The following is a 72,089-nucleotide window of genomic DNA, read 5'->3' on the forward strand; positions in this document are numbered from 1 at the left end:
GACAGCCTTGCCTCTCACACTACCTGGAGCAGGGCTTCTCAAACTCCAATGTGCCTAGGAACCTCTTGGATGCCTTGTTAAGCTGTAGATTTTGATTCAGTAGGTCTGGGTAGAGCCTGAGCTTCTGTGTTTCTAGCAAGCTCCCTGGTGATGCTGAGACTGCTGGTCCTGGGACAAGGCTCTAGATCTGTCCATCTTAAACTTTACGAATCACCTGTGGATCTTGTTAGAAATGCAGAAGCTCAGACCCTGCTGGAATCAGAATCCACGTTCTCGCAAGATGCCCAGGTGTCGGCGGTGCCGTCAGTCTGAGGAGCAGAGTGCTAGCGCCCCTGTCTTCTCCAGGCCTGGGCCCTACCTGCTCTCTCCTGTAGCATCAGCTCCCTCTCCCTGCTCCTTACCCTGGCCTGTGAACTAGGTTACTCTTCTCTCATTTTAAGTAATAATTCTCTATGTGACCCACGCCCTCTCCACCAGCTAGAGACTTTCTTCTCCTTCTCAGCCAAAATTTGAGTGTCCTGTGCTTGCTGTTTCCTCCCTCCACCACCCACCCACCCCTGTCTTTATACTTCACAGCCTGTTCCCTTTGTACGTATGTGTATGTGTGTGCAGAAAGAAATTTACTGTAATAATTTAAATTGGAAACAACCAATTAACATTTAACCCATTCAATACAACTACTCTCAATTGTTTTTGATCAATTAAAAACTCTGTGAAAGGCATATAGTAACCTAGACCTCTTAATTTCTGTATGGTTAACCTGTTCTGGCAGATGATACGGAAACTTGCTTCTCTTACTCCTGGAAAAAGAGGCCGGGATTTACAGACTTCCCATCTGAGTCCTTCGCTCTGTTGTTGAACCCGCTCCAGCAAACTCTCCTTGTGCTCAAGTGAATTCCAAGCTCTCAGCATGGCTGCAGGGCCTTCTGCTCCCACCGTCTCTCAGCCTCCCCCCACCCTTCACTACAGGGCAATACCACGTTCTCACGGGCTCTGGAGCACAGGGGCTGTTCCATGCCTGCTGGGCCCGTGCTTGGCCTGTGGCCCCTCTGCCTCTTTACCTGGTTGCCTCCCAGGCATCCTTGAGAACTCAGCTCGGGCATTTCCTCTTCCAGCACCACCTCCCCAAGCTACCATAATTCCCAAGGCATTGCCCTTAATATGTTATCATCCAGCTCAGTGTTTGTGGAGGGACAGAAGAAAGGAAAAAAACTTCCACTTAATCATTGAAAGGGGTTGCCACCAGTGACTCAAATTCAGAGGCAAGAACCGTGCTGTACTGCTCACAATAACATGGATCCGCACCAAAAATCCACTTTGAAGCAGAAATGAAAGACTATAAAAAGAATCAAGATCAGAATAGCAATGGGACGGAAGAGCAATATCCTAGGTTTGTGTGGCTTTACAATTTATAAATTATCGTTCAAACTATTAATCTTTACAGCACAGCGAGGTGGGTACTATATACTCATTTTACAGATAAGGAAGCTATCGCCTTACCCCAAGGGCCCCCGGGTAGAAGGTACAAAGAGATCTGGCTCTCGATTCAGTGCGCACCCCACCAATTCACAGCTTGCCTAAGATGAGATGAATGTAAGACATTAATAAGAACTCACTTTTAAAATTCTATATACATACTCACTGCTTTACTTTAAAAATATATTTCTCTTAAATTAGGCTATGCTAATTAGCTCTACCATTTCCAGACAGTAATCTGTTATTGGGTGTTACTTTCCTTAATTTGGATGCCACTACTAAATCCTAATTTAGATTTATTCCTTTTAATAGCATTGACAGAAGTCTATGCCTTCTAACGTGTCCTACCATTCATTGCCTTACAATTTGGGAATCTAAAATGTGTTATGTTCATTCCCATTATGTGGGTAGGAATCTACGCTCAGAAAATTCTAGTTTGGCTCTTCATTTTAAAGAAATTCCACGCCCATGTACTTGGGATCCTTCCTCTGCTGCTTATTCTGTCTCCTCTGACAAACTCCCCTTTGTCATGCTCCATCAGTGGTTCACCTAAGGGCCTATGTTAGCAGAACTGCTCTAAAAGATAAGGAATGGCTGTAACTGCTTTCTAAGCATGTTACCCACAGTCTCCACCCTATGCTTTCTGCATTCTCTTTGCACCCAGCTGGGTAACGGCTGTATCCTAACCTGGAGGCATTCAACATCATTAAGCATCTACTATATGTCAAGCTGCCAGGCAGGTGCCAGAACATGAAGATAAAAGACCCTCCATATCCTGTGAGAACGCTAACAGACATGTGGACAAGAGACACGGTTTAATCTGAATAATTAAATCAACAATCACAAAACACGATGGTTGGTGCCAGGAACATGGCCTGGTCAGGAGAAAGGAATTACAAACACCCCTGCCCACTCCTGATTCCAAGCATGCTTTTCACCCTGCTGCCCTCTCCTAATTCCTGTGTCCCGATGACCAGTCTGGTAGCATGAAACTCTCTCAGAAACTCTGGTTCTAGTTCTTACACAAAATGACTTGTGATTTTGTCCTCTTGCTTGGTTCCTAATTACTGCAAGATCCATGAAAACCTTGCCCACATTTGCTTAAGCTGCAAGTCATGAACAGGTGAAAATTTGCGGTTGAAAAATCTGACAATACTTTCTCTTCAATCTACTCCTCGTTTTGCTCCTCTCCTAAATACACAAAACAATGCTCAGGAAGGCTCATTGCAAGAACTATACAAATACATGAAAGTTAAGTAGGAGACATCTCGCTCTCCGCGCGCCGTCCCCAGCCAGCCTGCGTGAGCGCCCTACGCCCGCAGACGTGGCCCGGGTTTGACTGCGGGGAAGTGACCCGCGTCTCCATGGCGACGCGTCACAAAGCAGCCGCGCTGCCTGCAGCGGCGTCCTGTCCTGGTGGAGAAGGAGAACCAGCGACTGCCTCTTCGGGCAAGAATGGCACAGCCTGAGCTCGAGGCTCTGGGCCCCTCTCAAGACGGCCACAAGATCCGGCCCAGTAAGACTGCGGCGCTCCCAGCTGGCAGGGGGCGGGGGAGGGGTCTCTCCCGCAGATGGAGCACGCCAGAGCCAAGGCTGCTTCGATCCTCCAGGGTGTCTGCCTTCCTCTTATGGGCGGGACTCAATTTAAGGAGAGGCTGGGAGTCACGCAGAATGAAGGGGTGTTCATGACCTTGTCCCTTTCCGGCCCTTTGCCATCCTTTCTGCCAAACCCCTCGCTAAAACGCTCAGGTGCTTTTAAACACCCATAAAATGCTTGGCTGGGAGAGGACAAGAAAAAGGAAGGAGCAGTGCCTTTCCAGGAGAACAAGGCCAGAGACAAGGAAGAGAGGTCGTGAAGCTCTGAAGAGAGCAGATCCAGCCGAGTGGGGAGGTGCAGAACACTGAGAAACGAGCCCCAAGTGCATCTGCAGAGGCAGCGCGCCCCAGCCGCCTGTCGCAGAGGCTGGATCTGTGGCATTCAGCTGTCGTGTCTAACCTTTGCTGATTTTTCTTTCAAAGTGATTTTGTATTTAACAGATGTAGCGCGATTAATACTAATTTTGCATGCAAATGCAGCAGGTTTACCAACTCAGCTTTTTGTGTCAGTGCAGGGAGAGCCACTCTAGGTGTGATGCTGTGGCTGATTACTGTGCAGTCAGCTCCTTCTTGGCTTTTCTCATGGCACTAATAACCCACTGCAGCCGTCTAGCTGGGTAATTGTGGTTCCACGGTGGCTACAGAGCAGTGGGGATTGTTCAACTACAGATTCCCTAGAATTGTAGTCCCACAAGAATGAATGAAATGGGTATTTTCATTCCATTTACTTTGTAAATTAAGGATAGAAAATGAAAATACTTAATTAGTACAAAAAATATTGAAAACACCCAGTTTCTGTATGTTGGTAGGGCAAGGCGGAGAGTGAGGGGAGAGAGCCTCTGCCCCAGAATCCCTTTCTCCCACCTGTTGAGTCTCCTCCCCCTTTCTAGCCACCCTGTCTCTTCTAGTCTGGGACATGCTAGGGTCCTCCAAGATTCATCCTTCTCAGTTTACATCCTCTATGTAAGGGGCCGCCTCGTGCCACAGGGCTTTACGTCTATATAAAAGTGCCAACGGCTCTCTGATCTTTACTCTAACTCAGAGGTTCCTCCTAACCGTCAGACCAAAATATCCAACTGTCTACCAGATCCGTCTGGATGTCACAGAAGGACCTCAACCTCAGCATGGACATAATTACACTCCTTGTCCTCCTAGACTTTGGGGCAGTTAGGAGGGTCCCAGCCTCACAAAGTAGGAGGGAGGGCAGCTTCAGTGACACCAGGTCTCATTGATTCTGCCTCTGACGCTCCCCTTCCCTGGTGAGTTGGCCTCTTCACATCCCATCTTGGTCTCTAATAGCCACTCTGTGCTACTCTATCCTCCACTGCTACCAGTGTCACCCTTCAAAAGGGGGGCCTGATGTGTCACTGCCCAGCTTTGGTCCAAAAGTAGGATGAGGTTGATGATGACTACTATCAGCTAACTGCTATTGAACTCTTGCTGTAGCCTGGGGTGCTTAAGTGTTGTATTCGTTCCAAGGACTGCTGTAAATAACCGCAAAGCCACCTGGTGGCTGAAAACAACAGAAATTTGCTTCCTCGCATTCTGGAGGCCAGAAGCCCAACATCAAGGTGTTGGCATGGCTGCACTCCCTCTGGTGGCTCTGGGGGAGAGACCTCCTTGCGTCTTCCAGCTTCTGGTAGCTGACGGCATTCTTGACTGTGGCCTCATCACTCCAGTCTCCGTCTCCATGGTCATGTCACTTCTCCTCTTCTTTGTTCAATCTCCCTCCACCTCTAATCTCTTATAAGGACGTTAAAATTAAATTTAGGGCCCACTGGAGAATCCAGTGTGGTCTCCTCATCTCAAGATCCTCACCTGCATCTGCAAAGACCCTTTGTCCAAATAAGGTCCCATTCACAGCTTCTGGGATTAGGACATGGACATGTCTTTCGGGGTCCCACTCAGCCTACTATAAATGCTTTAAATTTATCCTTTCCTTTAATCCTCACGACAACAATGTGAAGTTAGAATTATTAGCTACTATTAATACCTGCCTTATCTGTCAGAGTATTTTGAGAATAAGATGAGATAACATATGTGGAAATACTTTGTAAAGTGTAATATAGTATACACGTTAGCTTCTATTTTATAATATTCTCAAAACTTTATAATGAGTTTTCACAATTGTGAATGCCTCCGGGGGTCACCAAGGTTAGCAGAATAAAGCTCAAGCTTGTAGCACAGGACACAAGGCTTCACCGACCTGTGGTCAGCCGTTTCTCCCTCCCTTCCCTCACACTGGGCCGCTTGTTGCCTCTCAGACTTTCAAATCCCACACTACGTCCTCAGCAAAGTGCTTCCCTCCATGTCGTCCTGCGCTTCCCCGTAAAGTCCTACTAAATTAAGTCCCAGCTCAGATACCAGCTATTCTATGAAGTTCCTCCTGGACCCCACCTTGCTGGCCCTCCTCTCATCTAAGCAGTGAGAATCACACCTCCTCGGTCTTGCTATGACACACAGGACATCAGCCCATCTGTAAACTTGTGCTCATTGGATATTTGATATATTGGACAGGGTCTCTATGTCCCACTGCCTAGCACGGGGCTTGGCCCACGGAGGGGTGGAATTCAGGGTTTACTGTTAAGTGAACAGAGAATGAGAAAAGGAAAAACAGTCAGGAAGACAGAATCACAGGAGAGATTATCAGGCAGTTACAGAGAAAGACCCTGAGATACTTACATACCAAGAATAAAGGCAAAAGAAAGCAGCGACACACACTGGAAGCAGATTTTTAGAATATTAAGATTATAAATTTAAAATTAATATTTATGTTAATGAAGAGGATTAATTCTAACAGCATGTTATTTTTGGAAGCTTTGTCAATGGAAGTAAAAAGCATATAAATACAGTTCTGACAAAAAGAATTCTAGGAAAAACCATTAAACACTAAATTCAAGAGAGATGTGCTGGAAATGGAGTGTGCATCATTTTAGCCATCCCAGTGCGTTAGACTTAGGGAGAGGGGGTACGCTTGGTCTCAGGCCCTAGAAGCAGCCGGGCATGCCGCTCCTGCACCTGCCACCTTCTGGAATAGGCTCTTCGCAACAGAAGGCTGCCAGCCCCAGCCTGTCCTCAGACGGGGAAAGACCACAGACAGGGACACCCAGAGGTGCATCTTGCTCTCTGCCATGGGAGATGCTGCCTGGAGTGCTGTTTTGCCAGGGTTTTGGAGACATGTCTGCACCTAACAGGAAAGTGAGCCAGCCTAGGTCAGTGCTGTTTGCCTTAGGAAAAAGAGAGGGAAGTGATGTGCAGTCTCTGTGCAGTGGATCCTTCCTGATTCTTCCAAGAGTCAAACACAGGTTAAATCAGGTTAAATGAAGGCTTCTTTTAAGAGCAGCACTGCCTCACAATTTCTTCCCACTTACTTGTCACTGCTTGAAATTCTCTTTAGAAAGGACATTTATTTCTGCTATTGGGATAAAAAGCTTTAAAGCTTAAAGTGATTCCCACTAAGCAGGGGTATCAAGGATAATGTCATTTCTCGTAGAGTGGGATCAGAGCGTAGACACCAGGAGTCTGCGTAAGTAGAGCACAGAGAGCAACGTGCAGGGGCTGAGGCTTTGGTTAGACTGGAGATGGCTTGAGGTGGAGGTGAAACACAACCAGTGGGAGGCAGCCGGTAAACAGCCACAGACGAGCAGATCCAACTGCATGGCTGGGTCCAAGGTTCTCTTAAATTAAAAACAAGACCTAGTTGGGAGAGACAGGGAGATGAACAGCAGGAAGTACACAGATGGCAAAAACGAAATGTTGGGTCAGGCTCTATATACTGAGCAGTGGCCTAGAGATCTTAAGACTCTTTGGAAATTCAAGATGCATTTGAGAAAGATACTTCACAGCACTTGTATTCAGGATGCCTGAGCAGGAACAAACTCAGGCAATGAGGTGGCTGCAGTGTTCTAGAGGGGAGGCGATGGACCCCATCCAGCAGTTTATTCAAACATTAAAGGGATCATTTCAACCCAGATTCTAGTGAAATGTGAAAAGCCACAGGTAACTGCCCAGATATGAAAAATGAGAGAATGATTGAATTAAATTTAAAATATATCCCCAAGAAGTTTGGTGGCACTTTGTTGACAATGGCATGTTGGGGCGGATAAAGTCTGTTGTTGTGTCTGCCCAATGGCTGATTCTCAGTGTTCATCCTCCGGGACCCCCAGCAGCGTTGCCATAGGTGGCCCCTCCCTCCTCCTGGGAGCATCTCCTCCCTTTGGCTTTCAGGACACACATGCTCCTGGTTTCCTCTCACCTCATTGACTGCTCTCCTCAGCCTCCTTCCCTGGTCCTCCGCATCGCCTCTTGGTATTGGGGTGCCCCAGGCTTCAGCCTTCGGACTTCGCCTCCGCTAACTATGCTCCCTTCCTTGTTGATCTCACCTGCTCTCATAGCTTGAAGTAACATCTACACTACAGAATCGTGCAGTCGTTACAAACAATGAATTAGAGCTACACCAGATGAGTCCGAGGGGTTTCCCAGACAACTCTAAGTGACAGGAAAAAGGACACTTTGTATAATATGAGCCCATTTTTGTTAAACAAAATGGAAGGAACTAAAACCCAATATGTCAATGTATTTATATCTGTATAGATAAACCTGTATCCGATTATATCAGCAAGTATAAAAGTCTGGAAAAGAATAGGCACAATTGTTAACATAGGCTGCCTGGGAGGAGGGGTGGCGGGGAGAGTGATACAGGGCAGAGAGAGGAAGGAGCAAGGAGAAGGTGTCCAGGAGAAAACCTGACATGTAACTTAGGAGCCCTTTGTGAAATCATTTCATGTGTTTACAAGTCTATCTAATAATGATGCATGAAAAGTTGGTGTCTGAAACTGTAACAGCATCTTAAGATGATAGAATTTCAAATGAACTTTCTGCTTTATATCTTTATGTATTGCTGAACTCTTTAAAATAGCATTATGAATTCTCAAGAAAAACAATAGACCTATTTTTATTTGGGGGGGAAACTCAGATAATTAAATTGAGTTTCCCCTTTTAGTAGAGGCTACAAGTTGGACTTTATTCCTTTAAACTCTAAATTGCTATCCAAAATGCTTTTCTGTTACACAATTATTTAATTATTTAAAGCAACATTCGATCAAGATATGCTGGTTTGACACATTTAAAACTGCTTTATTGTACTCCCAGCAGGCAACACCAGCTGGGACTCCTACGCGACCACGATGAAGACTGCGTTCACACCTAAGACAGGAGCAGCACCCGCTTTAATTCGGTACGTCCCTACTGGAGCCACACTGAGATACACACCTTAAGTTGTTCACTTGTCTACTGTTATTCAGAATTCAAAACAAATGGAAAGAGTAATCAGAGAAAGCTTATGAAAATGCACTCGGGTAGGAGCCGTTGCATGCACAGGTCTCCTCCAGGTGTCAGAGAGGGCTCCCCTCTTCAAACAGTGTCCAAACCTCCAGCAGGAAGACTAAGAAAACTGACACATGGATCCTTTACAAAGTCACTGTGTGTCGTAGTTTACAATAGAGCCAATATATAGGTTCATAGAATTGTGCTACCTAAACACTAAGTATGAACTGAATCCATTACCTGATCTCCAGTAGGGAATGACAATTGAATGAATGGATGAACGAAGAATTGTGGGCACTTCCATCATCAACACCCGTCTTGTAAGCTGAGGAAGCCACAGTCCCTGACCTTACCTCCACTCCTCCAGTTATTGCTTCCTAAAGCAATGTTGGCTTGCACCTTCTCCTCCAACTCCGCCTGACCTGAGGGTGGTGGGCATTTCTATCCCTCACCTGCTTCTCTAGGCTCATGGTGGGTAGTTGAGAGTGGCGTTAGGAAAGCCCTGTCATCTTTCATTGCATCAATGGTAGGGGGAGAAGTCAGCATGGAGAACCTTCCCATGACTGTCTTTACTCTGTAAATTGTTTCCAGTAGAGAGGATCCTTTCACCTTAAGAGTTCAAATTGTTGAGAAGTCAAATGGAGTATTGGCAAGACTGTGGCTGTGGAGTCAGGCGGAAATGGGTTCTAACCCAGCTCCTGCTCTAATCCTTATTGTCTCTGCCAGGCAAGTGACAAGCCATCTGTGGCTCAGTCTTATGGTTGGTGGTTGTTCTGAGGACAGAATGAAAGACTAGTACAGTGACTAGCACCAAGAAATTACTCAAAAAATTTTCATTCATTTCCCCCCAGCATTATATATGACATACTTCCAAAAAGTGCAGGGCTGCAAGACTCCTGATTTCCGAGTTATTGGCTGTCCCACTGAGTCACGTTATGTCCTTAACTTGGAGATTTATCATCTGACAGCAATGATTATGCCAGCTTCCCAGACTGTAACAGTTGTCTGGAGAAGAAACATTTGGGATGAAAGCCAAAAACAAATGGATACTAACAGAGTGTAGGTCAGTGGCCTTCAAATTCACATAATTTTTAAGTTTACAGAAAACTTTCCATCATAAATTTACATAGTTGCAAAAAATAAAACTTCCAGCCCATCCTAAATATTGACATTTTAAAATAAAACTGTTGTCATGCCTTTGAATATATTCAATGGGTAATCTAAACATCTTAGCAAATTCACACACCCTGTCATCTTTTAAAAAATACACACACAAGCTCTTTAATAGACGATTGATTTCATCCCTTTTCCTTTTTGAACTCTTATTTCTACCCCACTTCCTCCATAGAATTTTACCCTGCTGTAATATATTTTGTGTTTGAAAGCAGTTTATTGATCACTGCATTATACTTCTTTGCAACAACTTTAGTATATTAATTGAAATTAATTTTTAAACATTAGGCCCTAAGTATTGAGTTATGACAATTGTTTTTAGTATGCAATTGCTCAAAGCAATAAACACATTACAAATGTTAATAATTACTAAATATGAAAAGTATTTTTTGGAACTGCATCTTAATGAGATAAATGGGGAGGTTTTGTTTTCAATTAGTTTATGTATCTAGTTTTGAGTGTTATCTTTTTGAAATAAGACTGCATTCAGCATCAATTTTTTTCTGCTTTTTTTTTCCAATTTATAGATGTAGTGTTGAGAAACTTAGTTCACATAATAAGCAGACGTGAATGAAAGCAGTCTTAGTGTAGCATTGCCATTCAGTTCTCTGAACTCTGTCTGAGTTACATGCCAAAAATCACACGATGACTTTTAATGATTGATTGACTAACAACTTGGTTGTGTACTCCTTCAATTTTATTGAAAGAAAATAATTAGATGATTTGTCATCCAGTTATTGAGTTATTCACTCTCATTTTCTGAGAAGTATACTGAAAAGGCATGTCTTAACAAATGACTATTAAATTACATCTGTTACTCTTTCACTTAGAGGAAATTTGTTTAATATTATATACTCAAAAAGAACTTAGCAAGTAGGAACATTAATTTCAATAAGTGTTTTCCAATGCAATCTTTTTTTAAAATAAAAGGTTTTTATCATCACATAATTTAAATATATTTTTATCAAAATCGTGGAGCTGAAAATTTAACTCATACAATTTACACCATGTTTACCTAGTTGGTAAAATCAGTCCTTGTCAAGCCAAAAAGCAAAATTAGGTTACTTCTTGTCAAAATAAAATCTGACTGCACTTCTAGTTCAAATAAATGTTAACATATGTTTTAAGGCATATTACGAAAACTTGATAAATTACAGAATGCATATTTTAGAGAAGATTATTAAAAGTAGACAGGGAAATATAAAAAGATTCAGGTCTAATAAATCAATTATATCCAAGTAATAAAAATAATGCAGTGAAGCATTGTTCACAATAGTCAAGATGTGGAAGCAACTTAAGTTCCCACTGACTGATGACTGGATAAAGAAGATGTGGCATGTATATACGATGGAATACTACTCAGCCATAAAAAAGGATAACATTGTCTCATTCACAGCAAAATGGATGGACCTTGAGGGTATTATGTTAAGCGAAATAAGCCAGATAGAGAAAGACAAACCCTGTATGACTTCACTCATATGTGGAAGATAAACAAACACATGGACAATGAGAAAAGATTAGTGGTTACCAGGGGAAAGTGGGATGGGGAGTGGGCACACACGGTGAAGGGGTGTACCTGTAATACGACTGACAAATAATAATGTACAACTGAAATTTCACAAAGTTGTAAACTGTCATAACCTCAACTTAAAAAAAATGCAATGAAATGTGTAGCTAAACGGGTAAGTTATCTGTGAAGTGAGGAGTAGGATAAAAAAATATGATGTTCCTTGGTTAAATATGTTCTCATGTATGTAGAACTCTGGTGCTTGACTTTTGCAAATAATTAAATAATAATTAAGTATAAAAATCAGAAACAGTTTCATTGACTTCTTTAGACACCAGATCAAGCATTTGCTATGAATTTACTGAAAGAGAAAGTTACATATGGTAGGAATTAATTGGTCTGGCAAGCCAGTATATACTTCCATGTATTGTTAATATTTTACAACATAAAATAAAATGAGGACCAGCTGTATTGGAGTAAATATTTCACAATATGATATGGTTAAAAAATAAGATTTAAATACCTGATTAAATGATGAATACAAAATCTGAAAAAAAAAATCGCAACATTTTTATGTACCAGTTTTATCCAGTGAATCTTTAAAAATTTGGTAGTTTCTGAAAGGATCCCAGTTATATTGAGAAGAATCAGCATCTCCACTCTGTACTGCTTCATCTACTCAGAGATGCTTTTCTTTGCAGTTAATGACATCTCTTAGGGATTAAAAAAAGCTGAAAAAATGCTTACCTCTAAATGTGGGCAAAAGAGCCAACTGAAGCCTTCTCTAGTCTCTGTGCTCCTCTCAAGAGGCTTCTCTCTAAAGAGGGGTGAACATTTTATGATTGTTAGCGGATGAAAAACTGGACGTTACTCTCAGCCATGCCACTGTACAATGTAGCTAAATTCAGAACATCGCCACGCAGGCCGAAACGCTCTGGTTACGGCGCCTCCTTCTCTCTGTCAGGAGCGTGCATGAGACGCCCCGGCAAGTGTATGGAGGTTGGATTACAAGTCGGCTTCCCCTGCATCACTATAACAAGGTTTCCCTCCGCTGGGCACCGCCTCACGGTCGGAGGCTTACACTCCGAGGTGTGCTGCACCTTAGTAAGATCTTGTGGTGAAGTGGGGAGGGGAGGAAGGGCCGTGGGAGGAAAGGATGAGCAGATGGCTTGTTCTCAGGCAGGCACATGATAGGAAAGTGTACTGAGGAACGGAGACACGAAAGTCAATTCCTTTAAAGCTCTCTGTGCTGCGGTCCCTTTGGAAAATCTTCATGTACCTTTGATTATTCAGTTTGATTTAGGACCTCAGTCCCACTTGACCCTGAATGGCAAGTAAAATAGTCCATCAGTCAGATGGATCCCACTTTCCAGATGGTTGGTAGACTCTTACATACATAACCTGCATCTAACCCAGCCCTCTTTTTTAAAAAAGCCAATATTAAATATTTTAGGTATACACAAAGGAATATACAGTGAATCTCCAGGTATCACTCAGCTTCGATAATCAACACTTTTAGGCACTTGTTTGCCGTAGGCTGCACCAGCCTTCCCATTGGACGATGTTGAAACAAATTCCAGGCATTATGCATTATTTCAATTCTAACTGCTTTTTCCTTATCTTTAAGTGATAAAGACTCTTTAAAAATACGTAACGATGATGGGGTTGGCCCCGTGGCCGAGTGGTTAAGTTCGCGCGCTCCGCTGCAAGCGGCCCAGTGTTTCATTGGTTCGAATCCTGGGCGCGGACATGGCGCTGCTCGTCAGACCACGCTGAGGCAGCGTCCCACATGCCACAACTAGAAGGACCCACAAAGAAATATACAACTATGTACCGGGGGGCTTTGGGGAGAAAAAGGAAAAAATAAAATCTTTAAAAAAAAAAACAAAAACGTAACGATGCCATGATCTCACCTAAGAAAATTCCTTAATATCAAATACTGCCAATCAGCAATGAAGAAGTCTTCCCAATTGTCTTATAACTAAAAACCCACCAACTGGTGCGAAATTGGATCCAAACAATGTCTACCCACTGCATTTGGTTATTTTATCTCTTACTTCATTTAAACTACATGTTCCCCTCTTTTTTTTTTTTTTCCTGAGAATTTCTTTGTTGAAGAAACAGATCATTGTTCTGATTTCATCCCCATCATGTCATTTAAAATATTTCTCTTTTCGTGTATTTCCCATAATCTGACATTCCAAAGACTTCATCTGATTCATCTTGGGTATTTTGGCAAAAATATTTAATGGGTGGTGCTGTGTATGTCCATCCTGAGCACATGATATCTGGTGGTCCCACTTCGAGCTGTGAGTGGGAACTGTTGATCATTACCTTGATGCATTCTTTCTTTAGGGACTTGCAAACCAATGCTATCCTAATTCTTTCTTTACTTCTGTAGAGAGAAACTTTTCTTCACCGACTGTGTGGTTACACTGAAGTACTGTTTATACAGGACAGTGCTCAGCTCTTTCAAAAATTAATTAAAAAAATTAATGAATTTCAGATTGTTATTCTTTTAAATTTCATTTTAAGTCTCCCATACTTTTGCTAAGAGCCATCCTAAGATACAGGATTGTTTCTTTTCAGGGGAATCTGGAAATTACATGATTTCTGGCATCAAGTCTTAAGCCAGCCAATCTTTAGAAGAATGTAATGAGTAAAATTATTTGACGTATGTACAACTGTGAGATTTGGTATTTAACCTCTTACTCTAATTTCCAATATCTTTTCTTGTAGTCAGAAAAGTATCAGAAGATTAGGATATACGTATTCACTTAGTGATCCTATTCCCAACCAGACACAGTACAATGATGAGTATGTCTGGAAAGCATATTCCAGAGAAGATTTGATGAGAACTGGCACTTCAAGAGGAATTGGGAGCCACAAATATTACCCCACTCAAGTAAGATGACATCTACATATCTGTTGAATTTAATACTGTATCAATAATCCATAAGAACTAGAGTTTGAATATATCCAGAAGATCCTTCATCATCTACAGTTAATGGTCCTTCTTAGACTGTTTTTTTTGCTCACCTCACTTTTGTTTCTAACTACCTCTCCCTTATCCCCTAAATTCGTTTAAAATTTTTAAAACTCAAAGTGAAATTCACATAGCATAAAATTAACCACTTTAACATGAACAATTCACTGGCAATTAGTACATTCATCATGTTTGGCAGCCACCACCTCTATCTCATTCCAAAATATTTCCATCATCCCAAAAGGAAGCCCTACAGCTATTAAGAAATTACTTCCTGTTTCCCTCTTCCTTAGCCTCTGGCAACTACCAGTCTGCTTTCTATCTCTATGGATGACCTATTCTGAACACTTTATATGTGGAATCATACAATATGTGACCTTTTGTGTCTGGCTTCTTTCCCTTAGCATAATGTTTTTGATGTTCACGCACATTGTAGCATCTATCAGTACTTCATTCCTTTTTATTGTTGAATAATATTCTATTGTAAGTATATACCACAATTTGTTTATCCATTGATGGACATTTGGTTGGTTTTCACCTTTTGGCTATTAAGAATAATGCTGCTATGAACAGGCATATGCAAGTATTTGTGTTTGATATTATGCATTCTCAAGCCAACAGACCTTTTATCATTTTGTGGACTTTATCTAGTATGCCCTTCTCCTGTGCAACGAGAAAACTCATGGATTCTTCAAAGCTCAGCTTAAAGAGATCCATCGCTAATTTCCTTCTCCTCTGGATGGATGTAACTGACCCTCCCTCTGTTTTCTTGACAATGTATACCCTTCTCCCATCACAAAAGGCAATGCCTAATTGTAGTAAAGGCTTTCATTTACTTGAATGCCACCTGAAATGGTGCCACCTGGAATGGAGCCACCTGGATGACTTCAATAGAAAATAAGGCAGTAGAATGGACAGGATTTGATGACTGAAAGGATGTAAAAGACAAGAAAGAAGAAAGAATGAAGGATGGTGTTCCTGTTTTTGACTTGGATGGCTAGATGTTTGCTGATGCTGTTTACTGAGCTGGAACATGGAAAAGGACCAGGTTTGGTGAGGAAGGGCATAGGGGAAAATGTGAGTTCAGTTGAAAACATGTTGGTTGAGGATATGTTCAACAGGCAGTTGACTATACAGACCTGGAGCTCGTGTGGAAGAGGTGAGCTGTAGACCCAGACTTTGGGGTCATTAGAACAAACACTCATACCCCATTTAATTTGGTTCCTCACGGCACCCATTCATTATAATCTATTTACCTCTTAAATATTTTCTTTAAGATTTTAAGGTTAATGTAAAATAGTCAGTTACAATATTATATTGTATATGTGTACAGATACATACACATACACACACACAGCATTTATTTTCCCTTTGTTATTGAAGGCTCTCAGCCAATGAGAGCCAGTGTGGTAAGGTGTTCTGTGCTCTCTCAGCCAATGAGAGCCAGTGTGGTAAGGTGTTCTGTGCTCTCTCAGCCAATGAGAGCTGGAGTGGCTGACTGCCCTGTGCACTCTCAGCCAATGAGTGCTCCCATGCCAGACTGCAGACCCTCCCAGCACACAAGTGACCTTCCTGTCAGCCTGAGTTGAGGGTGTGCTGCCTTGTTTGCTCTCCTGAGGCCTTTATTTCTGCCATTTATTTTGTTTTCTGTTAAACAGTTTTGAGGGTGGCTCAGGGCCTGGACTGGGATGACACTAGCATGGTGCTCCCACTCTGCTAACAGGGAGGATCTGCCACTAAGGAACAGAGGAGGAGTATCGCCCTGGGAGTTCAAATGCGGGCTGGTGGTTTGGGGCTCCTGCAGAGAAAGAGCAGTGGAAAACGAGGGCTGATGTCTGCAGCAACTGTAACACGTCAAGGTGTGGGCAGTTGGGTGGAAACGGGCTGGAGGCAGGTCAGGACTTGACCAGTGCTCGTGAGCCCCTGCAGCTGATTCAGTTGGATGGCTGATGAGTGGAGTCTACACCTGGGATCTGAACCCATGTACCCAGGCCACCAAAGTGGAGTACATGGATCTAACCACACAGGCACGAGGCTGGCCCCAAGAACTATGACTTTTATGACTTTTACTATAAAAGAAATGAGGAGCCATTGCAGGCTTTTGAGAAGAGGAATCACATGATGATGTTTTAAGAGGATCAGCCCGGCTGAGAGTAGACTGCAAGAGAGTAAAGATGGCAGCAGAGATACTAGACGGGAGCCTATCGCAATAATCTAGGAGATAAATGATGGCGGCTTTAGTGTTAGACTAGGGTGTTAGCAGTAGGAAGAATAAGTGGTCAGACTCTGGATATATTTTGTAGGTAAATAAGGTTTCCTGATGTCTAGAATGTGGGATGTGAAGCAAAGAGATGGACTAAGGAACACTCCAGGGATTTAGGTCTAAACAGTTAGAAGGAGAGTGGCCATTAACTGAAATGTGGAATACTCTAGACTTAGTAGGACTCTCAAGAATTCAGCTCTGTGGGCATGTGACGTTGGAGGTGTCTTCAGTAAACTTTCAATAGGAGATCTTAGGAAGCCAGTTGCATATATGGATCTAAGTTGAGAGGAGAAGTCTAAGCTGAAGATAAATTTGGGAGTCATCTGATGTGGTTGAAATAAAATGAGCCCGGATGAGATCATCAAGCTAGAAAATAGAAGAGCTTTGAGGATCAAACCTTGGGGCACTTCACCATTAAGAGATCAAGGATGCTTAAAAGAAGCAATCTTCTCAGGGAAATAGGAAGTAAGGTCCTGAGGGAGAGAGAAGATGGAAAGAGGTGTTGGAGGGTTCAAGTTTGATAATCATAACATCTCCTTGGAGGTGAAGAGGAGAGAAGGCCCACCCTCCCCACCCTACAGGACGCTGCTGAGGCCTCTGCGTGTGACCCAGGGTGTCTCTCAGGGCCCGGGGCTCTGAGGGGAAGCACAGCTCTCTCTGTTCTCGGGCGTGTGTAGCCAGAGCTAGAACTCAAATGGGTCTTCTCCTCTTCTCGTCTTGTCCGGAGATTTCTGATGGGAGGCACAACTCTTTGGATTTCACAAACACATTCTCTTGTCGTCTACATGAAAAGTTAAAGAAATGACCAAGTACCCTGGTTACAGCTGGGTAAACTGATGGCTCCTGTGGACAGGCTCCTGCATACACTGCAACTGCAGAGTGGTCCCTGGGTGTAAAGGACTCAAAAAGAAAATGTTCACACAAACACGCATATTCTTCACTCTGTTAGGGGAACCCATGTGAATTTTCTTGAAACTTGTGTTTGTATTGATAGGGGTTCTTTCCCTGGACACTTCCTCAAGGTCCATCAAAGCCATCAGTAAAGAGCTACTTTCCTTGGAAAATGGCTGCTTCAGTGGACGAGGTTAGGAAGGCAATATCAAATCAGTTTATTTCCCAGACGAGAAGAGTCTTTGTGGACAGAAAGGAAGGTAAACGTATTTATTTTTCTCCTTTCCCTGGTAATGTGTTAGGCACTGAAGTCGCAGTGCCGAGCAGCGCAGATGCAGTCCCTTCCCACAGGGAACTCACAGTATGGACATGGAAAAAAGCAATTTAGCAAACAGAGTCAAATATAACAAGGTGCACGCCGTGGAAAATGCAGGGTGCTGTGGCAGCACACAGTAGGACATCTAGCCTAATGTGGGGAGGGTGGTCAGGAAAGGCTTCTCGGGCCTGAAGGACAAGGACAAATGAGCCAGGTGAAGATGAAGAGATTGAATTAAACATACTGTTTCCAATTCTTCACTACTTGTCTACCATTTTTAAAAGTCAAAACTTACTTTTATTAAACAAATGCATGCATATACTTAAATCAGATTGATACCTAAAAGCTTGACCCACCCCTCTCCTCTCCCAATCCTACTCCTCTGTGGCAATTTCAGTCCTTTCAACTGTTTCGTCCTACGTGATCCTCTGTATTTTAAAATAGTATGCTTATACTGCTAGTTTGGATTCAGCAATTTTAGACATCATTGACTTCCTGTCCTGGTGGTTGAGGATTTGGCTCTCCTATAACTTCCTCACTCCCCCTCCATCCATCCTCTCGATATAATTATATTACAAAATTTTGGTTAATTCAATTGCTACTGTTTATATTGTGATTACAATGATATGATGTAATATGATTATATAAACATTTACTGCTGAGCCAGGTGTCATTTTATGATTATGTTTCCTTTGGCTTTTTTTTTTTTACAGGAGTTAATAATTGACTTTGTTTCATATGCTTCGTTTTCTATGTGCATGTCACTAAGTTTTTCCAAATATTTGTCACACACTTACCAAGGTTTTTCCCAAACACAGTTTCAAACATTCTTTCAGTTTGCGTGTTTTCCTGGATATCTTCTTTCTGACACCCTCCCTCATTCTCCTTTAATCTGAACTGGTTGCTCTGTATAGCTTTGCTATCCATTGTGCCCTGAGACTTCCTTTTTCATCATTCTGGGCATTTCTTTGGCCTCTGCCTGCATTGGATCTCATTTCCTGAGTACACACCCTCCTCTTTCTTGTTCCTTCTCCCTCATTTTGCGGAAGCACATCTTCTAGTAGCTTTCTAAGAAAGGGTACATGGGAGGAACTTTTTTGAGAGTGTCCCAAACCAGAAGTGTCCTGTATTCTTCCTTACACTTGTTTGATAGTTTGGCTGGATATAGAATTCTAGGATGATGATCATTTTCCCTCAGAATGCATTCCTCCAAACGACTTCTAGCATCCAGGATTTCTTTGTAGAAGACTGATGCCCTTTTGATTCCTGACTCTATTGTATTTTTTTTCCTGGAAACTCTCAAGTTCTTCTCTTTATTCCTAACATTGTGAAATTTCACAGTTGTGTGCATTAGTGAAAATCTTTTGTCATTAATTGTATTGGACAATCAGGGTCCCTTTCAATCTAGAGACTCATGTCCTTCAATTCTGGGAATTGTTTCCTGCACAGTCCTCACCTGTTTTTCTTCCATCTCTTTCTCTGTTCTCTTCTGGGACTGCTGTTACTTGGGTCGATCCTCCGATTTTCTTAACTTTTCTCTCCTGGTGTCTTTCTCTTTGTATTTTTGGTCTGTTTATTTGAAAAACTCTTTACTTTTTGATCCAACTCTTCTATTGAATTTTAATTTTAGCTCTCATATTTTTAATCTCCAAACTCTCTTCATTCTTCTCTCTGATTATTTTTTTTTAAGTAGCATTCTGTTCTTGTTTTATAGATGCAGTAATTCTCTTATAAATTTTAGGATATTTATGATATACTTAGTTTTCAGTGTTTTTATCTTTTCCCTGAGTGACTTAACGGTCTAATGAAAATTTGGCTTTCTGTTCACATTTACAAGGAAGTGGAGGCAGATTTACTATGAAGCCAATAAAACTTGTCTCTGTGGGCTCTTCTCTTTCTTAAAGTGGGTGTGCCCAAAATATTAAGCTCTAGGGCCCACAAAACCTGCAAGAAAGGTACTCAAATCTGACTAGAAACTACCTACAGAGATGGGTCTTGTTAGCTGGTGCTTGACTTGGATGATTAAGTGATGAGCTCTCTTTTTGTTTGGAAACTCCCAAATGCCAGTATTTATAGGTGAGTTTCTCTAGAGAGGTGAACACTTGGCTGTTGGCATTCAGAGAGCAGGATTGGGGAAGGGACTGAGATCTTCCCGCTGGCACTGCAGTCTCTCACTGAACCCCTGTTTTTCCTCATTCAGCATCTCACTATACCCACTTTCTACTATTCCTGGTGTCCCAGAATCCAGAGCTTTTTGGTTCACTTTTGCTCTGAAGAAACCTCTGGTCAGGAAGGGATGGTCACATGAGTGTGTGAGGTTATGCAGGTGATCCAGGAAACTCCAACCACTCTGTACCCAAGCTTTCACCCAGGCTTCTTGTTTTCAGCCCTGAGCCTCACTACCAGCCTTCCACTGTACCTGTCATCTCCAAGTGTGAGGCTGTTAGAGTTCCACAGTGTGTATTAACTCACTTCTTTGCTATGCCCTCTGCCGTCACTTAGTTTCAACTTCCTCTATGGACTTTGCTAATTCACTTGCTGTATCTCCATTCGGTTTCCATCTTCTAAAAATGTGTTACTCTCTCTCATCTACTATCCTTCTGACAAAGTTTGGGGAGGAAGGAGTCATAAATGGGTGGATGCAATCCATTGGGTTTCATAGGAAGCTAACCTTTTCACTTTTCAACCCCTTCCCATCTGATCTCTGCCCCCGTCATGTCATTGAAACTGCGGTTGTCAAGGTCCCCAATGACCTTCAGTGGATATTTTTCCATCTGCATCTTACTCAACCTTCTAGCAGCAGTAAATGTTGTTGGCTGCTTGCTCTTTCTTGAAACTCTCTTCTCTTTGAGCTTCTGTGACATCCCGCTTTCTTTTTCCCTACTTCTTTGGCTCCTTTTTTCTATTTGACCTCTAACTATTAGAGTTCATTAGAGTTTCCAATTCCTTTAAAAAGCAAGTATCCTGAGGACTTCCACATTTGTATCTCTTCCCCAAACCTCTCCTCAGACCCCTAGTTTCATGTATTTGGGGACTGAGTAGACGTCTCATGGGACTTCTAAGTCATCACCTTCTCCTTCCTCTGGTAGCTGATCTTCCTAAATCGTCTATAATTCCCTCCAATCCCATTGCTACATGGCAGCTAGATGATCTCTTACACATCTAAACTGGGTCATATTTTTCTATTACTTCTTTTCACTGGCTTTCCACTGCATTTTGAATAAAATCCGAATTCCAGTTCCTTCTCTTGGTTCCTAAGGCCCTGCAAAGTTGACCTGGCCCTTCCTTAGCTCCTCACCATTCCCCCTCACTTCATCCCCCTCATTCCCCAGGCTCAGCCACCTGGGCCTCTTCTCAATTCCTCTAAGCTGCCGACTTCTTTCCCACCCTCAGCCAGTGTGCAGGCTGTCACCTTTGCCTGAAATGCTCTTCCCCCAGCTCTTTCTTTGGTTTCACTTTGTCCTTCTGTAGACTCCAGCTTAAATGTCACATTGCCTGTGACCTTCCTTACTATTTTGTCTGAAGAGGTGTGCCACCACCCCATTTGTTTCCTTCTAGCACTTTGCGTTATGCAGTCATTTGTTTACTGATTCTTGCTTTTTGTTGTTTTTGTTTTACTCTTTCCTCCACTATTCGGTAAGCCCCCCAAAGGCCTTTATTCACTTAGTATCTAGTGTAATATATATAGTCTAGTCCTGGTATATAGGAGCACTCTGTAAATACTTGCTGAATGGTGGAAAGAAGTATACTTTTTGAAGCTAGATAGGTGTGGAATCAAAAGACCTCCGTACTTGCAGATAAACATTAAGGGTCACGGAAAAACATTTGAAATGTCAGCATTCTTAGAAGGTGTCTGTGAGCTTCCAATCAAAGTTGCCCTTTCAGCATGCGCAAATTACCGTTTCCCACTGTGCAGATAAATACCCGAGACCTGTCAAGACTCTCTCCTAAATCTCTAACTCCATCTGCTTCTCTCCCCCCCGCACAGCTACTGCTTTCCTTCAGGCTACCAATGTCTCTCCCTTGGATGACCCCTAATCCAACTGCCTTTTCCAGTTTTGTCCCGTCTAATCCACTGTCAATGCTGCAGCCTCAGTGAGTTTCTGGATGTGCAAATAGATGTCACCTTCTAGCTTAAAACCCTTCAGTCACTGCCCATTGTCCTCAGGATAAAAGCTAAATGCCTTAACATGAGTCCTGTACCATAGGTCCTTGCCTACCATTCTAGCACTCTTTCTTGCCAGCCCCCGCGCTGTGACACTGATCGTCTTCTCTCCTCCAGACTCACCATGCCCCCTGCAGGCTTGTGCCCTTTGCACACCTGCTTCCTCCCTGTGGAGCACCTCTCCCTTCTTTCTTTTAGCCTATGTCTCTGCAAAGTGAAGTCTAAATGTAAGCTTCATTTCTCTCCCTGGAGTCTCCTCTGATTCCCCCAAGTTTAGATGGGTGAATTTAAATTTGAATTTAAATTTTAAAAATCCCATATGTTTTTATAGATCATTTTCTTACCTCTTTTGCGGCATTTGTCACGTAATGTTGTAATTATCTTTTTTTGGATCTGTTTCTCTAACACTTTATGCTTCTGAAGCACAGGGACCATGTCTTACCTTTGTATCCTCATCATTAAATTAAAGCAAACCAATGAGAAGCACTAAAAGGTGCTGGTTTTCACATTCCGGCTTGGAGAACTTGGTTCTGATGAATTAGAACAGCAGATAAAGACAGCAGAACTGGTTCTCACTTGGCTGTAGATTATGTGCCGATGGTCCCAGTGCTTTTGACTAGTCCTTGCTGTCAGATTTGCACTTGGATTGGGCCTTTCTGCAGATGCCATACCTAATCTTCGGCAGGCCAGTTTCTGTCTTTGGGCTATAGCGACTCTAGGATAGTACCATCATTATCTGATGGAAGAGAAACCAGTGGGAGCTGAGCTTCTGAGGATCAGGAATGGTGCCCTGGGAGGGGTCCAGGCTTTGCAGGTGTGGTTAGCATTGGGTCAGCTTCTCTCTGAGTCATGGTTATCTTGTCTGTCCATACTTCGATACCACAATGGGGACTTCAGGTGGTGGTTGGGTCCCTTTGTATCAGGAACTTCTCTGCTTAATAATGCTGAAGGAACTCATTAACATGAAATCTTACAAAAACAAGGAAGGCGATAGTTGAGAAGAACTGAGTTACTCTAAGCATGGATCATACAGGCAGTCACTAAAGTGTAGTTCAGAGTAATTGCTAATCCATAACAATTAGGTTTCTAATTTTTTTCTTTTGTTCACTCTTTAATTTAGTAAATATTTAATGAGGTCTATTACTGTGATAAGTACTAAGGATCAATGTAGAATAAGACAATCTTTATCTTCAAAGAAACTCACAGTAAGTGTAGGCCCTGATTTTTGTCTTTTCTGGGGCTTCTTCTCCAATTACTCCACTTCTTGGCTGGTCCATCCTGTTGCACGTGACCCAACCCCTCAAGACGCTTCGCAGCCTGGTTCCTAAGTTGTTTCTCCTGCTTCCCCCTCAGTTACTCCTCCTGCCCTGCATGCCTCACACTCCTGCCAGCCAGACTATGTTTCATGAACACGCTGTGCATCTTTTGCTTCAGTGTTGACCCATCGTCAAAGCACACCCTTTGCTGTATCTGCCTTTTAATTCTTGTCTTCCTTCTCTTCCTCTAGCAGAGCTCATCACGCTCTCTCTGGGCTTCCGTAGTACCTTATTTAAAGCTCTGAGTCAGTGATTGTTAAGCCTATGGGAAGCTCGTTCACAATGTAAGTGCCTGAGTTCCATGTCTAGAGATTCTCAATGTCTAGGATGAGGTTCAGCAGGTGTATTTTGGAAAAACCACCCCAGGTAATTCTGATGTATTATCTCCATGTGAGAATCACAGTTCCAAGTGTTATAGTTGCAAGACATCACATTCCATGTATGTTTGTCCTGTATATATGTTTCTAATCACATTAGTTTAGGTTGTCTTAAGGTAGAATGATGACTTAATGATCTTGAATGTTAGCACAGAACACACATGGGAACTGAAAAGAGTCACTTTTGAGTGGTAGCTCTAGGAGAGAGGGATAGGCATATGCATCAAGTATTTCGACAGGAATTTGTTTTTTTCCTATAAGGTTTTGGTAGTTCACAAAAACCAAGTTATAGATGGTGCTTACTAGGAACAATACCAGATGAGTTTCCAAAATGTCTTGAGGGATGTCCTGATTTTAAGCCCTAGAGTTTCCTCGTCTCTGACCTTGTCTTCTCCTCGGGCCATTTATGAGGTCATCATGAAGGCCGTTGAGTACCCACGTCCTACCTTCCTGAGTCATCTAAATTAAGAGGCAGCATGTACTGAACCCTCTCCCACTGTGCCTGTCTAGACAGAGATCATTTTTTAAAATCAATATTAAAATGCTCTTGGGTGCCAGTAGATGACATCACATATTGTTTGATATACAATGTACATTTGCATTTATTTTGAAAAGACCTATTGAAAAACTAATTTAGAATAAGAATTGAGTTTAATGTCCATAAATGCACTGTTTGGATGTTGTTCATGAAATCCACATTTTTAACATCTTTGTCCTGAATAAAGTTGGTGTTGTATGATTTTCTTCTGTGACCTGGTAGTTCTTGTGGAACCTGGCATTTAGTCAGTGCTTCATTGATGTTAATGATTATATATTTAATGAATATTTGTTAGCAGACTTATTTCAAAGAAATAATAGCGCTATTGTCCACTAATGACAATGTTACTTAACCCTCCGTCAGTAAGAGATAAGCTTTGAGTAGTTCTTTTCCAGGTAATGGAGATGACATGCACTGCCCCATCTGTGGCTGTCAGATTTAGCAAATAAAAATGCAGGATGCCTAGTTAAATTTGAATAATGACTTACAGTGTATAGCAGGTAAATAATGACTACTTATACATACTTACAATAAAAGTTATTCGTTGTTTATCTGAAGTTCAGATTTATCTTGTGTCTTATGTTTTATATGACAACCCTACCCCTATCTAAAATCTCTCACCCTGCCCCCCACCGCTGCCCCAGCAACTAGGCAGCCTGCTGGAGTGAGGGATGCCTTTGTGTCCCCTAGGCAGAACAAAAGAGCTCTCCTAACTGACATACAATATATTCATTAGAAACTACTTCTAATCACTTGAGCATATACTTCCTGTGCCTGATAAAGCAGAAAATTATTTCTTTCTTGAAATATCCATAAAAAGTACATTGACCATTCCTCTAATACAAGAAGAAAGGGTTTTAGGGTGATAAATTGGAAGCTATTGCCAGAAGCAAAATGGAATGAAGATAGGATGCTATTTAGAAATAGCTTGTGAGGAATAATTATTGCCTTCCATTTGTACACTGATCCCAGCTCAGAAGATTAAGCAAAGTTCTCCGATGTCTCTGGAATGGAAAAAGTTACTTCCCCAACCTGCAGACACTGAATTTCGGCGGAATTACCAAGTTCCAGCTAAAATTCCTGAGTTTCAGGATTTTAGTTTCAAATATGGATGCTACTCAAGCCTACCAATTGCTTCTCAGGGTCTAGGTAAGTACACCCGTAGCTTTTAAAACAACTTCATAGATCCTGTCCTTGCTCCAAGATTCCTCAGCACATAGGGTCCTGGAAGGCAATCTTGATAACAGTCATGGAAAATGCCAGTGACCCCTGCATGGAATTGAAACTCTGCCCCTGTGGTACTCAGCCTCAAACCCAGGGAATGGGCAAGTCTTAGAAGAGAACTGACTGCTCATGCCATGAATGAGGGCATTCTGTGCCTGGAAGGGGCAGTCCTTGGGACTGGGGGACACCTTCCCCTTACAAAATCAAAGGAAGGATTTAGTTACTATAAGATGACCAAAAAAGAGGTTAAGTGGCAATCAAATTAGACTTGTTAGTTATCCACTGGAAGGTTATCCACAAGGCACAGTCTTCAAGCATCTTCAGGTTTAGCACCCATTCTATTTGAGTGTTCTTTTAGGATCCTGATTCCTATTGTTTTCAACAGAAAAGTTTTTAAAAGTTGCATGACTGAGCCACTTCCAAGCTACTAGTTAAGAAGATAATTTGGAGTCAGTCTGAGATAGCGATTTGATCCTGGCATGGAGTTGGGATCAAGTAGTACTTTAGACAAAAATCACAGACTAGAAGCTTAGCATCTTGGGGTTAAAAGGTAGGCTGGAAGTTACCTAGTCTAGACCCCCATGTTGTGTGTAAGACATGGAGTGTCTGTCCTATCCTGGCTGAGGGGTGATATCGTCCCTGCTCAAACCCCTCAGTGGAGTACCCCATCCCCCAAGGCAGCGCCTTCATTCTTAGGTACTTAAATTGTTGAAAGTTCTCAAGAGTTAGAATCTTCCTTGCGAAACTTCTAGTCATTGGTTCTACCTCTTCTCACAGTGGCTAAGTAGCATAAATCTATTATTCTATGGAAACCTTATTACATGCCTTCTAAGTCTTCTTCACTAAAAGCATTTCCAGACCCTGCAGACACTCTTCTCGGGATGTAGCATCACGTTCCCTCACCTCCATCTGGCCAATGGTCCCTGTAAAGGGGACACCTGGAGTTGAAAGAAGTATTTAAGATGTCCTTGAGGTTTACAAAGATTGGGCAAGTTGTAGAAATTAGGTTCTCACATCATGTCTTCATTGTTTTTCACGATAAGTCCGTGACTCTCAGAACCCACATTAAATGAACAGCATTCAGAGTCAAATGTAAGTGATTTTGGCTTTGCCTGCACTTCATGTCTCCATTAGTCCGAATGGACAATGAGTGCTGACTGTAGGTTTCATCGTTCTTCCAACTGCTGACACCTAAGGCCCTGAGGGAGGCTCTTAGTGTGTCAGTCCAAGTCTGCACAGAAGACTGCATGCAAGGGAAAGCAGCTTCTATGACAGCATTTGTTTATTAAGCAGGTGGTGAATGCTATCATCCTAACTTGCTGACCTGTAGAAGGGTTGATTTCGGGGAGAAATTCTTTCCTGAAAATGATGGTCAAACTCAACCTTCTGGCTGCCATCGCCAATCACTCCCACTCCAACAGCAGCAGTCCTGAGTCCCTGCAGCTCCGCACAGCCCGAGTCAAGGGAGGAGTCAATCGTCCAGTCTCACTTTCCAGTACCATTTAAGATGCCGCCTAAGCTCCCTGCTGCGCTCAGGGCTGTCAGGGGCATGTTCGACAATGAAGGGCGGGAGTTCTGTGCTCAGGCGACAGCTTCTGTTCCTTTCTCTTCCTTGCGTTCCCCTAGTCCCTTCGGTGCTGAAGAGCCACATGAGGAATCAAGAGCGCTCAAAGAAGCAGACCACGTACCAAAGTGACTACGGGAAAGACTACCTGAATTTCTTAACGATTTTAAACTCGTTCACTCCGGCTCAAATCAGAGAATACCTTCAGAGTGTTTCCTATAAAGGTAAGATGAGGTCTTGAGTTACTATTTAATAAATTTACAGATTGTAATACATTGCTTTATGCCAAATAGAAATTGTTCTAACTTCTAGCCAGTGGAGTTAAATGTTCACAAAAAGAAAAATAGTGCCTCAAAAAAATCCCATAGGTTTTGGCAAACTTCAACCCATTGAAAATCAATTTTTCTTAACAGAGGCCCCAGTGATTATATCCCCACTTATTAAAAAGGAATCATGTAACTTTTCACTCGTTTCTGATCTCACTTTGCCTGTGGTTGAATTGGTCCAGGATGACTTCCTTCCTCTGATGGTTAATTGATGTCTCCAGTGGGTGTTTTACTCTTTCACGGTTTTGTTTTATTTGATGTATCTTTAGTTCCTGTTGGGTAGTACTTTTTGTGACAGGCTTGTTAGGGTGCATGAGAATCTTTATGTGTCACATCCTCAGAAAGAGTCAATGCTTTTCTCAGGACAGTGCTGCTTCCCTCCACAGAGCAAAGCCTTATCCCAGACCGGGGCCGAGGGACTGGAATCAGTTGGGAGCCTCTTGGGGGCAACTGGTCAGTCTGAGTGTGTGTAAAATATCAACTCAGGGAGTAAGAGTTGGAGGAGAAGAAACTAAACTCTTCCAACAGCTGCCCCTCAGCACCCAATGCTATAGATCACACACTCCATTACCCCTCATTTCTGAGTACATGCCCCAATGCAGGTCCACATGTTTATACAAAGTATATTCATATACCACTAAACTAATGCATCATGTGCATTGTAAAGCTTACAAAATGTTAAAGGAGGAAGTAAAAAGCAAATAGAGGAGAGGGTCTGGTATTTCTTCCTGCATTCAGTGCATCATTCTCTGCGCCCTGCTCTGTGCTCGAGGCTCTTTGGGGATCACAGATTCTTTTTGTGCCCTGTGGTCAGGCTTAAGCTGAGGTCTTCCACCAGGTGCTCAGTAACCCTCCAACTGTTCCCTGTCTCCTTCCTCTGTTGGGTCCCCAATTCTCTGTCTTCTGCCTGTCCCCAGCCACAATCAGAAGAGCTCACTCCTCTGAAATCCTCCTTGACACCCTTTTATTCTGGGATCTCTTGCCCCACACGGGACTGAAACCCCACTGTGGAAAAGACTGAAAGGGAGGTGTGCTTGTGTGTATGTGTGTGTGTGTGTGTGTGTGTGTTGGGAGAAAAGACAATATTTTCTACCATCACAGACTGAGGGCTAGTGGCCCGAAGGCCCTTAAAAAAGCTTGGATGTTGGGTTTCAAGGAAGTACAAGGAGCAGCTGCTTTTCCTCACTCTCAGGCAGAAGCAGAAGTCTGTGTTTTCCACTGGGAGCTCATTCCTCTCAACAGATGCCTCTGGACCGGTTTCACACTTGAGAAGGAAACCAAGGGCTCCTGAGGGCTGCTGGTCGGATCCTCCCAGGAGGCACAGCAGAAGCCGTGCTTGGCCCTGCTTTCCGCTCCTTTCCTCAGCTTTGGTTCTTACATATCAAACCATCGTCTGCATTTTCTAAGGCGCTCTTTTCACCTTTAGAAGCCACATCTGTTTGACCCTATAGAATGAGTATTTCTGCCTTCCTGAAGCAGATGCTGCTATCTGTCCAGGGACTCTCAGTCCAGATGGAGCCGTCCCTTCTCTGCCCACAGGTAAACCACGGTGGCTGCTGGGCACCTGCCTCTTGTTGTCTGTGTGTCATTTGCCATCCGAGCCTTAACAGTGTCCTCTAAGGGTGAACTAAGGTCCCCTCAGATTGAGCAGTTGAGCAGCATCTGCTCAACTCAGATCTGCTTTCTCCAGGATTCCTTGGGCAAGCTGACCTTTCTCGTGAACCTGTCCATCCAGCTGGACTTTTTCTACCCCCACAGGGGAGACGCGATCTATTAACTAACAAAGTAGCTTTGGGGCCAGTCTCGGCTTTGGTTTCTTCTTAGGTCTCCTGCTTTCTTGGTTCCCTCAGGACAGCACTGGGGGCAGGTACCCAAAGGCTCACTCCCCAGAGCCTTGCCATTTTGCACTGACTTGGGCGTATGTAGAGCGGCTTTCTGTGGGCGTTAGTTTCTCTTTCCTGGCTTTGCTTTAGAATGGCCTGCTCATCCCTGCCAGCTATGCTAGGGGCTGACGAGCAAACAGGAGGCTCCCTTTGAATTCTTACGCCCAAACCTCTTGTCATTTTCCAGTGTTGGGGATGATGCTAATGCTTTTCAGCTGACAAATATCTCAGCAGGGCTCATTTGTGGTAGGGCTGAGTGAGTATGCAGAACAAAAAACCTGGCAGATGTATTAGGCTGAATTATTATCACCTCAGTTTAAATTGTTTTACTGGATTGTCCCTGTTAGACGGTAACTATGGGAGCCCAGAACAGGTACATTTTGAAAGAGAGAGGGGAAGGGCCAGCATAATGGCCTAAGTCAGGGGCTGGGGAGACGGCAGGGTGAGGCCGGATAGAGAAAACCCCACAAGGTCACAATAGATCTGGGCAAGGAGAGAGGAGGAGCAGCTGAAGGCGAACCTTTGGTTTCCAATAACTGTATGTGACTGTGTGGTACTGAGTTTCTGTTTTTATAACTTGAGGAAATTGAACTAGATGTCTTTAGTGGCCATTTTCTTTTGAAAATTGTTTTAATCTCTGTTATAATCTGAGTGATTCAGACTATCCAACAGCTTACCCTTTTGGCCTCTGTTATCTGCTGGTAAAGACTGTCATCTCTCCACTTATTCCCCCCTCGAAAGACAAAATGATCTGAAATCTGGTTTTCAGAGTTTTGCAGCTGTTTCTCCCTCGCCATCTCTTCCTTCAATTAAAACTCCCATGAATACGGCTATCCAAAGGGTATTCTTTCTAGAGGGTGAGTCTATATTGTTAAGAATACATTTATTCACTCATTCAATGAATTCCATTGATTGAATGCCTATAATGCTCACTTGATACAAAGACAAATAAACAACAAATCCTTTTTCTCAGGGAATTCATTGTTGGGTGTGGGAGATGGACACACAGTCATAGTGTCATAAGCTCCGTAATCAAAGTAGTCTTTGGGTATATTAGAAGCCTGTAAGGGGTGCTCCCAAAGTGTGGGTTCCCAGGGGACTAGGAGAGGCTGCTCAGAAGAGGCCTCCTTTAAGTGTCAAGGATGAATCAGCATGACGAGGAGAAGCAGGACCACTCCTAAGAAGAGGAAACAGCATAAACTAAATCCCAGGGCATGAATCTGCATCTGTACATAATAAATATGGGGAGTATTTGAATTACAACTGGCAGACTTTTGGACCTAAGTTGACATTAAATTTGACACAATCTCATCTTTTTTTATTAATTCATGCCAAGCTTGATTTATCTTATATGCTTATCTTTGGTATGAGAAAGGTTTTTCTGTTTTGCTTATTTAAAATTAACTCTTTGATAAAAGATTTAAAATAGAGACATTTTAGGCTTAAAACAAAAGGACTGAAATAGCAAATGTTGACAATATAGAGCAATACATTGGTGGTAGGAATGTCAAATGGTACAATCACTTTGAAAACAAATCTGACAGCTTCTCATAAAGTTAAACATATATCTACTCCATGGTCCAGAATTGCTACTTCTGTGTATTTACCCAAGAGAAAAGAAAACATCTCCACAAAAGGACTTGTATAAGAATGTTTGTAATCGCTTTGTTCTTAATAGTCCCAAACTGGATACGACCCAAATCTCCATCAACAGGAGAATGGATAAACAAACAAACTGTGATGCATTCACAAAATAGAATACCACTAGACAATAAAAAAGAATGAATTATTGATGTATTCAACAAAATGTATGAACCTCAAAAACGTTATACTGAGCAAAAGAAGCCTGACACAAAATAATACATTTTTGCGTGATTTCTTTTATTTGAATGTCTACAACAGGTAAAACTTATCTCTGATGAAGGAAATCAGAGCAATATCTGTCTTGGGGTGGGAAGTGTTAATTAGGAAGGAGAATGATGCATCTTTCTGGGGGTGAAAATGATCGATATCATTATATGGATGTAAGTTACATGAATGCAAATGTCAACCCATTGAACTGTTCACAGAACATCAGTGCATTTCACTTTATGAAAAGTATACCTCAACTGAAAAATGCTGAGGTCAAAAAAGGTATGGAGTAGGGTGCAGATGGTTCAAAATTAAATGTGAGGTCACAAAAACAAATAAATGCAGACATCATTGGAGAGTAAATGAGGAACACACACACGTACATACACACACACACCCCTGATCTATAGGCCTCAGATGGCATGAGTAACACTGAGCATGATAACGTGGACATTGAACATGATAACATGTTATCACTTGCATTTTTCCTCTCTTTTGGCTTTGGCTGTATAGATGACTATTGCTATTGCTAGGAGTGAGCAAAGTGTTAAAGCTCTACTCTGTACTATCAAAAAATATGTAATTAGCATGATTTCACTCATATGTGGAAGATAACAAATACGTGGAGAAAGAGAACAGAGTAGTGGTTACCAGATGGGAAGAGGATTGGGGGGAGGGAAGGTGAAAGGGACAAAGGGGCACATACGTGTGGTGATGGGTAAAAATTAGACTACTGGGGGTGAGCACGATGAAGTGTATTCAGGAATTGGTAAACAACAATGTACACCCAAAATTACACAATGTTATAAACCATTATGATCCCAATAAAATTACTTGAAAAAAATATGTAATTAGGATTAGAGAACTATAGATATTCAGAACTAGACAAGATTCCTTCATTTTCCAAATGAGAAAATGGAGACCAGAGAGTTGAAGGGCTTTCCCACGATCGGTCATCACTCAAAGCAAGGCATACCAACATTGGTGGGCAGAAAAACAGTCCTGGCTTCGAAGAAACTTTTATAACAATAGCCTCTATTTAAAACTGTGTACCCAGTAATAAGAGGGTCGGTGTAAGACACTATATATTGAGTGTCTTTTTATGGCATAGGCCCTGTCTAGGTGCTTCACACAAAGCATTCCTAATCCATTCCAACAACTGTGCAAGGTCAGCACTATACCTATATTCAAAGATGAGGAGATGAAGAAATGGAGAGGTCAAATGACTAGCTGATACTTACAGCACAGAGCTGAAACTTACTCTGTTTCGTTCTAAAATCCATTCTCTTTCCAGGAAGCCTTGCTGATCCTTTGAATATTAAATTTGCTCTTTCGAATTAACAATTACACAATTGTGTGTTTTTAGCTATTAGATATAATACTCTTAGATTATTTTAGTCTCATCAAATATTTCTATAGAGTACTAGTATCAGATATTCACCTCCTTACTAGAACTTCTCTATATAGCACTTTAATAGTTAACTGGAAATTTTCATCCTGTTTTTCTTTATAATTTGCAGACAGACAAATTCTTGATCGCTTTATTCGCTCTCACTGTGACATTGACAAAGGGATGAATGAAAAAGGAAAATAGTTCGGAAGCAGAAAATCTGAAAATCGAAGGAAGCACTAGGGCCTACCAGGTCATTTTCTCAATAATCAAGGAAAAATAAGATCCAGATTTTCAAAATATGATATTCATGACTTTGTGTAATTTTGTTTTGTTTTATTTTTAAACAATAAAATCATTTAAGGCTATAAATTCACCCCCCCTCAACATACCTTTAACTGTATACAATAGGTTTTGATACAATATTTTTCCTATTCTCTTTTGGATACTTAATTTGTGGTTTCAGTTTTGATTTCCTCTTGTGGAAGAGATTTCTTAATTTTCCAATCATTAGAGGATTTAAAAAATCTTTTTATTGTTGATTTCCTGTTAGAAAGTAAAAGAAAAAACCTCTGCTTTGGGAAATTTAGCAACATTTTCTTTTATGCTAAGTATATAATTAATTTGTGTATTATATGAATATAAGAAGAGAAAAAATGTGTAGGTTATTATATTTTTAAAATCCATTATATCTTTACCTTTATTGTGTACTTGAACTGTCAAATTCTGAAAGAATAGTATTTTTAAAATCTCGCAATAAACATGTTTTCATCAATGTCTCCTTGTATTTCTGGGATTTTATTTTTACATATATGTGTGTGTTATATATATGTATTTGTGTATTTTTTATATATATGGCTGCTATGTTGTTTATCAATGTTTATGACTTATACAGAACTTCTTCCTTGATTAACTTTGTCCCCACTATATGTTACTCCTCTTTGACCTTGTTAGTGATTAGGCCTGCAATTATATTTTAAGCGATGTCAATGTTGCCGTTCATGGGGGATTTGTTTTTTCTTGGTATTTGCTTAGTAGATCTTTGCCTTCCCTTTATTTCTGTCTTTCTTTGTAACTTTGTTTCAATGCATTTCTAGAAAATACCTTATGTCTGAGTTTTACATTATAACTAATATGGGAGTCTTTGTCTTTTGAGAGGAGAATTTAGTCAGTACACAGTAATTTAATGCTTAACATACTTGGTTTTATGATTTCTATATTATTTTTCTGTTTGCTATTCTTTGTTCCTTTTAGTTTTACTATTCCCAATTTTCTTCATTTCTTCCTTACACTATTAATTTATAAATTATACTATTTTTGTTTATTCCAGTAGGTTTTTTTTAAATCACACATGGTCATTACTAAATTTGGATTTCTCTGCTAATATACAAAAATTACCTAATCTCTATGCTCCCACTTCCTTAGCCTTCACAGTTCCTCCCGTCTGCACTCACTGACAGGAGATTTTATTTTCCATTCCGTATTGTACTTCCCACCCCATCCTCTGCACATACCCATGCACATGGAAACACACACTCACACAGTTCATTGCTGAGATAGTTTGGAATTTTTGTTTCAAGCTTTTATTGGGGATTTCCTTATAATTTCCTTTTCTATTTAAAGAAGGCTTAAAGGCATATAAATTTTCAGTCGCATCAGCAATGTTATCCATTTGTATTTAACTATCCCTGTTTCCTGCACTCTCTTGTTTTCCCAAATCATGAGATCCATGTTCTGATTTACTTGTTTTTGATTAGAATAGTTTCTGGGTATTTCCTCAGATGGGTTACAAGGATGGCAACACATTGAATCCTTACTTATCCCCAAATGTCATTTTTTTGCATTAAATGATATCTTGGCTGGGTATAGAATTCTTCAGTCTTACCCTTTTTTTCTCAATAGTCCTCAGTCATTCTAATGTCTTTGGTTTAGAATGTAATTTGTAAGTTAGTGCTAGTCTGATTTGATTACCACGTAAGTGATCTGGTTTTGTTCTGAAAGACAGTCTTTATAAGGTTGTCTCTTGGGCTTTGGAGTATTTCAGTAATTTTTGAGGCTATGTTCAGTTTCCTTTGGAAACTTTCTTTAACTTCAGTAAATTTCTTTTATTTCATTTTTTCTTACTATGACTTTTTTTCTCTCTGTCACTCTCTGTGATATGTTTTCTTGTCCTGAAAGTAATAATATTTGCATCAGAGGCTTCTTGGATCTATCCTTAGAGTTTCCTGTCTTTTTGTTTGTAGTTTCCGTTTTTTAATGTTTTTAATTTCTGTTGTATGATAGATCTTCCTTTTGCTCACTCAGAGCATGAGTTTGTCTTAGCAGTGATTGTTCTGTTTACCACAATTTAAAATCCATGCATTTTATTTTAGGAAGTTGCCTTTTCCTCTATAATTGAATCTCCTCAGGAGTCATTTCCGTGTTGTTAAACTTATCCTTTACCTTTCCACTGACTCTGCCTTAACTGGAGCCACCTTTTCTAATTGCCAGGTCTGGTCTTCCCTCTCAACATACGGAGTGCTCATAAATGGGTAACATGGGTTGTCTATGCCCTCACATTAGGCCAGTCCACTGGGGCCTCTTGGGCCAAGGAAAGTGAGTCTTAGGGGAAGGCTGGTCAGTTTTTGTTTACTGGATGGGCAGTAAAGGGGCTGGGCTAGCAAAGAAAGGGTTTACTTGCCCGCTGAAGTGCAGCTGAGGGTCCCAGGCTCCCCCTGGCCTCCTCCACATAAGGGAGGACAACTCTTTCTCAGCTGCACAGACTCGGGAAAGTTTATCCCACTGTTGCAAACCCCTCCAGGCTTTGTATGATTAACAAGCTTGGGCAGCTCCTCTAAGAACCACAGCAACAAGTGGACAGGTGTGGCCCTTTTGAAGGAATCTTCCCAGATCTGCCCCTCTGGGGCCCAGAGAGCCTTGGAGTCTGAGATCTTTGCCATGGGCTCTGGCAGACAGCCTTCTATGGCTCTGAGCATCCTGCTCTCTCAAGGCACAAGGCTTCAAGGAGAAGAAAGCCTTGCAGCTACTCCAAACCTGTGAAGAATCTGTGGTTTTGCAAACACCCCAGACCCCTCTCATAAAGTTCAGTTTGGTGGTTGTGAAGGGTCTGGGGTGTCTGAAGCCATAGATTCTGTAGAGATCTGGAGATGCTCCAGCACAGCCTTCATGATTACGATGAGTGCCCTTGTAAAGGAGTCCTCTCAGAGCTCCCTAGCTCCTTCTGCCACAAAATGGCACAGAGAAAAGATGGCCATCTCAACTAGGGAGCTCTTATTAGGCACCAAATCTCCTGACACCACAAAACCGGAATTTCCAGGCTCCAGAACTGTGAGAAATAAATGTTTGCTGTTTATAAACTACCCAGTTATGGTATTTTTTTATAGCTTCCCAAACGGACCGATACAGCTACCCCGCTGACCTGCCCTACTGACCTACCACCTGTGAGTGAGAAATAAATACTTGCTGGCCACTGAGATGAATGTGGCAATAGCGAACTGATGTAGGCACAGTATCTATTTAGATAAGATATCTCTGGAATGGTCAAAATGAAATTAAAAACTTGATAGAATCAGTTCTCCCTCAAAAAATATCAAGTCTGATCACCACTAACAAATGAGTAGTGTTTAAAAAGTGAAATTGTCTTTTAAAAGAGGAGAATACAGTTGTGGTTCTTTTGTATTTTAAAACTTGCCAAATGGTGAAGGCATTTTAAACATTGAACACTTCAAAGGTTCTCACGCGGCCGGTAGCCACTGCTTATTTCAATATGCCAAAAGATGTAAATGATTGTTTTAATGTGGTTCCTTCTCAGGGCACATTGTCAAGACCAGATCAGTCACTGCATTTGACGTGAGTTAATTACGTAGTGCTTGTACTTCTATTTCAAAGAGAGCAGTGCTTCAACACACATGATTCTGAAATATTTTCCCTTGTGGAATCCCCTGACGGCTCTTTGGATTCCCTTTCTACCCTCTCTCGCAAAACTCGCCTCCACACAACCCCAATCAAAAAAAGTACATATAGCACATTTCTATGCTTTCCAGAAACATCTGTTCTTTGTTTTTGACCTCTTGAGGAAACTGTTACAGAAATATATGTAAACCTGTTCTATTTTGTTAAAAATATTTTCACGAGTAGAAGAGTAGAAAAATAACATCACTTTAAACTGCAGACTGCGATAATTTGTAAAAAGAGAAAAACATCACAATAGGATGTATGTAGCTGAGTTTTCATTATGAGCTAAAAATCTCTCTGTACAGGTGGTGAATGAGGCAGAGCAGAGCTTCTCATCCTTGGCTGCACAATAGAATGGCTTGGGGAGATTTTAAAAAACTCTGATGCGCAGGCCACTCCCTGGACCAATGACATCAGAAATTCGGGGGATGGAACCCAGCGGCAGTCTGCTCTAAAGTTCTCTAGGTGATTCCAATTCACAGCAAGAGGAAGACCCACTGACCTAGAGGGGTGACCTAATTAGCAAATTGCCCCTGCTAAGGTGAAGTTGACAGTTCAGTCAAGTCTAGGCAGGAAGCAGAATCCACCCCATTTGTTTCACACGATGGGGCTTAACTGAAGAGACTGCTTCTGAGGTGAGGCTTGCCAAGACGAGCAACGGAAGGAAACCGTTACCATCTCCAGGCCTGAATGGACAACATGGCTGGAGCCCAGTTAGAGTCAGAGCAGTGGAGGAGCTGCTGTCCCCTGGGGGTGTAGTCAGAGAGGACAGAGCCACGGCTAGAGACACGAAACAGGGAGAGGGGGGTAAGAAACACTCCACTCTCACCTTCTCCTTCCCTCTGATATAATCTGACCTTCTGTCAATGGCTCCCGTTGACCAAGCCCAACAGATGCCCACCAGAAAGGTATCAAGAGAGATGAAGCCCGAAGGGTCAGCCTCCAGGGCATGGACCAGGCTAGAGAAGGGCCTTAAAGGGGATTGGGGGGCCAAGCAGTATAACCAACACAGCCAGTCAGCCTTTCTGAACCAAAAGCAAAAGCAGAGTGTGTGGCCAAGTACTGAATATGATTTCTGAACGTAATTTTATAAAACACTTTACAAAATATAAAGTGAAATTATTTATTCATTTGTAGAATCATCTTAATAAAAAATAACCACCTTTCATGAAATTGGGATTGTTCCAGAAAAGATGTACCCAAGGTGTATGATAACGACAATTTAAACTTTATCCTTCATTCAATATTCATTTAAAAATATTTCTTTAAAGTGTTTCGTGGCAGACACTGTACTGTACTACATACAAAAGCCCAGGCTTCCAGATATATTTCTGTTATTGAATTCTAATTTAATCCTGCTATGGTCCAAGAACATACTTTGTATAGTTTCTATTCTTTTAAATTTGTTAAGGTTTGTTTGATGGCCCAAAATACACTCTATCTCAGTGAATGGCCCATGTGCCCTGGAAAACGAAAGTATATGTGCTTTTGGGTAGAGTATTCTATAAATGTCAGTTACACTAAGTTTGTTGATAGTGCGGTTCAAATCTTCTGTATCCTTATTGATTTTCTATTTGAGAGAGGAGTGTTCAAGTCTGCAACTGTAATTGTGGATTTATCTATCAATTTTTCCCCTCGTGTATTTTGAAGCTCTGTTGTTAGGTACAAACATATTGCTATGTCTTCCTGAATTGACCCCTTTTTCATTATGTGATGTCCCTCTTCATCCCCGATAATATTCCATATTCTGAAGTCTACTTTGAGATTAATGTAGCTATTTCAACTTTCTTTTGGTTAGTTTCTGAGTGGTGTATCTTTTTCTGTCCTTTTACTTTTAACCTACCTATGTGTTTCATTTCAAGCAATTTTCTTGTAGATAGAAAATGGTTGAACTTACTCTTTTATCTAATCTGATAGTCTCTGTCTTTCAGCTGGTGTGTTTAGGCCATTCACACATAACGTAATTCTTGATATGTTTGGATTAAAATCCCCCCTCTTGATAGCTTGTTTTCTATTTGTTCCATTGGTTCTTCGTTTTTTTTTTTTTCTTGTTTCCTGTGTACTCTTGGATTAATTCAGCATTTTTTATTATTCCATCTTTGTCTCCACTATTTTATTTATGCTTCATTTCTATATTTTTTTAAGAAAAAACTTTAGTTTTTTTCCTAGTTTCTCCAATATACAACTTTAATTAATTGGAACCTACCACCAAATATTTTACCACTTCATATGTAGTTTAAGGACCTTATAAGTGTATATACTTAATTCCTCCCTTCTTTCTTTTGTGCTATTGTTGTCATACATTTTATTTTTCCCTATGCTATAAATATACGTTGCTGTTGTTTCTTAGAGCATCAGTTTTCTTCTACAAAAATTAAATTTTCTATCACCTTCATTCATTGTGTTTCCAGCACTCTTCATTTCTTTGTGTAGATCTCAGTTTCTGTCTGATGCCTTATTGCTTCTGCCAAAAGAATTTCCTTTAACGTTTCTAAAGCTTTTCCTTCTGGTAGATCTCTAGTGGGAGGGGTAGTAGTAATCTAGTCAAGAGCTGAGCTGAGTTTGAGGTTTGTTGTTGCTACGGTTACCGGTTACTCTCTGTGCACCACAGGCTTCAAATTCCTCTAACAATACCTTGTGTTTAGGGCAGTGGCTGGTTTTCCCATTTCCGCTTCATCGTCGGCTTTAGGTCTTTCCCTTACCATGTGCTTCAATGTGGCTGTCTCTGCACTTGTGCAGTTCTCCCAGCAGTGTTCTACTCTCACTCGTTACTGTTAGCCTTTTGGCAGGGCTACTCTCTGTTGTTCTGGTTAAGCCTTATTCTCAGGCAGATACTGGGTTCCTGGGCCTTGGGGTCTGGCCTTCTCAGGGCTCCTGCCTCTCCCCAGCGATAGTTCCTGGCCCAGGTCTTGTTCCCGTCCTTCCCCCTTGACTAGAGAGTATTTTCTGTTCCCCTCCCCTAGCAGCAATAGGTTTCACCTGTGCCCCAAGGGCGGTGGTCTTTCCTTTCCCCCTACAGGTTAGAGCTTTATTTCCTGGGGGAGATGCAGACAGGGGGCTAGCTAGGCCTTCCGGCCCTGCTGTGGTAGCTCTTATCCCTAACGCCCGTACCAGAAAGGATGTTTTCTCTGGAGGTTCACCAATCCGTGCTGTGAGCTCCTGGTGGGTCCATGGAGAACTCTGCAGGGGGTGGGAACTCCCCCGTATCTGTGGCCTCACTGGGCTCCAACCTCTCTTGCCAGCTGGTATTCAGTCTCTACCGAATCACTAACTATTCTTGCTGAATTCTCCTTTCTGGTGTCCAGCTGTTTCTGTCCCAGGTAAGCAAACGACAGTGCCCCGTCTCTCCCCGAAGGTGCTGTTTCTCCTTAGATTTGGGGCTAGTTGCTTGCCCTGTGACTTCAACTCTCTGACAGGCAGAAGAAAAGTTGTGAACTCACAGTTTTTTCAGCTTTCTGTTGTTGCTCTTATAAGGTGGGAATTGCACCTTTTCCAGCTCTCTAGATCCCTGAGCAGAAGCTGAAAGTAAAAAATATGGTTTTTATTTGAAATCTTCTGTCTCTTAACAGTTTCCAACTAATTCAAAATTTTAAAATGTGCAAGCCAAAACATATCTTAGATTTGGAGTGGCCTGTGGCTGTCCATTTGCAATTTCTGCTCCCGGTAATGCTACATGCTCATTTGTGCCACTCAACGGGTCCAGGTGACTCTCCAAACCTGCTTAGCTAAATTGAAGGACAACTCAACAGCAAAAAGCAAATAATCCAATTTAAAAACGGGCAAAGGATTTGAACAGTCACTTTTCCAAAGAAGATGTTCAAATGGTCAACAGGTACATGAAAAGGGGCTCAATGTCACTAACCATCAGGGAAAATCCAATCAAAACCACAATGAGATATCACCTCACACCTGTTAGAATGGCTATTATCAAAAAGATGAGATAACAAGTGTTGACAAGGATGTGGAGAAAAGGCAACCCTTGTGCACGGTGGGTGGAACTGTAAATTGGTGCAGCCACTAGGGAAAATGGTACGCCAGTTCCTCAAACAATTAAAAATACAACTACCACATGATCCAGCAATTCTGCTTCCAGGTATTTATCTGAAGGAAACAAAATCACCACGCTGAAGAGACACTTGTATCCCCATGTTCACTGCAGCATTATTCACAATAGCTAAGACATAAGAAACAACCTAAGCATCCATCAGCAGATGAATGATAAAGAAAATCTGATATATATATAGATATGTATGTATGGAATGGAATATTATTCAGCCATAAAAAAGAAGGAAATCCTGCCATTTGTGGAAAAAATGGATGAAATTTGAGGGCATTATGCTAAGAGAAATGTCAGGCAGAGAAGGATAATTACTGGACGATCTCATTTATACGTGGACTCTAAAAAAACCAAACTCCTAGAAACAGAAGAGATTGGTGGTTGCCAGAGACAGAGGGTGGGAGGTGGGGAAGAATGGGTGAAGGTGGGCAAAAGATACAAACTTCCGATTATAAGATAAATAAGTTCTGGGGATGTAATGTACAGCGTGACGACTCTAATTAACAATGCAGTATTGTATATTTGAAAGTTGCTAAGAGAGTAGATCTTAAACATTCTCATCACAAGAAAAAATTTTGTAACTATGTGAGGGTGATAGACGTTAACTAATTGTGCTAATCATTTTGAACATACACATATATCAGATCATTATGGTGTGTACCTTAAACTTGTACAATGTTATATGTCAATTTTTAGTTCAATAAAACTGGAAAAAATAAAAGGGTGAATTTTACAACACAATTATATCTCAAAAAGAAATCATAAAATATTTTTAAATAGAAATATTATTAACATTTAAAATTAATTGACCTATGTAATTAATCAGTAATCAGTTATTAACTAATTTTTATTAATTTTTGTTTTATTAGTTTAATTTGTAAAAAATTTTTATAGTAACTATAAACCTCCATAAAATACCCTGGATAACGTTTAATTAGAAATATACAGGGGCTGGCCCCGTGGCCAAGTGGTTAAGTTCATGCACTCCGCTTCGGTGGCCCAGGGTTTCGACGGTTCGGATCCTGGGTGCGGACATGGCACCGCTCATCAGGCCATGTTGAGGCAGCGTCCCACATGCCACACCTACAAGGACCCACAACTAAAATATACAGCTGTGTACTTGGGGGATTTGGGGAGAAAAAGCAAAAAAGAGAAATACACAGGACTCATATGAGGAAAACTCATAAAATACACTAAGGAACACAGGGTAAGTCTTGAATAAATGAAGAGGCATTGCAGTCTTATATAGGAGATTCAATATTGTAAAATAATACTTTTTCCTAAATTGACCTATAAATTTAATATCAATAGAATTTCCGACTATTTTTCATGAGTGTATATGTATGTGTGTATGTAACTTGACAAAAAATTCTAAAGCTCATTTGGAAAGAATATCAAGAATAACCAGGAAATTTTTGAGACAGAAGATGAATAATTAGGAGGAAATTTCTCTTACAAATATTAAAATGTGCTATTAAGTTGCCATATTAAGCTGTGTTACAAGAGCAGGAAAAAATGAACAGATTAATGGAACAAAAATAGGCTCTAGGAAAAGCCTCAAATATATATAGAACTTGGTGTAAAGTGAAGGTGCCAGTACCAAACCATCGGGAGAAAATGGCTCATCAAATAAATGTCATTGAAAAACCAACCTTTGAAAAAAAATAAAGATGTGTCTGCACGTCACTCCCTTAATGAAAATAAATTGCAGATGGATGAAACAAATAAATGTAAAATGTTAAAAAAATGAAATCATCCAACTACTAAAAGAATTTTTTTATTCTCTAGCTAGGGAAGCCCTTTCTAAGTGTATTGCAAAACCCAGATTTTTTTTAGTGTATTGCAAAACCCAGATCGTTACATGAAGAGGTGACTAAATTCGTCTACCTAAAAATTTACACCTTCACTGTGGCCAAAACAATGGCCACCCCCAAAACCCCTACCATAAACGTGAGAGACAACTGAGCAAGTATTAGTGTCACTTATAACTAAGTAGTAGTATATTCAAATAGTTCTTTTAAGTCCATAAGTAATTAACAAACACCTCAATGGAAAACTGGGCAAATGTTTGCCATATTGGCCAAGATGAGCCAAACGGACGGTGTTGGTGAGAGTGGGAAAGGACACTCTCACGTATGTTTAGGGCGTGTACTAGTGTCCCAGGGCTGCTGTATCAAAGTACACAAACTGGGTGACTTAAAACCACGGAAATGTATTGTCTCACAGTTCTAGAGGCTACAAGTCAGAAATCAAGGCACTGGCAGGGCCACGCTCCCTCCGAGGCCTCTAGGGGACGACCCTTCCATGCTTCTCCTAGCTTCTGGCAACCCCAGGAGTTCCTCAATTTGTAATGCATTACTTCAAGCTCTGCCTCCCTTGTCACATGGCATTCTCCCTGTGTCTTTGTGTCTTCACGTGGTCATCTTCCTTCTGTGTCTATCTGTGTCCAAGTATTCCTCTTCTCCTAAGGACATTAGCCGTATTGGACGAGGGCCCAGCTAATCCAGTATGACGTCAGTTGAGCAATATGTTTCAGAGTTCCACTTTTGTTAATTTACCCTAAGGAGATCTTTGCACAACTGGGAAAAGTTACATGCCCAGTTTTTTTTAAATATCAAAGCACTATATAAAACTGCAGAAAATGTCAATGACCCTTATGTCCATTGATAAGGGACTGTTAAATTCGGAATGGAACACCATGCACACATTTAGGTCTATATTTATTGATAATGAAACACAGTCTAGACATCTTGCTAAGTGAAAAAAGTAGATTACAAAATGATGTAATCCCATTTATATAAAATTGTACACCTTCACATGAATGTAAAATAAATAAAACAAAAATACGTAGATGTCCGTCACAGTACACTTTATGTGGAGTTGTTATCAGAGTTCTATGCTCGATGATATCTCACATATGGTACCTACAGTCAGAGTATCGCACGCTTTTTATAAAACATCAGGAGAGGGCACAGGTGACGCAGTTGTGGTGAAGTTCAATGGCCCCCACACTTAAGGACAGAGCGCTGAGCTGGCACATCTCCAAACAGAAATGGCTCTATCAGGGGCTGACTATGAAATCTCAGGTGAGTCGCATCCTATCTGGGCTTCATCCTTCCTGTGTAAATGAGGATCACAACACTTAGGAGGGTGATTCCAAAGACTAAGTGGATGAACCATCTGGAAGCGATCGGCAAACTGGGAAGTGCCATTCATTTGTTCCTCAACCACGCTCAGCACATTTCTAGGCTCTGGAGATTCAGCAGGAAAAGAGAGAAATTTACGTCCATGGAGCTTACGTTCTGAAGGGAGAAAATTGATAAAAACTAATAAACAAATGTGTGAGATAATGACGTTATAGTAGTATGAAGAAAAACATCTACGTCTCATACAAATATGTACATCATACATAAAATACCACGCAAATATATAACACAATGTTGAATTCAGGAATGTGGAGAAAAATACAGCAGGCTGAGGATAGAGAGGCAAGAGGGGTTGCTATCTTAGGCTGGGTGGTTGGGGAAGGCCTCTATAAGACAGCACTGAGCTCGTTCCTGACAGAAGTGAGGGAGGAGGGGAGATCTGGTGGACATCTGGAGGAAGGCTTTGCAGAGGGAACAAGGGCAGAAGCCCTGTATGTTCTAAGAGAAGATCAACGTGGTCCCAGAGCGTGGAGGGGAGAATGGTAGGAAATGAGGTCAGATACATAGAAGGGTGGGTCATAGGAACCTCTGAGGCTATGGATTTTACTTTGAATGAGATGAGAAGCATGGCAGGGTTATGAGCAGAGGATTGACATTATCCAACTTCTGTTTTTAGAAGATCACTCTCTACCTAGACTATATTGTAGGGAGGCAGAAATTAAAACAGAGAGACTAATAGACTAATCAGGAGGTTATTGCCAAAGTCCAGGGGAGAGCCATGAGTGGCTGGGACCAGGAGGTACTGTTGGAGAACGTGAGGAGTGGTTGGATTCTGGAGATAATTCAAAGATAGAATTGATGGAATTTATTGGTGGACTGAATGTGTGTTTGGGAAAGAAAGAGGGGAGGGAGGTGACTCCAAGGGTTTTTCCTTAAGCAATTGGAAAAAATGGAGCTGCTCTCTGAGGTAGGGAAGATGGAGGAGCAGTGAGACTGGGTAACCAAGTTTGGACAGTGGACAGCACCCAAATATAAGCTTTGATGATCACTAATTGCACTCTGACACTTCCAAGGCCAGAGTTCTTTTCCTCTTTGTTCACTCCCTGGCATTTCTTCCCCACGCCACCCCCTGACTTCCTGCTAGCATTAATTACCTTCACATGTGATGGGATTAACGTACCTGGGGAGGAGCAGAGAGACGCGGAACCTACCCTGGGAGTCTAGTTACAAATGCTGGCACAGACAGTGGCAGGCAAGCCACCACCCTGGGTAGAGCTCGTCAGCATTGGCTGCTCTTAGAATGAAAGCAGCAGGATTCTCTTCACCTGGCATCTCTCTGATCGTTAGTGATTTGCTCTAGGGGCCCAGGTGGACACAACTGTGATCGGTAAAGGAGTACCTGGCAGGTTTTGCTGTCTGATTCCACGAACTGGAGAAGAAGAGCAGGTTCTGCTTTGGGAAGGTAGAAACATCTCATGTTAACAGGTAAGAGTTACCTTCAGTCTTTTCTTTTTTTTTAATCTCATAGAATTTTCTAGAATTCTGCTTGGGGTACAGGCAGAGAGCTGTTTGCTGTAAAAATAGGTATTATAAGGTAACTGTTTACATTGTCAAGGAAGCAGGTTTTGCTCCTGAGGAGGAAGGTAAAGAGAAGTTTCTCCCATTCACTGTGGAGCCTGACCGCCGCCCCGCTGGCCTGGCACGAGCGTCATGTGCAGCAGCACGTTGGGCTCAGTGTTTAAACAGGCTGTTGCTATGGAATTTTGTCCCTGTAATCAGAGCCTCTGCCTTGATAACTTAATTGCGCTTTAAAAAACCTTGAATTTGAGTAAATCCCGAGAATATCATGAGGGCTTTTGATTAATGTAAAATTAAAGCTCTTTCAGAAACATTAATTGAATAAAAAGAACACATTCAAAGAGCTGGAAGGATGTCCCAAACCATTTGAAGATACCTACTCTATAGTCGTTATCTTAAAATCTGGTTAATTAAGATACTAAATGTAATTTCAAACATTTTGACTTCAAGTTACTTTATTTATATTTAAGTTTCTATTTAATTTTCTTGTTGTCCTGACCTTTAGGTATCTATTTTTTCTTCTCACATTGCCCTATCATGAATCTCTTCTTTTTCATGTTAGCAGGAAAATAAGCCCAAAAATACTTCCAACTCAGTCTTTCAACTCATCTTTCTTACTGGCCAAGTGTTGGTGAAACGTCATAATTAAAAGTGATCCATTTCTTCTGAGATGGTTAAGACAAAACATGCTTTAATTTGTATTTTGACTGCTGAAAGTAACAAGCTATAAGCATAATATTAGATTAGTATTAAGATTGACAAACTATACGCCCAAAAGATTGGGTAATTGCTATTCCCCCAAATAAGGTAAAAGAAATCATTGAGTTATGGGCTAAGCGTCACCTTCAAGCCCTTGGCATAATCACGTTACCCGTGGGCGTGAGTCACTTTGCTCTCTGTCTTGTGAAACCACAGGTGTCAGGATGCTTTGGGCTACAAGTCATACAAGACCCACAATGCCTGAACATTTAGAAAACTGATTACCTTACAACATAGATTTGTTGGTAGGGAGTTCTCCAAAGTTGGTTAATTCAACAATTCAAAGGTGTAATTTAACACAAATATTCTTCCTATCCTTGTTGTTTGGGTTTTCGGTCTCACGTTTGTCCTGGTTGCAAGATGGTTGCAACATCTTCATCCAGAGAGTCTGAGGCAGGGGAGGAACTCGGTTTTCTCCTTTTCTTCACTTTTTAAAAGCTTGAAAACCTTTCCCAGAAGCCACCTGGTGAACTTCCATTCACATCTGATTGGCCAAATCAAATGCTCTTGACTAAGCCCAAATGAGCAAGGAGGGTGGGTTACCTTGATTGTCTTAGACCCCACGATTCACTCCCTGTGACTAGGGAGAAGCCCTCTCACAAAAGGCACGACCTCCCCACACCTGTGCAAAGGCAGAGTTCTATCAGCGGGAAGACGGCTGCTGGGTAGAAATGGATGGACAAGCGCACACTCTGGCTTTCCTCCTACCTCCCCAGCTGCTCCTTTGTAGTCCCCTTGCTTACTCCTCTTTTTCTACCTGTCCTTGAAATATTGGGATTCCTCAGCACTCAGCCTGGGCCCTCTTCTCTTCTCTATCTGTACTCTCTGCTTAGGAAATCTCATCCAGTCCTGTCTTTTAAAATGCCATCTACATGCTGGCAACATTTCAAGTTGATATCTTCAGCCCGGACCTCTTTCTTCTGAGCTCCATGTCCAGACGTCTAGCTGCCCACTTGACGGCTCTACTTTCGTGTCTCAGAAGCATCTCAAACATGGTATGTCCCAAATACAACTTTTTATTTTCCCCACGACCAGTCCCTCCCCAGGCTTTCCCGTCTTAGTAAATGGCACCTCCATCTGCCCAGTTCTTCAGAACAGATGGCTTGGAGTCAGTCTTGACTCACTTTCCCTGATTACCCATCACAACCACTTTTCTTTTGCTTAACACGGCATCAAATAATGCCACTCCAAGGGCCTGGCCCATAGTCAGTGCTCAATAAATATTTGTTGAAAATTGATCGGCTGTGCTTGTGTGGTGCATATCTTGACTGGAGAGTGGAAAGGTGGAGGTTAGAAAGAGTTTGAGGGTAATAATGTGTAGCACTCTGATAAAGGTGTTCTCTCTGGGATGAAGAAACATTGACAACGCTTTCTGAGAGGTCTAATGTCACTCTTCTTCCCTAATTCAAACATAGTCCCGCCAATCCTTTGACAGGACTTCCGTGAGCACTAAAGGAGTGGTGGAGATGGAATCTTACAATTTACTTGGTGCTTCTCTCAGATGCATTGGCCCCCATAACGCCCCTGGTGGCGATGCCATATTTGATGGCACAGTGCACAATGAGGGCCCAGTGAAAATTGAAATTGTAACGCATGATCTGGATTTTCTCTCAATAAGGCTTGTGATCAGTGACTACTGAAATGGGGAGATGAAGGATGTTGTTCTTATCTTTTCCATCATCAATGACACTGTTAGCCACGATGTTGGAAAGATGGAGGATGATATCAGTCAGGTACCACTGCATAACAAGCACCTACAAAATTTTGGTGGCATATAGCAATGAGCATTTATTTCCAATGCATCTGCAGCTTGGCTGATGTGGCTTATCTAGGCCGGGCATTGCTGGGGTAGTTCTTCAACCGTCGCTCTGGCTGGGTTTGATGCGGGTAACCCACCTTCACTTGTATTCATTCTGGATCCCAGCTGAAGGGGCAGCAGCTGCCCAAGGAAAGTTCTTCTCATGGTGATGACAAAAAGCACAGGAGGGCAAGTGGAAACACTTCATGCCTCTTAAGGCCTAGGCACAGAACTGGCACACTGCTGCTTCAGCCAATCAGTCAAACAAGCTACAAGACCAAGCCCAAAGTCAGGGGCAGAACGTGATGCCTTTTGTGGGAGGATCTACAGAGTTACAGGGCAAGGAATGTGCATACAGGGAGAGGTGACGAATTGGCACAACACTTCAAACTGCCCGAGTGTATACTATACATCAAAGAAAACAGAAGAGAGAGCTTGGGCCCAGCTGGAATGGATCAAGCCCAGGGTGGGGCTGCATCGCCCTCTGCTCCTGTCTGCTTCTCACTGTAATTCAAGCTCCACCTTAGGATCCCTTTGGAATCAACTACCCGACATAGGCTCCATCCCTCCCAAATCCATGCCATTTGTGATCTATTCAGTAACGCCTAGACTTCTTCCCAGGGTGATGCCCTGGGTGTTGATTCCTCTAGTATGGTTGTTATAGGAAACATTTCATTTCACATCTGCTGACACAATTTGCTGTCTCTCTAAAATTTAAAAAAAAAAAAAAAAGAGGAAGAGATTCATACTCTGATGGCTGTAAAGGATAATGAGTAATTTATTCAGAGCTACATACAAATCAGACTATCGTCTTCCAGACAGAATCAATAATATAATTTTAAGCCCACACACATTTACAAACGCTAACACTCCAGTGCAGCTGGGTTGCCATGGGCAACCAGGGCATGCCAGCTCGTGATCTGAAGCAGGCCGATGTCTCCCAGCCTGGTAAGCACATTCTGCAGGCAGAATCCAAGGGAGCCGGGGGTGTTAGTGTTGGCTCTGATCTGGCCGCCACACAAATGCACCCCTGTGACGGTTTGGCTTAGTTCTTGTCTGAACTGCTCAGCTTTCTTGAAACTCCTGTTTGCACAGGACTTCTGCAATATCCCGTCTGTGTCTGTGTTAAGCAGGCTGGGGGATGGAGCCGGGAGGCTGTGAAGGAGCTGTGTGGACTAGAGCAGGTGACGAGAAGCTCAACCCACAGCCGCTGGCAGTCAGAGCAGCTCAGGAAAGAGGCAAGGGTGTAGGCTGGTTGGTAAACTGGAAAAGGGGACCCAGCGAGTCTTCCCCGAAAGAGGGGGTAATCAGGTGTTGGGAGCTGAAGTATGTTGGTTGGAAAAACAACAGCAAGAAACAGGAAGGCGTGAAGGGGAAGCAGAAGATGATCTGAGCAAATGCAAACACTGGGAGGGGGTGAGGGGCACACAGATCCCATTAAAAGGGGTAGGCCGGGGGCACACAGGAACGACCCATGATGGTTCCATTTAAATACGTCAATATAAACCTAAATTCAGTATATAAGGAGTCTGTCTTAGCTTGGGCTGCTATAACAAAGTATCACAGACTGGGTGGCTTGAATAACAAATATTTATTTCTCACCGTCCTGGAGGCCAGAAGGCCAAGCATGGGGCGCCGGCATGGTGGGGTTCTTGCTGAGGGCTCTCTTCCTGATTTATAGGCAGCCAACTTCTCCCTGTATCTCTATATTGTGGAAAGAGAGATCAGCCCTCTCATGTCTCTTTAAAAGGGCACTAATCCCATTCATGAAGTCTCCACCCTCAAGACCTTATTACCTCCCAAAGGCCCCACCTCCAAATGCTGTCACACTGGGGATTCAGGCTCAACACACAGATTTGAGGGGGTAGGAGGGATACAAATTTTGAATTATGGAATGTTCCTGGTGAAAGAGTCAATGATCTTCACAAGAATCATAAAAACATTTAATTAAGAATGAGGTGATTTCTGATGAAAACGTCACATGACCTGTTTCCCCCTCGCTGGCCCTAGTCTTGGTCAGATTCAAAGAAGAGCAGACTGGTAGAGAGAGACCTAGGCCATATCCCACGCCCACCGCTGAAAAGCACATGCTTTGACTTGTGACCGAGGCTTCTACCTCAGTTTACACCCCTGCCGCAATGGGGAGGTGCCTCAGGTGGGAACAACATGGGCAGAAGGTCTTAGGTGAGACTGGCACTTCTCCTAGGCCGTGGAGGAGACCTGGAAGCCTGAGGTTGGTGTGAGTTGGAGTGGGGACCCGTCAGGAGACTCTACTTCTTTTTCATTTTTTTGGTGAGTACATTTAAGTTCTACTCTCTTAGCAAATTTCAGTTATACAATATTGTGTCATCAATTGTAGTCACCATATTATACATTAGCTCCTCAGACCTTACTCACCTTATAAGTGAAAGTTTGTACCTGTTTACAAACCTCTCCCATTTCCACCATCCCTCAGCCCCTGGCAGCCACCACTCTATTCTCTGTTTCTGTGAGTTTGCCTTTTCTTTTTAGATTCCACCTGACAGTGAGCCATGCACTATTTGTCTTTCTCTGACTTTGTTCACTTAGCATAATGCCTTTCAGGTTCATCCATGTTGTCAAAAATGGAAGGATTTTCTTCTTTTTTAAGGCTGAATAACATTCCATTGTACACACGTGCCACATTTTCTTTGCCCATTCATCCATCGATGGGCACTTTTGTTTCCATATCTTGGCTACAGTGAATAATGCTGCAATGAAAATGGGAGTGCAGATATTTCTTTGAGATGATGATTTCTTTTCCTTTGGATATACACCCAGAAATGGGATTGCTGGATCATCTGCTAGTTCTATTTTTAATTTCTTGAGGAATCTCATACTGCTTTCCATAGTGGCTGCACCAATTTACATTCCCACCAGGCATGCACAAGTGCTCCCTTTTCTCTTTATCCTCACCAACATTTCTTATTTTATATATTTATTTTTTTGAGGAAGATTAGCCCTGAGCTAACATCTGCTGCCAATCCTCCTCTTTTTGCTGAGGAAGACTGGCCCTGAGCTAACATCCGTGCCCATCTTCCTCTACTTTATCTGTGGGACACCTACCACAGCATGGCTTGCCAAGCGGTGCCATGTCCGCACCTGGGATCCAAACCAGTGAACCCCAGGCTGCTGAAGTGGAACGTGCGAACTTAACCGCTGTGCCACCAGGCCAGACCCTCACGGACAATTCTTATCTCCTGTCTTTCTAATAGTAGACATCCTAACAGGTGTGAGGTGAGGAGAGTCTTTAAAGAGCAGCAGAGAAATTGTAAAAAGCACCCGGGAGGTCACCTGGTCCAACTTCCTCATCTTACAGACAAGAAAAGTAAGGTCCCAGAAGTTAAATGATTTTCCCAAGGTCAGAAAACCAGAGAGTGGCAGGTATGTGCAAACCTTGGGGCAGTGGGGAGCCCCCGGGCTCCAAGCAGAGGGATGGTGGGAAAGGAAGCTTCAGGAAAGGAGATCTGGGTTCAAGAAAGATCAGGGATGAGAGAGGCAAAAGTCAAGGAGACCTAGAAAACACCTAGGTTGGGGGTCCTGATAACAAGATACCAGTACGATGATTGAATGACTAGGTGACTGGGTGGATAAAGGAGGGAGAGAAAGAGTACAATAATGACAACACTTCTGAGTTTGGGCAGCTGGTCAAATGGTTCCTCTGTTTCCAGGATGGTGGGAAGTAGAAAGTAGAAAGAAAGAGTAAGAGACTCAGGCTCTGAGACTGGGCAGCTGGTTCAACAGTGGGGTCACTCCCAGGGAAATGAGGTAGAAGCGGCTTTCAACATGTTGGGATCCAGGAGCCGGCAAGACCGCCAAGAGGAGAGATCCTGCAGCCAGTGAGGGCTGCCCTGGATCTTTAGGAACAGTGGGACCCCTCCCTGGCTCCCAACCTCATGTGAAGGGAGCACTGATGTCTCTGGCTCCAGAGTTTGCCTCTTGCTCTTCTTTCCCTTCTTCTTAAATCTTCTGGCTTCATATTTCCCAATATCTGCCCCAAGCTCTGATCCTTTTTGATTAACCTGTGTGCACAATGTCCTCTGAATTACTAACCTTGACCATCATCTTTAGATGCTTGATTCCTTGTGCACGTGGACTTAAGTGTCACCCACGTTTCTGAGTAAGAACAAGACACTCTCTACTCAAGCCTGCCCTGCATTTCCTCACTCTACAGTCACCTCTGTAGTGATGTCTCCCAGACCTCTCTCCTGTGCTCCAGACCTCTATTTCCAACTGCCTGGTGGACCTCTCTACCTGGGTATCTCAACAGAAGCTTTGAATCAGTGTGATCTTAAATGGCACATCTTTTTTCTTTCCCGACGTTTTTCTAATAGTCTCTCCCATTTAGGTCATCCAGAACCCTGGAGCCATCTTTCATCTCCACCAGCCTCCAAAGTCATGGAAGCCTGTTCTTCATATATCCAGCCTGTCTCTCTGTCCCCACTGCTGTCTTGGTTCAGGCCCTCTGCAGTTCCCTGCTGATCTGCCACAAACAATCTCTGACCCGTTTGGTCTCTTCTTGCTGTAGAGAGAATGGTCTTTCTAAGATGTCTTGCTGAGGTGGTTTTTCATTTTCTTAAGGATGAAACCCAACCTCCTTAGTATGACATACACTTTCCTCCAGGATCTGACCCCCACTTATCTCTTGGGCTTATGTCTTTCCTTTCCCTGGCTGGCACCAAAGTTCCCCCCATGCTCATCTGCTTGCAGCTCCACGACTACACCCAGCATCCAGCTCATTCTTGCCTCTGCCCTGTTTCACCTGCTCCTTCTCTTCCTGGAAGGCACTGCCCCTCTAGTCCACCTGGAAAACGAATACTTATTGTTTCAATGGCTTCTCCTTTGGGCAGCGGCTCCTCATCCTGTCCTCTCGAGCCAGAGTTAAGTGCTTCCTCCCTGTGTTGTTATACGACTCCTCCAACTTGGCACTTACTGCAGTGTTAAAATTATTGGCTCACCGGTCTGTCCTCGGTTTTGTCTTCATAGTCCCGGCACCTGGCACGTTGTCTGGTATAGGTCATGCACTTAATAAATGCTGATCGAAGGAACAGAGTAAATGAAGAAATGAACAAAGAGTTTCAGTAATGCTATGCTACCAGGCCCACCCCCATTCTGAAGGGTCACTGCTTCCAGAACACTGAGTCTGACCCAGGAGTGAGCCACACCCCTCAGACGAGCTTCAGGTTTGGGGGTACAGATTCTGCTAAGCTGGATAAGTGGGACGACAATAGTGTTCAGAACCAAAGCAGAACCTAGAGATTCCTTAGCCCACTTTCTCATTTTAGGAAGAAGGGCAAATGACCAGGTAATGAGAAAGCTACTGAACACGAATCTGCCTTAAACTTCATTGGTCTTTCCTGTATAAACTTTCTGCTTGCTGCAAATGAGTGGGCTAATTCTTTTATTTGAAAAGCATTTTTTTCTGGTTACAAAATAAGTGTTCATTAAAGAATCTTATAAGTTGATTGCATAGGCTCATCATAGAAAATATAGAATAGAGAGAAAAGCAAAGAAAAGAAAATAATAACCATGCATGGACCCTCCACCAGAGACAATTCGTTCCTTCGACTTGGCATTTTGGATCACAAGGAACAGAAATCTCCTCAAGGTGACTCAAGTCAAGGGGCTTTGTGGTGGGGACACGCGTGGAATAACAGGAAATCTCCCAGAAATCTTAGAGTAGGAAGCTGTCTCTGAGCTGGGCCTCAGCGAGGCTGGAGTTGGGAGTGGCTTTGGAGTCAAAGGACAGCTGGGAGCCTAGTAGCCATAGCTCAGTCTCTGCTCTGGGGCCCCACTGTTCACAGAACTCTGCACTCCCCATGTCTGCTTCTGTCTGCCCAGCCACCATTCCCTGAACGCTTTTCAGATGTCCCAGTGTGAACGCTGAGAGAGACTCACACTGGCCCAGCTCATCTTTTCCGCGGGCCTCAGGTGGATGGACGTCTTTTATACCTCACCCTGTCAGCCATGGGCAGAGCGCCAAGGGCACTTGATCAGCCTCTTGTAGGACAGGAGGAGGCAGGCTTGGCCTTAGTAATAATAATAACAATAATAATAATAGCTAACAAGCATGGAGCACCTACTGTGTGCCTTGCACTGCTCTGAATAATTGACATTCAGTATAATAGTTACTTTACTTTTTACCCTGTGAGGTAGGCACTGTGATTACGATCATTTCACAGTTGGGGCAATTAAATATTAGAAGGCACATAGCTGCATCTCAACACGCCACCACCCTTGAAAAAAGACTGTGCGTCTGCAATGCTTCTCTCCCCTTCAGTGTCTGCCTGCAGAGGCCCATGGCCCTCTCATTTCAGCTGACAAAGCGCTCCCTTTAAATGCCCACGCTCCAAAATCAGCCCTACTCCCCTCTCCCCTCCCCCATCCAAATCCCCTTCCATTCAGTTCCCCTCCAGCTCTCCTCCTCTCTCCTCACCTTACCCCAGAAACCCTGGTTTGGCTGTTTGTTGAGTGGGGCCTGCCATTGTTAGAGGGGCATTTCCTCCAGGACAGACTCTCTGTTCTTTTGGTCACATGAAATAAAATTTCAATACAGCAAGAATAAGAGACTCTTCAAAGGGTTTCCAGGCTCTGTAGACTGAATTCCTAAATGCAGCATTTGCAACACCCAGGATGCTCTGAAGGGGCCCTCTTAATCACCCGATAATCCTGACCCCTGATGAGGCCCCACAGTCTGCCCTCTAGCCTACAGCTGAGCCTTTGAGTGGGACAAGTGGTCTATCTTTCTGTTCCTTTTCCCAGAGCCCAGATTATGGGCCCAACAAGATGAGATGAGATTACAAACTTTTTTTGCCTTATTTGGCAACCAAAGAGATGAGTTTCTCCCTAATCTCTATATTTCAAAAAGATCTAAGCAAGATCTTTAAATCAAGGAAGTTTAAGTGGACTAACAAGTGTAACTCTCTCTGAGTATAAATACAAAAGGGCACAGCACTTCAGAAAAAAGTCTAAAATCTGTTATTGCCTTTGTTTCCTTAAGATGGAAACACATGGAAAAACCAGCCATCTCAGGCACCTTTGGGGATTTTCCTGAGCAGCCCCCATAACACTGTTGTGAAATTAATAGTAATTAGGGTTATTGTTTCAACAACTTGTCATTTACATCTAATTACCATGCACTACAATAAAGATTGTAATGACAGATTCACTTTGTTTCAGGTTTTATTAAATTACAATCCTTAACTTCCAAGGATTTTGTCTTAACAGTTTACTGCTTATTGTTATATTGTCCGATCAGAACTGAAAATATTTAAGAAACTAGTGATTCTGGGGCTGTATTGGGGGTCTGTTTTCTTTTTTTTTCATTCTTTACTTCTTAAAGCAGAGTGGGAAGGGCTCAGCTTGGTGTCTTCCATCTTGGTCAATTAAAGCAGAGATCCTGCCTCCAAAGTCCTTACAGAGGTGCTACCTCTGAGAAGGAGGCAGCTTAGGCTGCTCAAAAGGGAATTGCATGTGGGGTCATGGGCTAAAGAGGTGGGGCGGGATCCATCTCCTTACCAAGACCACTAATGGGACTGTGTCTCGGGGTGGGGTCTGGGCAGCATCCTGAACGAAGCTGTGACCCTGGGGGAGCCGGTAATGCTTCGAGCTCAGACTTGCCCTGCTGGACCTCGGCCTTCGGGCCAGCAGAAGCTGGGGAGAGCTGACCTCCCGGCCTGGCTTCTGCGGGCCTGCCTCATGGGGCAGAGGATGTGCAGTCACTCCATGGGAATGGAGGACTTGGCACAGGGAAGGACGCCGCCCCACCACGTGGACCTAGCTCGGAGCCTGAGGATGGAAAAGGTAAGGTGGCAGCAAGTGGGACTGGGCCTGCATGGGCCATGCAGTCTCTCAGGCAGGGCTCTGAGACTGGGCTGGACTCTCCTAGGGCCATGGCCAACGACCCAGTTTAAAGCCAGGGTCCATATTAGGTGTGCTGTGGCCTTCTCCCACCTAAGTCCCATCTGCGTGTCCACTGCTCCTTGACTACCCCTGCCGCCATGCACACACCTCCCAGAGCATCCTCCAAAGCCACTGGGACCGGCTCCCCTTCTATCTTCCTCTCTCTCCTCTCCACGTCTGTCGACATTTTTCTTTCTTATGTCCAACTCCTTTGTGGTCTCATGATTTGCTTTCCAGGTTCACAGTTGCGTCTTTGGATAAATCAGACTCATGATAATATGTTAAGGGTATGAATAAATTACAGTTAATCCATTTCATTTGATTTCAAATCGGCAAACGTTTATGGAGCAGAATCATGTACTGGGCCTTAGAGAAAACTCAAACTTAAACAAAATATAGCTCCTCAAGACTTTACACGGCCAGCATAGTTTTTCCTCAAAGGAAATGTTTTAGATGGTACCAGGATGAGATTTTTAAAATTTTAATAATGGTATATTCATGTTAAGGTGCACTAGGAATCTAACAAGCACATCACACCCGTGATTTCATGATTACTATTGTTTAGAATGATGCTGACATAGGTAGTGTGTAAAATAAGCAAATCTATTGAAAGAAAAAATATTAAGTGTATAACACAGAAATGACAAAGATCTGTGCAGATGATGGACTCGTGGCTAGTTTTTAGGAAACAGGAACTCAGTAAGAGAGAGATATATATATCCAAAAGACTTGCACTCCTAATAAGAAGACGGAAAGGGAGATTACTTCTGGTGTAGGGAGCAAGGAAGGCTTCATGGAGGAAGTGGCATATGAGATGGGCCTTCAGGGATGGCTAGGAGTTTTTCCACGGTTGTGTGAAGTTGACCTACCCCACATGGAGGAAACAGCACACTCCAAGGCACGCAAGTGTTTGAAGTAAACAGGGCCGCAGGAGCAGAAATGGGGCGAATGCTGGACAGTGAGGCTGGAAATGGATCACGAGGAGTTAAGAACTGGGTTTTGCTCTTTTTGCTGTGGTGACCTGTGCAGATAATGTATCAAAAGGAGATTTCCTGAGGCAGGGATCTTCATGCTGTGGGTGAGATCAATTAATGAGTCAGAAAATTGGTTTTCCAGGATATGACTGGCATCTAAAATAATGACAGACAATAGTTAATATCAGAGTGAATCTTCCAGAATAAGTACAAGTGGCATATCATGAAACCTTAGTTTTCTAGGTGTGTACTGAGTCATGATGTAAAATGGGTTGAAGTCTAAAGAGATCTAAAACCAGTGGCCCCCATGCGATGGGACTTTCAGCCACCGTGCAACTCCTATTTCTGGTCCCCTCTCAAGTCAGCACGTAGAGAGGTCACCCTGCGGGTTCTACTCCGACTTTCTCTTTCCTCTTCCACTCCTCTTTCGCTCTTCTGGGATTAAGTGAGGACGTTTCAGTGATTGACAGAGGATGACAGAGCCGTGTGGGGTATTTCCGGGTTGAGGGTGAGTCTGTAACTGACTGTGGCCAGCCTGGGTTTGGTCCTTTGCTAATTGGGTTAGCCAGTTTGGAGACTGCAGTTACCCAGGCCATGTTGACTGGGCTGTGTTTGGCAGAGTGTCTCCGAGGCCTGAGGCTCCTCATTGCCATCTCAGAATAGCGACAGGATCTGAAGCTCCTGGCGTGACCTGTGTGGGATGGGGCAGAATCAAGGCTACGTAGGAGGATGTGGGATGGTGCCACTTCAAAGTGAAACGGATGGCCTCCGTGGCACATGTTTCAATTAGCTATGGGAAAACAGGCACACAGCAGCTATTTTTAATTGGTGTTAGAAACTACAAAAGCCAGTGTTGCTCACAGAGTAGAACACTGGCTTTGGATAGAGGAGATGAAGACTTTTTCGGTTCTACCACTAACTTCTTTAGTGACAACCATGGGAAAGAGCCCAGAGAAGACCGTAGGCGGCAGCCCCTTGTGAACTGGTTCAAGTTTATCATCACTGTCTCCAGGTTTGTTTCATCTCTGAGGGCTCTGAACTTGTTCCCTCATCACCCTAGGTCAGCTTCTTCATATAACACTCCTCCCTCTCTGAAGGCCTACTTTCAGGGAAAGATCTAGAAGTTTCTTTCTTGGTAGGGTGTAAAAGACTGATGCTAGCTTAAATTTACCCTTGCAGAAATTTTTGTACTTCAGCAAGGCTGAGCAGCTTCGTAAGAAGGAGGAAGTTCTAGCTGGCCCCTCTGGCACTAGTCAGTGAGCAGAGCATCTGTCAGGGCAGTGGGGCCCTTCTTGTGGTTGGAGCACAGCGTGTAGGGAGTTGCTTTTTCCACCCATGCATACACTCAGATTTGGTTGGCGCTACTTAGAATCAGGTTTTTAAAGCTGGAAAAAACCTGGTCAAATTTCCTTCCCTTAGTGATAAAGAAACTGAGACCCAGAGGGATGAAGTAACTTAAGTTCAACTGAACCAGTATGTTTTGAGCACCTGCTGTGTGCCAGACGTCATGCCTGGCATACGATGTGGTACCTGCCCTCCATCTTCCCAGTGTCACACGGTCCATCTGAAGACTCAGGGTGGGAGCCTCGCTTCTGCAGGTTGGTCTGTCACTGAGAGTGGACAATCAGAGCACCAGGATGGATGGTGTTGGGAAAGATTCTTTAATTTGATAGAGCTGTGAATAGTGACTCATAAATCGTTTCCATTGAGACCAGAAATGAAAGGGAGGGTTCTAAGGCCCAGAACAGGGCTAAGAGGAAAAGTACTCCCTGAAGGATGCAGTAATTGTCTTGTCTCCAAAGTCTTGAGAGAGAAGATGAGATCCAGGAGTCAGGGATTAGGATGCAAACCCATGAATTTTGTAGCTGTACGCTTCTCTCAATTCACATGAATTCAACCCCCATTTGTTGAGTGCCTCTTTGTGCCCATTGCTGAGAAGGGTATCAAGAGCACAAAGATGAACAAGACCCATTTGCAAACACGAGTGTCTTGAGGAACAGTGTGCTGTGATTTTCAACCTGCAGGTCCTGGCATACATAGCATATATGTATATATATATATGGCTTAACAGATTCTCACTGAGGATTGTGATATAAAAGAGAAGTTTGAAAGTCATGATTTACACTACATATCATTGGAAGGGCTGATGTTTCAGGTGTATGTGCCTGTGGTAAAACCCTAACCAATATATGAGTGAATAGACAGGGTATCAGTTACCTATTGCCACAGTGACACTGCATAACAAACAACCACAAAACCTCATCCAACAGTAAGCATTGGTTTCTCATGTGCACATGGAGTCAGCTAGACAGCTCAGTTAATTGTAGCTGGCTAGCTCATATATCCAGAAACCAGACTATCAGCGGATTTAAGGTGAACTTGGCTGGGATGACTGGGGCAATTTGTCTTGCTCCATGTATCTCTCATCTTCTAGCAGAGTAGCCCAGTTGTGTTCTCATGTTGATAACATGAGCCAGAGGACATGCCCAATTGTGCAAACACTTTATAAGCCTGTTTGTGTCACATTTTCTAATTTTCCATTGACCAAATGGAAGTCACCCAGCCAAGTGCAGAGATAAGATGGGAAGGCATTGTGAGTTACTTGGCAAAGAATGCGGACCAGTGTTACAGTTTCCCGCAACAATGAGCAATAAGGTTGGATTTGCTTTGATTGATCCTACCCCTGGACTGTTGGCCTTTCCTTCTCTGATCTTGGTTCTCGACGTCTGGTGCCTCGAACTCCAAAGGGTATAGGGAGAGCCTTTTTTCCCTTTGCAGGCTAACAGGTAGAAAAGGTGGTAAGCAAGGAGCTGCCCTCAGAAGACAGACTAGGAGGGGGATACAGGACATGTGCGTAGGGACCTGGCACCTCCTGGAAGGCAGGGCTGGCTGGAGGGCAGTTAAGAGAGAGGGTGTGAGGGAACGGCAGGAGGGCGCTGATAACAACTCAGAACCTCCCTGTCCTTCCAACTCTGTACTCGGTTCAGAGGGGAAGTTCCCATCGGCTTGTTCCAGGAATGAGAAGAGTTAATCCCATCTTTAATTAGAAAGAAAGCAAGCTTCCAGTCTTGACACTAATCAGTTATGTGACCTTAGGCAAGTTACTTACCTTCTCTGGGCCTCAGTTTCCCCACTGTAAAGGAAGGGGGATGACTATGTGGGTTCTAAGATGCCTTCCAGCTCAGCGCTTCTCTTTCCCCATTGCCCTGTTCATGGTATAGATATGTTGTGTATGTTCTCACCGCTCCCTCCAGTGCTCGTGGCAGAGAGCCGATCCATCCTGGCGTTTCCCTGCCAAGAGTGACTGTTGCCTCAGGATCCTTCTCACTGTGGTACCTGACCACTACAGTAGATCAGTGTACACATGCAATCTCAACTTTGCCATATTTATTTGGTAAGGCTGGAGGAGCATTTCTCTTTCTTTTAAACTACTAGGAGGTCATGGAATCTACCCAAGCAGCTGGAAAAGTAGCAATATGTTCATTTTAGATTGATTCAGAGAAGCAAGCTAGGAAATCCTTGGGCTGCTCCTTGCAACAAGTTTGGATCGTCTTCAAAGCTTCCATAGGCTGCATAACATCCCCACGGAGGGAAGTCTTTGATACTCTCTAGAGATAGGGAGAGGATTCGACTCCAGCTGTCACCATTACTTTTAACCATTTAAAAGATACAATGTAGGAATACCTCCAAGTAAAGGGGAATTTGAGGTTCACCTTTACGGTTGAAACAATCCACTCTGACTTTTAGATCCTTAGGAGGAGAAGAGACATGAGTAATAAGTGGACATTAGAGGTCTTAAAGTCCACAAACTCCCCCACCCCCCCACCCTATACTCATCTGTGTGTGTTTTCTTGGGAGATGACCCGGAACCCAGCAGAGGCTGGGCAGCAGAAAGTGGAGCTGGGCTGTGAGCGACCTGGTGAGCAGTACAGATCACCTGGTGCCAGCACTTACTAGTTGTGGGAAGCTGGGCAAGTTAATTGGCCTCTCTGTGCCTCAGTTTCCTGATCTGCAAAATGGAGACCATAATAGCATCTCCCTTACTGAATTGTTGCGAAGATTAATGGAAAAATGCAGGGAGAGTACTCAGCAGCTGGCTCATAGTAAGCCCAGCAAAGGTTAGATGTTAGTGGCTGTGCTGCCTAAGGCTGTGTGAATTATTATAAAATTGATGCCACTTTTTCCATCTTATTTCTCCTAACACGGCTAAAAAGACCATCTTTTTAAAAGCTTTAGCTCATTATGGGCTTAACAGTTCCCAACAAAATCACCCAGGCCTTTTTTTCGCCCTTCTTCCCTTGGTGATGTGATGCCCTTCCTTCACACCAGGGCTTTCACAGTCTAGTTCCTTGGCAAACTCCCTGTCGCCTCCCCCTTTCCCTCTTCACCAGGGCGCTCTGCCATGGGATGCCCTAAATTTCAACCTCGAGAACACCCCACACCTTCTGAAGTTCCTTTCTTTTTTAGAATCTTAAGACTGCAGGATCATATCTGTCCGTTTTCTGAAGCTATAGAGACAGCCACTCTAGGAACAGATTTTCAAAAGGATACTTTATTCAATTAATTAGTCAATTCCCTTGTCGTAGATGTGAAATTACCCTTAAACCATCCCGACTGAGGAGACTCTTACAGTGAGAAGCAAAGATATGTTGGGTTATAACAATAGGAGAGCTCATTTGCATTGCAAATGAGCAACCAGCAGGCAAATGAACCCTTATGGGAAAAGCTCTCTAATCATAAAAACCACTTGCTTCGGGGAGACTGCAATGTAAGGACAAACAGAACCACAGCTCCACGAATCCTCTGAAATGTGGGATATTAGAGAATTATCCAGGCAGTTTTCTATGAAATTGCATTTGAATAAAGCAAAATGCATTGCTGGGCAGCAGATAATATCTTTAAAAACAGACTCCACAATTGCGGACTGAGTTATTTATGGTTGTCCCTATAGCTCTGCTAGTTTGGAAATAAAATAGGCTTTTCTCTGTGTTTTTATTTGTAGGAAAACAAGTCATTCAGGCTTTTTAGTGACACAGTGTGACTTGCTGTCGATAGCAGTTACGGGTTTTCAAGCCCTGCAGAGCACAGGAGCCCCCAGAAGGGACATATGTTTTCTCTGCTTTGTGTTCCAAATTTGCCTTAAAAACACGCAATTATATGAAGGTCTGATTTATATTTTCAAGGAAAGCACAATAATGGCTCTGTTTTGTAGCCGTGTTTCTCCAAAACGTATTTATATTGCTGCTCTTTCAAGAGAAGTTGCCTAATGATCATTGGATTTTCGCTTTCTGTCAGGACATATGAAAATTTGATGAGATCTGTGAGATTTAAGAACTGAATTCTTAAGCGTAATGGAAATTTAGTTAACATAGTTCTATTCTGCAAGCTTGAAAAATCTCGATAGCTACCTTTCATCCATTTTCATATTTTTGTGGACAGTGGAAGAAGGCGGAGGCAGGAAACCTGTGTATTTGTAGCCAAGAGGCAATGATGGTAGAGAATGACCAGGATAATAAACAGCAGACCCTGGATGATACCTCAGGCCATGGGCATGTCGTGAGTGTCTGTAAGAGGCAGGATGGGGCAGGATATTTGTTGGGGATGGAAGAATGGCTCTGGGGAGAAGAAGTTGTAAAAGGAGAAAGTGAGGCTTTTAGTCATATTTTAGCCTTAAATGAAAATTACTGTAATACCTTTTATAAGTTATATAATCACACTGGCTTTAGTTTCATGCCCTTCATTACTTTTATTTATTTATTTTTTGGTGAGGAATATTGTCCCTGAGCTAACATCTCTTGCCAATCTTCCTCTTTTTGCTTGAGGAAGATTGTCCCTGAGCTAACGTCTGTGCCAGCCTTCCTCTATTTTATATGTGGGATGCCGCCACAGCATGGCTGGATGAGTGGTGCATAGGTCCGTGCCTGGCATCGGAAGCGGTAAAGCCTGGGCTGCCGTAGTGGACCATGTGAACTTAACCACTACACCACTGAGCTGGCGCCTATTACTATTATTAATGATAGCTCTCACTCCACTCTCTCAGCAGCATTTCTAGCAAATTTAAGGAGAGATGAGTTACTCTTTTTCTAGGCTGGGGAGCCCCCTTCTGGGAGGTAGGGCAATTTTTGGGGGTCGTTTGTTCCTTTTCAGTAATGGACGTAGAGAAAGGTGAAAGGTCAATTCCACAAAATAAGATAGTTGGTGGACAAATAATTATCACAGTATAAAATTTCAGGAAATTTTGGAGCTGGGAGAAAAAGATACTCAGGGGCAGTGGAAAGATAGAAGTTTGCAGTAAGGATAACATATATGCAATATGATTTGATTGCTTTGTGCAAATCTAGAGTCACTCTGTTAGTTTAGGACTATAAATGTCTTATGTAACTTATGACTCAGAAAGAATTTATATGGTATAGTATGTTTAGAATTTTAAAGGGTCAGAAAAATACAATGTAAAAAATTGAGATAATAGCATGTCTTCCTCATAATTTTCCAATCTTTAGAGAAATAATTTTCAAATCCTTAAAAAAATTGTTTCACCCCCCAGAATTCACATCTGAAGCATAGGCTGAAAAGTCACATGCTCTTAGAGGCACTGTCTTCTTGTTAGGCCTCAAATTCATGCACATTTTTCTGATATGTGTTGTGCATGAGCCTGGTCTGAGCCCGGTAAACTCTCGTCTGCTTTTTTGGAAGCTAGAGAAGGTTTGGTTCAAGAAAATGCTGAGTTTGTTCAGTGCTAATGTCTTTTGTTGGGGAAGGGGGGGTGACCCCTCAGTGTGACAGAATCATCTTTGACACGTATTTGAATAGTGTTGAGATCTTCCCCTCAGCCGGCTTTTTAGTATTACCTCCTGGGTTCAGGTCTTGCCAGAAGAGCCCAACAGGGAAATTCCAAGTAGAAACTTCAGGTGGAGTGTTTTCCCACTCTACAGCTAGGTTTCCAATTCTGTTCCTTGATGAGAGCAAATTAAAAAGTAATCATGGGATTATTCAAGACAGAATTTGAAAGCTACTTTGATTTCGTGAAATTGTGGCTGTCCCAGCAGCTTAGTGTCAGTCTGAGTTTTGTGGTAAGCCCACCACCTTGGAAGCTTGGAGGCTGGTCGTAAATTTCAAGAGACGATTCTATTGGGGAAATAGCCAGTTTCCTCCTTTGCTATCTTCTTCAGTCCTCAAGAGATGATGTAAGAACATCAGAGCTTAACTTGATTCTACCCACTGGAGGCAGTTTGTTCATTCATTCTAAGCCAGAATGTTATTAGGGATTTTCATTTATAAAGCCAAATTGTTGAGATAGTAGCTAAGACAATGGAAGTGAGAAGGAGGTGTCCTTTGGTGATCTGTTTATTGGACTAAGGACAGGTGACTAAAAGATAACCAGTTTCCCTAACACCAAGAGTACCAAGAGCTCTGACCATAGCATCAGAAAATTTACCCCAGAAAAAGAGGTCACAGATAAGCTCCCCCAAGACTTCCTCCTGGTTCAGCCGGGGGTGAGATGGAATGGGGAGCAAAGGATGCAGCAGAAAGCAGTTCTAATGCACAGGACCCCTGACAGGGAAGAGAAAGTCTTTGGAATGTGATGTGGCAAAATATTTTCAGCCTCCCTTTTCTCATTTCAGTCTAGTTCCTGATCTTTTGTTTGCCAAGTCAATGCCTAGCCTCTCCCCTCCTCCCACTGCCTCGCCAACTCTTCCTTCCTTCCAGCCCAGTCAAGCCAACCCTACCCCAGAAGTTGGGGCTGAGGAGTCAGTTGAATTGGAGTAGAGACTAGGGGAAATGGGTGTTGGAATATTACGTATTACTTGGATGCTCACCTATCTCATTGGCCTCGGAAAGAGAGAAATTATGGATTTCCAGAAATTGCATTTTGGGGGCATTACTATTAGCATTATATGTTTTTAATCTGTTTTCTTTTTGTTTGGATGAGATCGAACATCAAGGGACCCTGGAAGAGCTACAGAACTTAAATGTGCTCTTTCAGGCAGGAGCTGGCCCGGTGAGCTTTCTAAAGATTCATCTGGGTAAATTTGATTCTCTTTTTGATAGTTGATTTTTCAGTGAAAAGTGCAATCTTTTTAATTCCTATAAAATAGTGATGAAGAATAAGTTCTCTTTAATTCTTACTTCTTAATGTAACTGAATCAGAGAAATGAACAGAAGGGATAACATGTTAGAAGTTGACAGAGTTCAGATGAGTCTCATTAGGCATCCAGTTCTTTGGACTGTTGCTCCTAGAGTAAAAAAATGCAGCTATGTTCATAGCTAATTATTCCTTTTCCCTCCTAGGAGATGGAAAGAGAGGAAGACAGCTGCTGGATGTGGAGACGTTCAAAGACGTGATAAAGCAGAGTATGAGGTCACAGAACAAAGTAAATGGGTTTTGTAAATGTTGGCTTATTGAAACCACAGTTAGAACTTTAACCATAGGATCCAATTCAGCTTGATGGTCTCTCTGTAAGACCACTCTCAGGCTTAAAGTATAATTTCTGCTAAGACCCATCTGATTTACTGAACAGTTTATATGGGAAAATATTTTTAATTACTTATTACACTAGACCAACAAAATATTTAGAGACTTTTTTTGAAAGGGAGAAGAAGGCTCTTGTTAGATCCCTGATTCTTTCTATAGGGGCTGTTTCCAGAGTCTGGGCCCTCCTCCTACCCCCAGTCTGCTGGAATGAAATATTTTAAACATTCCCTCTGCCATCTTGGTTAGCCCAGTTGTTAGGTTAGAACATGAAATCTTAATGAATGTCTTAGTCCATTCAGGTGCTATAACAAAATACACCGGGTGGCATACAAACAGGAAACATTCAATTTTCGCAGTTCTAGAGGCTGGAAGTCTGAGATCAGGGGGTCAGCATGGTCGTGAGGGCTCTCTTCCAGGCTGCAGACTTTGCGTTGTGTCCTCACAGGGCAGAAGGGACCAGGGAGCTCTCTAAGGTCTCTTTTATAAGAGCAAGAATCCTATTCTTGAGGGCTCCACCCTCATGACCTAAGCCGTCCCAAAGGGCCCGTCTCCTAATCCCAACATATCAGGCCTGAGGATTTCAACATACAAATTTTAGAGGGACGCAACATCCAGACACAGCGACAAAAAGGTTGTATTCGGAAGATAAACTACATAGTATAAAAGGAGAGACTGCTTACGCTCCACTTGCTATGGTTTCATTATGACATCTTAAATTACAGAAAACACTTATTCAAGGTAAAGCTGTGTGATCTTGTTCCTGGAGTTCAAACAAAAACCCTCCACTGTCAAACCGTAGACAGGTGCGCTCTCCAACTGCCCTTAAGTTACAAAGCCCTCCATTTGGGGGGCTACTGCGGATGCTTAGATGTGTTTAGAGTTTCATCTGCTATTGGGAAGTCATCATTAAATAGCAGCAATTTAAAAAAAAAATCTCCCCATTTGCATAATATTAAACAAAGAACTTCTATTGAGTAGAGGGAGGAGATTTAAGTGGATAAGTTATTAGGTGTTTTACCAATATCCCAGACCTTTTTAACCAAAGCAGTCTAACGGCCTATATTTTTAGATGCCTGCCTGCCTAGTCAGTCATCTACTCGTTCTCTTATCCTCTCATTCATTCACTCACTCACTCACTCATTCATTCAATACATATTTACTAGGGCAATATTAGCAAATATTTACTAAGGCTTTGTCTTGGCTGCTGTGACATGAGAAGTCAGTCAAGACGTGGTCTCTGCCCTTGGAGACATCAGAGCAGCCCTAGAATTAAGCATGGGTGCTATGGGAGCATCTAAACCAGACCAGGGGAGTCAGGATGTTCTCCTGGAGGAGGTGAACCTTGGGCTGAGTTTTGAGGGCAGAAGAGAATTGCTCCACAAAGGAAAGGAAAGAAAGGCGAGGACTTCCAGGCGGAGGGAACAGCATTTGCAGAAGCACAGAGGCAAGAGCCAGCAAGATGCCTGTTACGCACATCCAGGGGCATGCGTGTGAAAGACTTGGGGATGTGGACAGACATCAGATTATTTCCAGCTGTTTGTACTAAGCTAAATTGTATCCAGGACATCGCTAAGGAGCTATTTCTTTCTTTGCTTATTTATCAGAAGTTATTGATTTTAGACTATGTGGCCACACTGTCTTAGGATCTTTATATATTTTATTTCATCAGTCTCCAGAACATCAGAATAGCCTCGTTCAGAAGGCATTCTTATTCCTCTTTCGTAGCTGAAAAGACAGAGGTTTAGAGAATCTGAGTAAGTTTCCTGAAGCCCCTCAGCTATGAAAGAACAGATTTGGGATTTGAACTCTGCTCAATACAGCTCTGAGGATCAGGTTCACTGCAGGGCGACAGAAAACTCTAAACAACAAGGCTGAAGGAAGATAGAAGTTTTCTTCTCGTTCATAAAAAGAGTTAGAGGCATCGAACTTAAAAGGATCTTTTCAAATACCATGTCTTCTCAGACAAGGGAAACAAAAGAAAAAATAAACAAGAGGGGCTTCATCAGACTACAGAGCTTCTGCAAGGCAAAGGAAACCAGGATCGAAACAAAAAGACAACCCACCAATTGGGAGAAAATCTTTGCAAATAATATATCTGACAAGGGGTTAATCTCCATAATATAAAGAACTCACACAATTGAACAACCAAAAAACAAACAGACTGATCAAAAAATGGGCAGAGGATCTGAGCAGACATTTTTCCAAAGAAGATATACAGATGGCCAATCAACACATGAAAAGATGTTCAACATCACTGATCACCATGGAAATGCAAATCAAAACTACACTAAGATACCACCTTATGCATGTCAAAATGGCTATAATCACTAAGACTAAAGATAACAAATGTTGGAGAGGATGTGGAGAAAAGGGAACCCTCATACACTGCTGGTGGGAATGCAAACTGGTGTAGCCACTGTGGAAAACAGTATGGAGATTCCTCAAAAATTTAAAAATAGAACTACCATATCACCCAGTTACCCCACTACTGGGTATCTAGCCAAAGAACTTGTAATCAACAATCCAAAGTAATATATTTACCTCTATATTCATTGCAGCACTATTCACAATAGCCAAGACCAAGACATGGAAGCAACCCAAGTGCCCATTGAGTAATAAGTGGATAAAGAAGATGTGAAACATATACACAATGGAATACTACTCAGCCATAATAAAAGACAAAATCGTCCCATTTGCAACAACATGGATGGACGTGGAGGGTATTATGGTAAATGAGATAAGCCAGACTGAGAAAGACAAACACCATATGATTTCACTCCTATGTGGAAGATAAACAAACACATGGACTAAGAGAACAGTTCAGTGGTTACCAGGGGAAGGGGGCTGGAGGGTGGGCATGGGGGGTGAGGGAGAGCACTTGCATGGTGATGGACAAGTAATAACATACAAATGAAATTTCACAATGGTGGAAACTATTATGAATTCAAAAAAAAAAAAAAAGAGTCAGGAGGTCAAGAGACTTCATGAAACCCCTGAGAGCAGACTCCTCTTAATTTGCTGCTCTCCCACCCTCAGCCTGCAGATTCCTCCTGATGGCTCAGGATGGCTGCTCAGACTCCAGTCAATGTGTTCTCATCCCAGGCAGCAGAAAGGGAGAAGTAGTAATGAAAGATTCATTCCTTCCATTTAAGGACAAGTCCCAGAATCTGCCCATGACATTTTCAACTTTTTAGTCAGAAATTAATCATGTGTTATACCTAGCTGCAAAGGAGGCAGGTAATTATGGGCTTTTTTCTGAGGAAGCACGTATCCAGTGCAAAGTTGGGCATTCTATTAGTAAAGAAGAGTGGCTAAGAGGAGCGACTAACACTCCCACGTCCTTTCCATTATTCTAGGGTTTCATATTCTAGTACCTTCTAAGAACCAGGAAGTGTCTTCTTTGCTCTTTTCTAGAAATGTTGACTTAGTCAAAATTCAATGCCAAAAAGGGGAGGGGAAGCTAAAGAACAACATTCAGGAGAGCAAAAAGTTAGGGTGAGTATTTCAGACATGGTTGGCATCTGGAGGAATGGGGGTCTCAGTTCCAGAGCTCACGGAGCCCAGTGATTTTCTTGGGGAGCAGAGAAGGTGACTCCTTATTTCCTTATTTCCATATCTTTGCACATCCTGTCCCCTTTGTCTAGAATGCTTTCCTTCCATTTTTTGCCTGAGTAATGACTCTCTTTGGATTCTGGGTTTTTTGTATATTCCTGGAATTTAGCACCAGTCCTGGCACATACAGGTGCCCAATAAATGTTGTTGAATGAATGAATGACTTTAAGGTAGTGCAGCCATCATGGACTCAAGCAGTCTGCTCTAACTTTCCTGGAAATCATTAGATGCTCTTCCTTTTAACCTGATAGTGGCCTGCAGTTACCTGTAACATAGAATTTATCATTTTGCATTACTTTGCTGGTTTGCTTGACTGTGACCCCAATAGACTGTCAATGCCACGAGGGCACGTAACACATCTTTCAGCTCAGAAGCATCAGCCTCTGGCACAGGGCTTGGCATACCATTGGTGCTCAACCTGTGTTTCTTCAATGAATGGTTAGTGTGTGGAGGAAGTAGTCCAATGTCCCTCAGCATCCCACATAATCATGCTGAGAAGGCAGTGCCCTGGGCAGAGGCTGTTCCTGCAGAGACACATCCGCCCCTCAGCTCTGGCCTGGATGGAGGAAGCTGGGTCTCTCTGGGCAGAGCCACAGTACAGCAAGGCGAGGGAGAGCCCATCTGATGGCCCATGCCCTACCCGAGGACCGACTCCCACCATGGTTCACGATGCTACATGGCTCTTGCCTGATACCACTTTGTCCAGAGCTTCAAGGTGCCCAGGCTTACCCACAGCTCTCCTGGGCTGTGCTCCATGGTGATGGGGAGGTCTGGGTGGGCAGCCTGAGCCCAGGCAGTGATTGCTCTCATCCTAGCTTTTCGGTTTCCTGTTCATCTCTGGTCCTAGACTCTTCTTGAGGCCATCCCTCTGAGTGTTTTGGTTTATTTGGACAATCATTACAAAAATATTTGTTACATATTATGTGCATGGTATTGTTTAGTTGCCGTGGGGTCAGCCACACCCAGGAGTGTGAGATGTCTCCACTTGAGCATGACTTAGAGGGAACTGGTGCTGAGCTTAGGGTCTTTCCTCTAGACCCCTATTCTGGCGCTGGGCATCTACTCACCAAGGGGCAATGCCCTTGGAGACCAGGCATCATCTCATTTTCTCCATTTTACTGTCATTACTGCACAAAGGCAAACACCCCTGGGACTTATAAAAGAAAAGCCAACAACTCATTTCCCAAAATAGGTACATAACCTGACCATTTCCGTTGAAGCTGCCTTCCACATGCATTCCTGAAATTATAGAACCTTTGAAATGACCTTAGTGGTCACTGAGTATATTACCCCTTCGATGCTCACATTCTCTTCTCTGCTAAGCCATGAGCCAGCATGTGCTTGAATACCTTCAGCTAAAGGGACCAATACCTTAAAAGGCAGCCCATTTTAAGATTGGAGAGCTCTGATCTTAGAAATTTTTTTCCCTGTATGAGCTGAAATTGATCTTTCCTGACATTGTACCCATCAGCCCAATTTCTATTCCTTTCAGCCACTGTATGGGTTATCCATTGCACCATAACAAATTACCACAAACTTAGTAGCTTAAAACAGTCTGCGTTTATTACCTCACAGTTTTCATTAGTTAGGAATCCAGTCCTGCCTTAGCTGGATCCTCTGCTTCAGGCTGTCTCATGAAGCTACATCAAGGTAGTGGCTATGGTAGGGGTCTCATCTGAAAGCTTGACTTGGGAATGATCCACTTGTAAGTACATGTGGTTGTTGTCAGGCCTCAGTTCCTTCCGGGCTGTTGCCCAGAGGTTGCTCTCAGTTCTTTGCCTTGTGGGCCTCTCTATAAGGCAGCTGACAGCATGGCAGCTGAGTACATCAAAGCCACCAAGGGAGAGAGGCTGCTGGCAAGACAGAAGTTACCATCTCTTGTACTCTAATCATAGAGGTGACATCCTCTCAATGTTAAGGTATTCTGTTGGTTACAAGCAGGCTAGCTACTCAAGGGGAGGGGATTACATAGACCATGAATACCAAGAAGCAGCAATCACTGGTCTATCTTTTATCTGCCTGCTACTGCCACATAGAAGAACTCTACTCTCTCTCACACAGAATGATCCTTCTAATACTTGCAAATAATTTTCATGACTTGCATGTCTTTTTGTCTTGGGCTACACCCAAGTGGGTACCCTCACCATCCCAGCCACTGTCCTCAGAACTTGTTTTGGTGTTTATCTCAAAGTGCGGCTCCTAAACTCAGTGCAGTCTTTTGCCTGGAAGTGACCAGGGTGGATTGGGACCTCCTGGGAGCACAAGAACTGAGAGGCACACAGCTCTTCCTGCTAATTAGGGCTTGATTTCAAAAATAGAAGTTCTAGGAGTCCAGGTCTCTCACTGGGGAAGAGTTTTGGTGTCAGTGCACTGACTTCCAATTAACAGTCCCATTAATGTTTTGGAGCAAACATTCCAGAGATCTTTGAGTATTATGCATTTTTTTAATATGAAATACATGAGCTGGAAAAATGAAGATTTCCCCCTCCTTCCGTACCCCCTCCCCAACAATCTAGTGAATGGTTTACTCTTATGGCATCTATAAACAAATTCATTTTTTTCCTCTCTAGAGTATTGAACAAATAGAACAACTTTTCATGAAAATAGACTATGAAGCAGTGGGCAGAATTCAGTGAGTAAGCTTGGTTATGTTTTTTGAATCAAATTTGAAGTTAGTGAGGAAATGTGTAAAATGTTTGGTTCTGAGTCTGTTCCTTTCTGGGGTATGCTTTGTCCCTCAGTACCTTTGCCAGCTTCAAGTAGAACCACGGGGACATACATGTTCACAATTTTCAAGTTCTTGTAAAGTCAAGTTACACTTGGAATAGTTTAACTAGGGATTTCAGTAGCTAAGGCAAGTCCCAAGAAGGGTATCCTAAAACCAGGGAATGAAGGCTGCATCCGCTGCCTTACCCAAATGCAAAAGTGAAACATCAGTGAGCAAGCGACGCCTGACGATAATCAGGTCAGTTAACACAGGTGAAGTGTTAGATCAGGGACCGTCACAGAGTAAATTCTCAACAAATATTGTCATCATCATCACTATTGATATTCCTCAATTTGGGTTGCACAATAATGAGGAGCTGAGACATCTGCTTTTCACGTTCTTTGCCATCATGTCTGTCAGTGTCCTTCCCTTGTTCTAAGATGAATTAAGTTCTAAAATTACAAGTCAAGCAGTAAGACACCTCTTTTCAGACCTTGGGCCAATTCCTCAACCAAATCAAATACAAGTGTTTTCATTGTCGTCTGACTTGAAAGGGAGCAGTCAGGATTCCAGGGAAGATAAGGGAAGACTCTAGTGAGGTGGGGCTTTGGGGGAAGTGGAGAGAAAATGGAAAGGTTCCCAGGCCCATGGCAGCCCCACCTCTTCCCTCTGACCACAGGTATACTTTCCTAGGTATGCTGCTGAAATTCTAAATGAGGCAAAGATCCTGGTGGGTAGGAACCGTGGAATCAGACCAGTGAGGACTCAAGTCTCTGGTCAGCCACTTAACTAGTTGTTTGATCTTAGGCATGAGTTTCTCAATCTGTACAATGAGTAGAACAACAGTACCGACCCCATACAATGATTGCAAGAAGTGAAATGAAGGTCCACATTGCATGGAACGTGGTATGCTCTCAATCATCATCATCATCGTTAGGGAGAGA

General features: G+C 42.7%; 1 protein-coding gene across 4 annotated transcripts; it reads left to right on the forward strand.

Moving 5' to 3' along the window:
- The first annotated feature begins 2,796 nt into the window (after nt 1–2,796).
- TEX26 (testis expressed 26) lies at nt 2,797–32,942 on the forward strand. Of its 4 annotated transcripts, none has more exons than XM_008517647.2 (7): nt 2,797–2,992; nt 8,224–8,308; nt 13,817–13,982; nt 17,321–17,477; nt 24,902–25,078; nt 26,780–26,941; nt 32,298–32,942. In XM_008517647.2, the coding sequence occupies exons 1-7, from the start codon at nt 2,932–2,934 to the stop codon at nt 32,369–32,371; spliced, it is 882 nt and encodes a 293-aa protein (XP_008515869.1). In that variant the 5' UTR covers nt 2,797–2,931; the 3' UTR covers nt 32,372–32,942. The 4 variants fall into 4 exon arrangements, with proteins under 4 accessions (XP_008515869.1, XP_070434840.1, XP_070434839.1 ...); XM_070578738.1 differs by having other exon boundaries at nt 2,838–2,992; nt 8,227–8,308; XM_070578740.1 differs by having other exon boundaries at nt 2,901–2,992; nt 13,878–13,982.
- The last annotated feature ends 39,147 nt before the right edge of the window (nt 32,943–72,089 follow it).

The sequence above is a fragment of the Equus przewalskii genome, chromosome 16 (assembly GCF_037783145.1).
Source record: "Equus przewalskii isolate Varuska chromosome 16, EquPr2, whole genome shotgun sequence".
Classification (NCBI taxonomy): domain Eukaryota; kingdom Metazoa; phylum Chordata; class Mammalia; order Perissodactyla; family Equidae; genus Equus; species Equus przewalskii.

What these genes read in the sequence shown, in the direction of transcription:
- TEX26 (XM_008517647.2), top strand. Translation starts at nt 2,932, where the DNA reads ATGGCACAGCCTGAGCTCGAGGCTCTGGGCCCCTCTCAAGACGGCCAC. An exon ending in CTTTGTGGACAGAAAGGAAG is followed by an intron (nt 17,478 to 24,901) that starts GTAAACGTATTT and finishes CACTGATCCCAG; the next exon opens with CTCAGAAGATTAAGCAAAGT. An exon ending in TCAGAGTGTTTCCTATAAAG is followed by an intron (nt 26,942 to 32,297) that starts GTAAGATGAGGT and finishes TATAATTTGCAG; the next exon opens with ACAGACAAATTCTTGATCGC.